This window comes from Camellia sinensis, chromosome 3, assembly GCF_055761805.1.
Source record: "Camellia sinensis isolate YWXY chromosome 3, ASM5576180v1, whole genome shotgun sequence".
Taxonomy (NCBI): domain Eukaryota; kingdom Viridiplantae; phylum Streptophyta; class Magnoliopsida; order Ericales; family Theaceae; genus Camellia; species Camellia sinensis.
The window spans coordinates 219,234,036-219,306,124 of record NC_138963.1 but is presented as its reverse complement, the minus strand read 5'-3'; the positions used below and the strand labels follow the sequence as shown (position 1 = coordinate 219,306,124).

General features: G+C 35.9%; 1 protein-coding gene, 2 long non-coding RNA genes and 2 pseudogenes across 3 annotated transcripts; 2 read left to right on the top strand and 3 right to left on the bottom strand.

Annotated features, from left to right (window-relative positions):
• Positions 1-10,514: 10,514 nt before the first annotated feature.
• Positions 10,515-11,447, top strand: LOC114278527 (mitogen-activated protein kinase kinase kinase 20-like). Its single transcript, XM_082918852.1, has 2 exons — positions 10,515-10,747; positions 10,790-11,447. Exons 1-2 carry the CDS (start codon positions 10,515-10,517, stop codon positions 11,445-11,447), a joined length of 891 nt encoding a protein of 296 aa, XP_082774978.1.
• Positions 11,448-14,355: 2,908 nt separating this feature from the next.
• On the bottom strand, positions 14,356-15,166 carry LOC145823109 (uncharacterized). The gene is made up of 2 exons (XR_014365259.1): positions 14,782-15,166; positions 14,356-14,691 (listed from the first exon to the last, which is right to left on the bottom strand). It is a non-coding gene; the product is annotated as an uncharacterized LOC145823109 (long non-coding RNA).
• Positions 15,167-18,219: 3,053 nt separating this feature from the next.
• On the top strand, positions 18,220-19,143 carry LOC145822238 (mitogen-activated protein kinase kinase kinase 20 pseudogene; annotated as a pseudogene).
• A 2,720-nt stretch (positions 19,144-21,863) lies between these two features.
• On the bottom strand, positions 21,864-22,724 carry LOC114278540 (uncharacterized). The gene is made up of 2 exons (XR_003634954.2): positions 22,447-22,724; positions 21,864-22,356 (listed from the first exon to the last, which is right to left on the bottom strand). It is a non-coding gene; the product is annotated as an uncharacterized LOC114278540 (long non-coding RNA).
• A 19,302-nt stretch (positions 22,725-42,026) lies between these two features.
• On the bottom strand, positions 42,027-70,931 carry LOC145822237 (protein PSK SIMULATOR 2-like; annotated as a pseudogene).
• Between the last annotated feature and the right edge of the window lie 1,158 nt (positions 70,932-72,089).

Here is a 72,089-nt window from a genome sequence, read left to right as displayed (position 1 = left end):
ACAAACTGAGATGCGCTCGAGCGTAGGAGAATCCGCTCGAGCGTAAAATCACACCCACCAGTATTTTTTGCTTGCCCTGACAAAATACTGAGACCTGCTAATCTACGCTCGAGCTCACAAGGCTCCGCTCGAGCGGACAGAACAAAAACACAAAAAATTACAATTGAATCAACACAATGTTTTGTCTCCGGATTTGACAACATAGGTAGTACCTTCTCTGAAAAGCACAATTCGGGTTGGATTCGCATCTAAACACTCATAGCCTCACTGAAATAAAAGTGCGAAAAAAAATACACCTGAAAGGAGTTTTGTCAAACGGGGTTGCCAAGAATAAAACCTAACAATCTCCCCCTTTGGCAATGCCGTGGCAAAACACACCTAACAAATAAAATCCTAAACACCCCAACCCATTACAGCCAACAAAACCAACTTCTTTCTCAAGGTCATGATCTGCAAAACAGTTATTAGTGCCACAATCTCCAAAACAACTATTAGTCCCACAAGAGTATATGAAAAAGTAATAGACATATGACACGATTATCTTGAAACATGAGATGGAAAACATGAATAGATGAAAACTAAGACTCATGAAAAACAACTCTCAAACAACAAAAACAAGATTATAAACCACACAAGCAATGTTATGACGATGTAAAGACCATGAACATACAAAAAGGGCAAATAGTGCATAGCAACATGCAAAACATATAGCCAATCTCCCTTACCAAACAAAACAAAGTGTACATGCTAAACAACTCTTGCAATGAGAAACCAAACTCCCTTACCAAGCCAAAACAAGATGAACCAAACTCCCCCTCACTAAAAGCAACCACAAACACTGAAAACAGTGAACAAAAAGAAAACGATAAAAAATAATATGGTGGAGTAAGCAAGGAATTTCAGATTAGTACCTTAAAAACACATAAGATTATCCAAGAAGCACCATTACAAGAAAACACAATGTGCACAGTCTGCAGAAAATTCCTCATGAAAAAAAATGATGCATTATGTGAAAAGCATAGATCCCATGATAAAAAGTGTGTGTGTGACTCTTGGAGTTCGACAAACACTAGATTCAATCCTAGTAGTGATCTGAAAGTTGGACCTCCAACAAGAGAATCTTAAGCATGACAAAGGAAAGTCAAACCACTAGGAATCAAGGGGTATTTGGTGAGTAAAGGCGGAGGCTCCCCCTCATTCAATGAATCTTTTCCTTTTTTTTCTTTCTTTCTTTTGCATATTTTTCCTTTTTCTTTTTCTTTTTCTTTTTTTCTTTTTCTTTTGCACAATCATTGGTGGCTGACACGCTCAAGAGTATGGAAACCGAACCAGAGAAGCATGGATATAATAAGGATGGCCTGGTTGGTGACTTTGAGGTAGCCTTTTCCTCATGGCTGGACTACAAAGAATTAAGGGGAAAGCCATGGAGATGCACAAGGATGGTAGGTGGTTAAGAGACTCAACATCACCCATGATATGCTAGTATAGGTCAATTCCTCTAGAAAAGCAAAAGATACAATGACAGAAGTCCATAGAGAAAAAATAATCACTAAGGCGGAAGACTCCAAAATTTGCTAATCCAAGAGTGTGTACAGAATGAGACATACTAATCAAAGAACACACACTCCAAAATGAGTAATGATCACAGAAAGCACACACATATTAACATGTAATAGGTTTTCTCATCAATTCCAATATGTACCAAGGACCACTCAAAAATTTCAAGCTTGCAAAACCATACTAAGAAAATCTTTTTGGGATTTTTTTTTTCTTTTTTTCAAAAATAAAGCATGACAAAAAAAATGAACAAGCACACATTTTTTTTTTTATTAAAAAACAATACACAAAAAGCTAAAACAAATAAACAAATTAACACAAGTCAAGTTTTCTCACCAAAATCTTTTTGATCTTAACAAAATTAGGTCTAGCGGTCTTGATAAATGTCGCGGTGTTGTGAACACCCTCATGAATCTTGGTATTCCGCTTAGACATGTAAGGCTGTCTCCTAACCCAAAAAGTATTCGAATTTCTACCCTTTTGAAACACTTTCCCATGCAACTTATAACAATAAGGGCGAATATGACCATGCATACCATAATGATGACAAACAAAAACAGGGTGTACCTTCTTTTCTTTTACCTTACCAACTCTAGGGAGTTTGAGAAGTCTTTCCTCTTGTTGAATCTTTTGTCCCCCCCTTTCCTTGAGTTCTTGTATCATGAGATGTTGAAGCACTCTGTTTTTTATCTTTCTTACCACCAAAGCGAATACCACTCTTGTCACAACTCATTTGTTGAGATCCAATGATATCCTTCAAAGTCTTTGATCTTCTGTTCCAAAGACCAATGGTAGCCATAGCACACTTGAGCTCTTCCTCTTTCTTGATCATTAGTTCTTCCAAAGCAACTTGTGACATCTCGAGAGATTCAATCTTTTCTTCATACATGGCATGGGTTTGCAGTAGCTCATTCCTCTCTGTCTCACAAGTTAACAGTTTTGTACAAAGAACTTGTTGATCATCAGCTATCTTGATGGCATTGATCCTAGCCTCGGAAATCTCCTTCTTAAGTTTGACATTCTCACATTCACATGCTTTGAGTTTCTTTGTGAGTTTGTCATTCAATTTGAATAACTTAAGAGACTCCTGATACAACTTTTCATAAGCTTGCTCAAGCTCTTCATGATCACTCTCTGAGGATTCATCATCAGTGATATTCTCAACTGACATCTTCGGAGAATCTGTTTGTCCTTCAGCTTCGGAAGTCGCCATGAAAGCCAGAAATTGTTTATGACCCTCTTCACCGTGATCTTCATTGTCACTTTCATCTTTATCAAATTCTGATTCATCATCCCAAGTGATAGCGAGGGCTTTCTTCTTCCTCAAACGAGTAGGGCATTCTGAAGCAAAGTGGCCAAATCCTTGGCATTCATAGCATTGGAGTCTTTCAGAGTTCTCTTGTATCTTTCATTTCTCCTTCTTGGCTATAGGATTAATTTTGAGTTTATCTTTGCCTTTAGATTTATGAGAATGAGTAGATTCCAAAAGATTAGGATTCTTTTTCAAAAAAGATTTTTTAAATTGTTTAACAAAAGCAGCCATAATCTTGGAATTTATCTCGCAATCCTCATCAGAATCCTCTTCCACTTTATGAGCACTACTAAAAGCAATATCTTTTTGTTTCTGTTTGAAATTCCTGTGTGCCTCATAAGTTTGGAGATTTCCAACCAACTGATCCAGCTTGAGGTTGTCAACATCTTGAGCCTCCTCAATAGCCGTAACTTTTGGTTGGAACCGATCGGGCAAGGATCTCAAAATATTTCCCACAATTTTGGATTCTGGAATTTTTTCACCTAAATTGAAGCTGGAATTTACAATGTCACTCAACTTCGCATAAAATTCATCAAAGGTCTCACTATCTTTCATTGAAAGTTTTTCGAAACTAGATGTGAGCCTTTGAAGTTTTGAACGTTTCACAGAAGGAGTGCCCTCATGAATAGTTTGTAAGATATCCCAAGCCTCTTTTGCGACTTCACAATTGCAAATACGACTAAATTCTTCAGGTGTGACAGCGCAAAAGAGAGAATTGATAGCTTTACTATTCCAGCTACTATTTTGGTAATCAGTTGTGTCCCACTTATCAATTGGTTTGGGGATTGTAACTCCATCAACGATAATTGTTGGTTCAGTCCACCCATTCATAACGGATTGCCAAACTTTTTCATCAATAGATTTTAAAAAAGATCTCATCCGAGCTTTCCAAAAAGAATAATTGGATCCGTCAAGTAGGGGTGGTCGAACCATAGAATTTCCTTCACGAATTGTATCCATTATCACAAATCAAACAAGATCTCGTTCTAAAAGAATTTTTTAAAAAAAATAGAACGACCTGCTCTGATACCAATTGAAAAATCTAGAAATCCCCTAGATGTTGATTTGTGATTATGTATCAGTTTTAAGCAGAATATAACAATCCCAATCAAACAATCAAGACAAAGAGACACAACGATTTAACGTGGAAAAAACCACAATTGGACACCTCCAACTGTGATCAAAAAACCACGGGCAACAGCCACAAGACAATCCACTAAGAAGAATTAAAGGAATTACACAGGTATACTCTCAATTACCTAGCGAATCCACAACGCCTAATTAAACCAACCTTTATGTGCCTCTTCCAACCCCATCTTCACCACAGAATTGTCTTTCTGATGAGCCACTCTGGATTCCACCACAGCTTCGGGCTCGAATTCTTCAGAATACACAACTGAAGAACAACACTCTCTTTTGTAGAACAAAACACAACCTTTGATGTACTCTCTTTAGAACATGAGTTGAAGACTCAATCAAAACATCAAAGAAACTAGCAAAATCTCTCCAGATCTAAACCTTAAGATCCAAAAATAAGATCTGGAGAAGTCCCATCAATCCCTTAGTTTTGGAAGAAAACCAAGTATTTATAGAGAACCACAAGTAATCCTAGATTCAGAAGAAAACCAACTCTTTAATCAAATCTGGAAATCTAGGATCGTGCGGTCCGCTCGAGCTCAACACAGCCCGCTCGAGCGGACTCACCAAAAACTGCGTGCGAACAAACTGAGATGCGCTCGAGCGTAGAAGAATCCGCTCGAGTGTAAAATCACACCCACCAGTATTTTTTGCTTGCCCTGACAAAATACTGAGACCTGCTAATCTACGCTCGAGCTCACAAGGCTCCGCTTGAGCGGACAGAACAAAAACACAAAAAATTACAATTGAATCAACACAATGTTTTGTCTCCGAATTTGACAACATAGGTAGTACCTTCTCTGAAAAGCACAATTCGGGTTGGATTCGCATCTAAACACTCATAGCCTCACTGAAATAAAAGTGCGAAAAAAAATACACCTGAAAGGAGTTTTGTCAAACGGGGTTGCCAAGAATAAAACCTAACAACTTTTAATATTTGTAGTCCATAATTATAATGATGATGACATCATCACCATATTATTTGAATATCTAGTTTCCAGAATTTTCATTTTTTTTTCATAACCTAGGCTAGGAGTTAAAAGGAACTAAATCCTACATATTGAAGCATCCACAGTGATTCACCGTTGCATATAAATTCCTTTATTTCTATGTTTTCTACTATTAATTGTTCACTCAAAGTATTTATCAAATCTTGCTTATACCAGTTATTCTCATAATATAGTGTACTAGGATTAGGGTTATGGAGAAGCTTGTTTCAATAAAAAAAAAAGGGCAAACTTATGTGAGGTCAATATCTTTGTCTCCGATTGTGTCTGATTCAATATTGAAAAGGCTACTTTTTCACTTCACTGCCCTTAATATGATTTGTCGATAACCTCAATCGACATGTTATCAAGGCTATGAATATTTAATCCTTACTAGAAGGGGCGGGGGGGTGGGGGGGAGGGAAATTAGACTCCACATAACCTTCTATAGCTCTACTTCACTTCCATAGCATCCATTTACAGATGCACATGCGAGTTTAGATACTCTAACCTCTGGCATATAGCGCAATATATATATATATATAAGGAAAAAGTTATATGAAATGAATGGGTGCAATGCACAACAAATTTTCTAGTTCAACCTATGTACATCATAAAGCTAGAAGGGAGCTATTTCTTTTCTTAATAATTTTCAAACCTAATTTTGCTGAGAGATTGAACTCTAATCAAAGAAATAATATAGGAATTTTTATTTATATTCGTTTTAACCCTAAAAGTCCCATGTCCCTACCAAGTACCATTTTTTTTTTTTGGGGGGGGGGTCATATCCATGATGTGTTTGTATCCTAATTTTTTTAAAATCGCCATGTCCCGTGCCCATGCCCATGTCCGTGTATGTGCTTCTTAGGAGTTTAACCAAATACTACAAGCAAGCTTTATCTGAGTACTGGAACTGAACAAATAAGAGAACCAAGTATAGCAGCAAGAGCATAAACAATGGCACAAAATGAGAGAGCCTCAGGTTCCTCTGCTGACAATGTTGTTGTTCCCAACCATTCTACTTTTTAATCGTAATTCTTTAAATTAGTGTCAAATTCAACACGTGAATAGGATACTACAAGATCATTTTGGCCCTGTGTTAAACGTCTAGAAGGTATAGCTTCACAACTTTTGAGGGTAGTACATATTAACTTGAAGAACTATTCACCCAAAAAAACTTGAAGAACTAGAATAAGATGATCACATAATGACAAGTGAGACATAGAGACAAATTTGCAAAGTCAATTGAAAATTACACAAGAAGTTTGATTACCCACTCCAAGATAATAACTAAACACCAAAATGCACCATATCATGAAGTTTTACCAAAGTTCACATACCACCAATGATCGAACACAGAACAATGGAAGCCATCTCCAGATCAATATGATTGCAGGCATAAACAAGTTCATCAAACAGAGCACTTGGGAATTTAATGGTAGCTCTTTCAATTACACATCCAATTGACAGTACAACGCCAAGCGAGGCAGTCACATATGCATTACATCAAACACCTTGTATACACACAGAACAGAACCCAATAAAACAAACTATTCAAACAACAATTCATTGTTAAGAAAAGTCATGGGGAAGTCTTTGCTCACACTTTGAAGGGTTGTGGAAGCAAAACCATCGTGTGAAGCCATGGATTTGGGCTGCATTATTCGAGATGAGTGTGTTTTATGAGGAATGAATGAGGACCCAGAACTCTAATGGGTAGTGGGGGTTCAAGGAAGTTTCGGTGGTTATATACATTGCTTATGTATGAGATTTCAAAGTTCGATTGAGAGAGAGAGAGAGATGAGTCTCTCTCTTCTCCTAAACGGTCGGACAAAATTCGCAGGAAGTTCAAAAGTTACGGTTATGTTAGTTGGCCTCGTGGCCATCAGGGCCCACCAAAAATATACAAGGGATGGTCTTTGCTTTGTTAACAGGTTCAAAAATAGGATAAATTACAAATCAGTATATTTTTAAAAATATAATTAGGTATCCCTCAACTATCACCCTTTTTCACTTACTCTCTCAAATTAAAAATTAGTACAATATACCCCTTTTATCTGTTAAAAATTTTCAATATAACCCTTTATCTCTATTACGTTAACAAAATTGTCAAAAAAAAAAAATATATGTGATGTGAATATGTCATATTTAAGACATATTTTTTAAAAAATATTTTTCCTCATAAATATGACAGGTTTACATTACATGCACTTTTTTCGTAAATTTTGTTAACAAAATCGAGATATAAGGGTTAGATTGAAATTTTTCAAAAAATGAAAGGGGGACATGTACCAATTTTTAGTTTGAGGGAATAAAGTGAAAAACGGTGATAGTTGAGGGGGTAAAGTGTAATTTTCCCATATAATTATACGTTGGTGATAAATTTTATCAACATTAATAATTAAAGTTATAAATTTTTTATGAATGTATAATTATTTTAAAAAAAAAATACACTAAATTGCAATTGTCCTTAATATATAGATATAATTTTTTTATGCCATAATAGTTGCAAATTATGAGCTATGAGCTGAGTAATAAGCTCTTTAAAGCATAATTTAGGCTTTCTTTTGAAATTAGTTAAAATTTTATTTTATTAATTAATCAAAATTATAAAAAAAATTAGATTAAGTATAAGATTAGGACTAGAATCTGACCTATAATTTAAGGTGGTTCTATCTTAGATAATTTTTTTTATACATTATATAATATAAATAAAAACAGTGTGGCCTGTTTGAGGCTTGAAGTGCCAATCAATTTCTTTCAATTTTCTGAATTTTATAATTTTCAAAATACATATGTTATCTTACAATTGGTCTAAAATCTAATTTAGTTAAATTAAAATAATATTTAAATTCTCCTAATGAATTCCATTAATATAACAATAGTTATGGAATTACAATCACTTACTACCATAATAGAATTGATAATTATGGAAATAACAAAGACTATTTTAGAAAATAAAACTTTGTTGGGTGTTTAATGTTAAAATTTTCAATCATTTTTTTCATAATTTTGATGTTGAAAATCTTATTAATTGTGGGATGAGTTTTTTTTATTGATTTTTTTCATTTTTTGTGAACTTTTTGTTTTTTAGATTTTACAAGTTATAGACGTTTACTCAGCTAGATAAAGCCAAAAATATATATATATACATTGAAAAAAAAAATCTATTTCAGACAAAAAAAATGTCAAAAACAATTGGCTTTTTAAACTTTTTTTTGGTGAATTTTTTGTTACCTTTTAGATTAGACGAAAAAATATATATATATATATTATTAAAAACAAACAAAAAAAAAAAGTGATTTTTCCAGCTGGATGCCAAACAAATACTAAAGCTTATTTTTGGAAGTTCATATTTTAGCCAAAAAATTATTGCAAAAAAATCAACTCTTCAATATACTTTTTTACACTTCTTTTTATAAAAAATAAAAAAATAAAGAAATTTAGTCTAAGGTCTCTCTCCCATTTTTAGTAATGTATGAGATCCACAATATTATTTTATGATGTCTAAGGTCTCTCAATTCTATACCCATATATTAGAGAAATTTGACTAAGAGAGAAAAAACGTGCGAGAGAGAGAACCAAAATAGTACTAATTGACAAAGAGAGAGAAGACGTGCAAGAGATAGAGAAACCCTAGATTGCGCAATCGCTCTTTGCTGCTCGTCGCTGTCATAGAGTTCTCTGATCTACTCTCTCTTCTCTTTCTCTTCCCTCTTCATCTTCTCCGCTGATCTGAACCGCCACCTACTTTTTTGAATCCTCTAGCAAGACAAACGTAAGGCGTGTTTATACGACAAGGTGGAGAGTTCCCTGTACAACCAGAGCGAACCAGAGTGTTTGCTGGTCTTGCCCTCCACCTGTTCAACAAAATGCCTCAGTGAACTCTACTACTGAGAAGTCATAAAATGATTAAAGAGAACTCTGCTACTAAGAAGTCATAATGGACCTTCGGACACTGAATGCTTTGTAATGGAGAATGCGATCCTTGAATGCGATATGCTTCATCGATTACTTCTACCCTTTTCTTTAAACTTGGACATCTACAGCCAATTCAGGGCTTCACTCGTCCACACATTGCACAGGCCATTATCACAGTTGAAGGGGGTAAAATTACTATCATTACTATTTTATTCAAGTTAGTTGATGGAAACCAAACAAAAGCAAAGATTGAAAATTATGATGGATGTATATTTGGGTTCAACTAAACAGGAATTGTGAAAGTTTGTTTTTCATGTTTTATTTATTTATTTATAATGTGTTCATATTCTATGTCTCTCTGCTTGGTTTCCACAAGCTTAGGAAGTTAAATTCCAAAATAGATTCAGATTTTATGGTTTAAATTTTCAATTTTCCCACATAATATGTTCCCAAGAGGGAAATTCTTTTTATCTTTCTCAGATAAAACACTAATCAAAACATTTTATGATGCTGAGAAATTCTCTGGTTTGCACACCAGAGAAATTTCCATATTTCTCTGGACAGATCAAATTTGGAGAGAAATTTGCACTATGTAGAGAAATTTCATGAACAAATTTCTCTTGTGCAAACCAGAGAAATTTGGAGAGAATTTCTCTGCAGAATGGGAAATCCAGAGAAATTTGGAGAGAATTTCTCTGAACAGTGGGAAGTCTAGAGAAATTTAGAAAGAATCTCTCTGGAGAGTGGAAAGTCCAGAAAAATTTGAAGAGAATTTCTCTAGATTGAAATTTTTCTAAATCAATGTGTGAGGGACCTTAGACATTTTAAAAATATTGAATGTCTTTTATACTAAAAAATCTTAAAACCAAGAACCTTAAAAAAAAATTCTCTTTATAAAAATATTAATATATATATACACACATCATTTTCATAAAATTTTACAAGCTTAAATTACTTAAGTTGGGCACACACGTTGCACCTCGACAGGTTTATGATCTAAAAATTCATACAATGTTAATAAATATCCTTATCATATATCTTAAAATTTAAAAATAAAAATAATTTTATTATCTAAAAATTTATAAAAATATTAATATATATCATTTTCATATATATTTAACCTAGCATAGCACACAGGCTGAATGCTAGTAAATATATATAACTATTCATTTCATAGCATTGACATAAATATAAAATTTTTTGCATAAATTCAAAATTTTTAATAAATATGCATAAAATATGTCCATATTTTTATCATAAAAAATACTTACAAATAAATCAAATCTTATTTTAGGAAATTCGGAAGTTAACCCTAATGTATTAACATAGAAATCCAATCCAAACTAAATTAAAAGTTTAGAGCTAATAGAATCCTCTAAGGATTCAACTCTTTAGAGAAAGAACAAGTAAACAACTTCCGATGTCCAATCTCCTAATAATGCTTCCATGCCAAGCAACTCAAAACCTTTTATATATAAATTACAGTAAACATTATCACTTATCAGCAAATTCTAGAGAGTGAAGTTTGTTTCTTTGAGAGTGAAAGATAGAGTTTTGCAGGAGAGAGGGAGAGAGAGAGACAGTTTTCTTGGAGTGAAATAATGTGGAGGAGAGAGAAAACATTGGGAAATGGAGGTTCTGCAATCGTGTATCTGGCTACAGTTGTTTCACCACCAAGAAGTAATGAACTACTACCTTCTCTCATGGCTACCAAATCTGCCCCTGTCAACAATTGCCAATTACTTTCCATCGAAAGAGAGTTGCTCAGTCAGTTTGAAGGTTGCCCTCACATTCTTCGCTGTTTTGGGGACGACGTTGCGGTTGAAGACGGAGAGTAATGGTACAACATCTTGTTTGAGTATGCCACTGGTGGAAGTTTGGCTGATCCCATTCAGAGTTACGGCAGTGGACTACTCGAGACAGAGGTCAGACAATACACAAATTCTGTACTTCTGGGTCTGAGTTACATTCGCAACAAGGGTTGTGTTCACTGTGATATCAAGCCTCATAATAAACTGCTTGTGGATGAAAAGGATGACTTGTCGTTAGTTTTGAATGGAAAGATGAATATGGTCCAAGAAAGAACTGCAAAGATTACTGACCTAGGGCTTGTAAAGAAGGCTGGAGAGAGCTTGACAGAAAAAGGAAGAAAGCTTGGAATCAGAGGCACTACACTGTATATGGCCCCGGAGTCCATTCGCCATGAAGATTATGAACCAGAAGTCGACATATGGGCATTAGGGTGCATGATTTTAGAGCTATTAACTGGAAAAGAACCTTGGAAGTGCGACCGGAATACAGAAAGAGTAACTATCTTGTTTAAAATAGCAAGTACACAAGAAATACCTGAAATTCTGAGTGGGTTCTCAGAAGAGGTTGAAGATTTTCTAAAGAAGTGCTTGGTTAGGGATCCAAAGTCACGGTGGACTGCCGATATGCTCCTAGGCCATCCCTTTGTTTTGGCTGCAGATGGTGTTTTTACCGGGAGTATCAGAGAGGAAAGAAACAGAGTTGTTCATCCAAAAGCAGCATAAGGTATTCTTCATTCATCATTCTTGAGTACATTCAACCTTCCCAAACCTTATTTGCTCATGTCACATTTAGCATCAAATGGATAAGTACCTAATAGTTGCATGGCCACAAGACATTCAGATGATATTGTTTCTGAAGACTTCGGTGAATTTCACACTTGTAAAGTGCAGAAAAGATTAGGGGAAGATGCCAAAGAAGGGCTATCTAAAGAAGTTTTTGACTGGATGCCTTAGGGCGGTAATGGGGTATCAAGAGGATTTCAGAGATAGCAAACTCCAACATTGTCATTGAGATTTTCAATTAAGGTTTTAATGGAGCATGATTGTTGTTGCTTCAAGTCATCTGTTGTGAAAATGTCTCAAACTCGACCCAGATAATCCTATGTACAGAGAGGTTGTAATGAGAGGGAGGGCTCATTGTATTCTCTACATTCACAGTGAAATTCCTCTGTTGTTTTTCGCCCATGGATGTAGGCTTATAGCCGAACCATGTAAATCATTGTGTGCTTGTGTGTTTGTTCTGTTTTATATTTTCTCAATTTTTGGTTTCATCATAAAATCACTAAGTACTATCTAATTGAAGCATGGGCTTTCAAACAAAAAGAAACCCTTAATCAAATCAACCAATTCCAATTTCCCAGGTTTACTTTGGAAAATTAAATCATCCCTAACTCTCCGCAATGACCACAACACAGCAAAAAAAATGGTTTTCTAATTAATTCTTTCCAAATTTGTGTAACTCTCTATAGCACAGGGCACACCACTCACTAATTATCCATACAAGAAGAAGTCTAGTATGTCCCTTTCTCACACATTCCAAAAATGGCACGATGCTTTCTTTGCAAGATGTTCTACAATATTATTTGTAATAACTAAATGATTTTAATAAAACCCAACGAGGAAATGGCAATTAATAAAAGATTTGAGTGTGAAATCAAACATAATGAAAGCCATGATTCAATCAAATATGGAAAAGTGGAGAGAAAGAATAATTTTAAAAGATATCCATCAAAATATGCCCTTAAACTTGTCTCCTCACCACAGATCAGATATAATAAAATGGAGTGAGTTTTTACTACCAATGGAAATTTAAAATGATCCATTGGGAATTATTAGCATTAGAATGGACAACTAGGCAGTACGAGGCGGGTTGAAATTTAAAAATAAAAAATTAACATTGTGGGGGCCAAATAAATTTTATAAACCCAAATAGGAGTTTCCAGGCCATCTACGTATGGGCCGAGTAAGGTCAAGGCCCATTAGACCAAACCATTGCCGACAGTGGGGGATCGCCGTTTAGCTCTCCGCCAAATAGAGCCGAGTACATCGGGTAAATCGGTGATTGATCCATTAACTGGGACCAGCACTCCTTTCGAGGTAGTATGGTAGGGAGTGAGTTCAAATAAAGTAATGATGGAACGAGGGATGAGGTGGAGGGACTCTATAAAAGGAGCAGAAAAAATAAACAAAGAGGTATGTGCTAAAATCTTGAATGAGAAGAAACCTAAAACACTGATCCTTATACTGGAACTAACTTGTCCGTCAAAGTGCTTATCCTGGCACCATCGTCTAGAGTTTTTTTTTCTATTTCAGGCGACGACTGGAAGATTGAAGGCTTGTTTGGACCGCAAGAGTGTTCTCTCTCCACTTCCACACAAACATAAAACAGAATAAGTTGATACATTTTCTATAAAATGGCTTCTTCATCAGTATTTCATCACTTTCAATGTTTTTAGTTCTGCAATGATAGTTATAATGATGATGACATCATCACCATATTATTTAATATCTAGTTTACAAAATTTGCTATTTTTATTTCATAACCTAGGAGTTAAAGGAACTAAAGCCTATATATTGAAGCATCCACAGTACTTCATCATTCTATATAAATTCCTCTATTTCTATGATTTCTACTATTGATTGTTCACTCAAGCTATTTATCAAATCTCTCTATACCAGTTATTCTCATAATATAATGTACTAGGATTAGAGTTATAGAGAAGCTTGTTTTAGTAGAAGGGACAAACTTTTGCAAGGTCAATATCTTTGTCTCTGATTGTGTCTAATTCAATATTGAAAAGGCTATTTTTTCATTAGACTGCCCTTAAATGATTTGTTGGTAAGCTCAATCTACATGTTATCAGGCTATTGGGGGGGAGAAATTAGACTTCACATAACCTTCTAAAGTCCTACTTCACTCCCATTGCATCTATTTACAGATGCACATGCGAGTTTAGATACTTTGACCTCTGCCATATAGCACAACATATGTAAGAAAAAAGTAATATGAAATGAATGAGTGCGAAGCACAACAAATTTTCCAGTTCAACTTATGTACATCATAAAGCTAGAAGGAGCTATTTCTTTTCTCAATATTTTTCAAACCTAATTTTGTTGAGAGATTGGAACTCTAATCAAAGAAATAAATATAAGAATTTTTAATGGTAGGTACCATATATAGGACTTAACCACTTGATCCTATTTATATTCGTTTTAACCCTAAAAGTTCCAATTTTTTATTTTTTTTGGTGTCATATCCATGATGTGCTTGTATCCTAATTTTTTTAAAATCGCCGTGTAACGTGTCAATGCCCATGACCGTGTATGTGCTTCTTAGGACTTAACCAATTACTACAAGCAAGCTTTATCTGAGTGCTGGAACTGAGCGAATAAGATAGCCAGGTATACCAGTGAGAACATAAACAACGGCACAAAATGGGAGAGCCTCAAGTTCCTCTGCTGAGAATGTTATTGTTCCCAATCATTCTACTTTTTAATTGTAATTCTTTAAATTAGGGTCAAATTCAACTAAGTTTTAACACATGAATAGGATACTACAAGATCATTTCGACCCTGTGTTAAACGTCTAGAAGATATAGCTTCACAACTTTTGAGGGTAGTACATATTCACTTGAAGAAATAGAATAAGATGATTACATACTGACAAGTGAGATATAGAGGCAAATTTGCAAAGACAATTGAAAATTACACAAGAAGTTTCATTACCTACTCCAAGATAATAAATAAACACCAAAATGCAACATATCATGAAGTTCTACCAAAGTTCACATACCACCAATGATCGAACACGGAACAATGGAAGCCATCTCTAGATCAATATGATTGCAGGCACAAACAAGTTCATCAAACAGAGCACTTGGGAATTTAATGGTAGCTCTTTCAATTACACATCCAATTGACAGTACAACGCCAAGCGAGGCAGTCACATATGCATTACATCAAACACCTTGTATACACACAGAACAGAACCCAATAAAACAAACTATTCAAACAACAATTCATCATTAAGAAAAGTCATGGGGAAGTCTTTGCTCACACTTTGAAGGGTTGTGGAAGCAAAACCATCGTGTGAAGCCATGGATTTGGGCTGCATTATCCAAGATGAGTGAGTTTTATTAGGAATGAATGAGTACCCAGAACTCTAATGGGTAGTGGGGGTTCAAGGAAGTTTCGGTGGTTATATACGTTGCTTATGTATGAGATTTCAAAGTTTAATTGAGAGAGAGAGAGAGAGAGATGAGTCTCTCTCTTCTCCTAAACAGTCAGACAAAATTCGCGGGAAGTTCAAAAGCTACGATTATGTTAGTTGGCCCCGTGGCCAGCAGGGCCCACCAAAAATATACAAGGGATGGTCTTTGCTTTGTTAACAGGTGGTTCAAAAATAGGGTAAATTACATATCAGTATATTTTTAAAAATATAATTAGGTATCCCTCACCTATCACCGTTTTTCACTTACTCTCTCAAATTAAAAATTAGTACAATATACCCCTTTTATCTTTTTAAAGTTTTCAATATAACCCTTTATCCCTATTACGTTAACAAAACTGTCAAAAAAATTTGTATGTACTGTGAATATGCCATATTTATGATATATTTAAAAAAATATATTTTTCGTCATAAATATGACATGTTTGCATCACATGCACTTTTTTCGTCAATTTTGTTAACAGAATAGAGATATAAGGGTTAGATTGAAAATTTTCAAAAAATGAAAGGGGGGACATGTACCAATTTTTAGTTTGAGAGGATAAAGTGAAAAACGGTGATAGTTGAGGGGGCAAAGTGTAATTTGCCCATATAATTATACATTGGTGATAAATTTTATCAACATTAATAATTAAAGTTATAAATTTTTTATGAATGTATAATTATTTTTTAAAAAAATGCACTGAATTGCAATTGTCCTTAATATATAGATATAATTTTTTTTTATGCCATAATAGTTGCAAATTGTGAGCTGTGAGCTGAGTAATAAGCTCTTTAAAGCATAATTTAGGCTTTCTTTTGAAATTAGTTAAAATTTTAATTTATTAATTAATCAAAATTATTAAAAAAAAATTAGATTAAGTGTAAGATTAGGACTAGATATGACATATAATTTAAGATGGTTCTATCTTAGATAATATTTTTATACATTATATAATATAAGTAAAAACATTGTGGCCTGTTTGAGGCTTGAAGTGCTAATCAATTTCTTTCAATTTTCTAAATTTTATAATTTTCAAAATACATATGTCATCTTACAATTGGTCTAAAATCTAATTTAGTTAAATTAAAATAATATTTAAATTCTCCTAATGAATTCCATTAATATAACAATAGTTATGGAATTACAATCAGTTACTACCATAATAGAATTAATAATTATGGAAAGAACAAAGACTATTTTAGAAAATAAAACTTTGTTGGGTGTTTAATGTTAAAATTTTCAATCTTTTTTTCATAATTTTGTTATTGAAAATCATATTAATTGTGGGATGAGCTTTTTTATCGACTTTTTTTTCGTTTTTTGTGAACTTTTGTCTTTTAGATTTTACAAGTTATAGACGTTTACTCAACTAGATAAAGCCAAAAAAAAAAAAATGAAAAAAATTCTATTTCAGACCCAAAAAAATGTCAAAAACAATTGGATTTTTAAACTTTTTTTTGGTGAATTTTTTGTTACCTTTTTTATTAGACGAACCCAAAAAAAAAAATATTAAAAATATTAAAAACAAACAAGTACAAAAAAAAAATTTATTTTTTAAGCTGGATGCCAAACAAATACTAAAGCCTATTTTTGGAAGTTGATATTTTAGCCAAAAAATTATTGCAAAAAAATCAACTCTTCCATCTACTTTTTTACACTTCTTTTCATAAAAAATAAAAAATATAGTAAAAAAGGCCAATTCTCAAAATAAATAAATAAATAAATAATATAAAGTTTTCATTCAAATTGTCACATTGAAATATTTTTTAAAACAAATAAAATTGTGTCAATGTGGCAGTCATCTTCAATGGTAAAATAAATTTTATAAGAAATTACATTTTTTTAATTTTAGATGAAAAAAAATAATAATTAAGAATATTGATAAGTCATTAATTGATATGGGAAAAAAGCTCAACTTGATCACCAACTTCACTAGAATTAAATTGGGATGCGTTTTACATTTGCACATATGCCCTGTTATTATCACAAAATTCTTAATCACATTATTTTTTTCTGTAAAAGAGTAGATATATATATATAAAAAAAAAAGAATTGTTTAATACAATCAATCTAAAATATATGTTGTGAAACAAATTTTTTCTTTTCACGTTTTGGTGTATGCACAGATTCAATGCGACGTTTTGTTGTATGCACAGATTCAATGCGAGAGTTATATATTATAAACAATAAAAATCAGAATATTTGGATTGTAATTCTTACTCAAACTCTGATTGAATTTAATTTGAGTTGGTAAATTTTTCCTTTAGGCCTATTTTGAAAAGTTGGTTTTTTAGTCAAAAAAAACTAAAAAGTTTTCTAAAAAAAGTCACTAAAAAAGTTAATTTTCAAAACAATCCTTTGTCCCAACCAAATTTAAAATAGTCCTAAGGCCATAAAATTTTACAAACTTAAATTACTTAAGACTATAAAATTTTACGAATTTCAATTACTTAAATGTTAATAGATATGTTTATCATATATCTTAAAATTTAAAATAAAAGTAATTTTATAATCTAAAAATTTATTAAAAAAAATATTAATATATATATACATCATTTTCGTAAAATTTTAGAAACTTAAATTACTTAAGTTGGGGCCACACATTGTACCTCGACAGGTTTATGATCTAAAAATTCATATAATGTTAATAAATATCTTTATCAAATATCTTAAAATTTAAAAATAAAAATAATTTTATTATCTAAAAATTTATAAAAATATTAATACATATCATTTTCATATATATTTAACCGTGCATAACACACAGGTTGAATGCTAGCAAATATATATAACTATTTATTTCATAGCGTTGACATAAATATATATTTTTTACATAAATTCAAAATTTTTAATAAATATGCATAAAATATGTTCGTATTTTTATTATAAAAAATATTTACAAATAAATCAAATCTTATAAGTTAACCCTAATGTATTAACATAGAAATCCAATCCAAACAAAACTAAAAGTCTATAATGTATTAACGTAGAAATCCAATCCAAACTAAATAAAAAGTCTGGAGCTAATAGAATCCTCTAAGGATTCAACTCTTCAGAGAAAGAACGAGTAAACAACCAATCTCCTAATAATGCTTCCATACCAAGCCACTCAAAACCTTATATATATATATATATATATAGATTACAGTAAACATTATCACTTATCAGCAAATTCTAGAGAGTGACGTTCGTTTCTTTGAGAGTGAAAGAGAGAGTTTTGCAGGAGAGAGAGAGAGAGAGAGAGAGAGAGAGAGAGAGAGAGAGAGTTTTCTTGGAGTGTAATGATGTGGAGGAGAGGGAAAATACTGGGAAAGGGAGGTTCTGCAATCGTGTCTCTGGCTGCAGTTGTTTCACTACCGGGAAGTAATGAACTACCACCTTCTCTCATGGCTGCCAAATCTGCCCCTGTCAACAATTCCCAATTGCTTTCCATCGAAAGAGAGTTGTTCAGTCAGTTTGAAGGCTGTCCTCACATTCTTCGCTGTTTTGGGGACGATGTTACGATCGAAGACGGAGAGCAATGGTACAACATCTTGTTAGAGTATGCCGCTGGTGGAAGTTTGGCTGATCGCATTCAGAGTTACGGCAGAGGACTACCCGAGACAGAGGTCAGAGGATACACAAATTCTGTACTTCTGGGTCTGAGTTACATTCACAACAAGGGTTATGTTCACTGTGATATCAAGCCTCAGAACATATTGCTTGTGGATGACTTGTCAATGGATTTGAATGAAAAGATGAATAGGGTCCAAGAAAGAACTGCAAAGATTGCTGACCTAGGGCTTGTAAAGAAGGCTGGAGAGAGCTTGACAGAAAAAGGAAGAAAGCTTGGAATCAGGGGCACTGCACTGTATATGGCCCCGGAGTCCATTCGCCATGAAGATTATGAACCAGAATCAGACATATGGGCATTAGGGTGCACAATTTTGGAGTTACTGACTGGAAAAGAACCTTGGAAGTGCGACCGGAATACAGAAAGAGTAACTATCTTGTTTAAAATAGCAAGTACACAAGAAATACCTGAAATTCCAAGTGGGTTCTCAGAAGAGGCGGAAGATTTTCTGAAGAAGTGCTTGGTTAGGGATCCAAAGTCACGGTGGACTGCTGATATGCTCCTAGGCCATCCCTTTGTTTCAGCTGCAGATGGTGTTTTCACCGGGAGTATCAGAGAGGAAAGAAACACAGTTGTTCATCCAAAAGCAGCATAAGGTATTCTTCATTCATCATTCTTGAGTACATTCAATCTTCCCAAACCTTATTTGCTCACGTCACATTCAGCATCAAATGGATAAGTACCTAATAGTTGCATGGCCAAGACATTCGGATGACATTGTTTCTGAAGACTTCACACTTGTAAAGTGCAGAAAAGATTAGAGCAAGATGCCAAAGAAGGGCTGTCTACAAGTTTTTGACTCGATGCCATTGTAGTGGCATTGGGGTATCAAGAGGATTTCAGAGATACCAAACTCCAACATTGCCATTGAGATTTTCAATTGAGGTTTTAATGGAGCATGATTGTTGTTGCTTCAAGTCATCTGTTCTGAGTATGTCTCAAACTCGACCCAGATAATCCTATGTATAGAGCGGTTGTAGTGAGAGGGAGGGCTCATTATATTCTCTACATTCATAGTGAAACTCCTCTGTCCTTTTTCGCCCGTGGACGTAGGCTTATAGCCGAACCACGTAAATCATTGTGTGCTTGTGTGATTGTTTTGTTTTATATTTTCTCAATTTAAGTTTCATCATAAAATCACTAATTAATATCTAATTGAAGCATAGGCTTTCAAACAAATAGAAACCCTTACTTATAATCAGATCAACCAATTCCAATTTCCCAGGTTCAATACTTTGGAAAATTAAATCATCCCTAACTCTCCACAATGACCACAACACAACAAAAAAATAGTTTTCTAATTAATTCTTTCCAAATTTGTGTAACTCTCTACCGCACAAGGCATACCACTCACTAATTATCCATATGGGAAGAAGTCTAGTATGTCCCTTTCTCTCACATTCCAAAAATGGCATGATACTTTCTTTGCAAGATGTCCTGCAATATTACTTGTAAAAACTAAACGATTTTAATAAAACTCAACGAGGATTTGGCAATTAATAAAAGATTTGAGTGTGAACTCAAACATAATGAAAGCCATGATTCAATCAAATGAGGAAGAGCGGGGAGAAAGAACAATTTTAAAAGATATCCATCACAACATGCCCTTAAACTTGTCTCATCACCACAGATCAGATATAATAAAATGGAGTGAGTTTCCACCACCAATGGAAATTTGAAATGATCCATTGGAAACTTTTAGCATTAGAATGGACAACTAGGTAGTGCACTGCCGGGTGGAATTTAAATAAAAAACAAATGTGAAACAGAATATAAGTTGATAATTTTTTTATAAATTGTCTGCTCCATCAGTATTTTATCACTTTCAATATTTTTAGTCCTGCAATGATTATTATAATGATAATGACATCATCGCCATGTTATTTGAATATCTGGTTTCCAAAATTTGCATTTTTTGTTCATAACCTAGGCTAGGAGTTAAAAGGAACTAAATCCTACATATTGAAGCATCCACAATGATTCATCGTTGTATATAAATTCCTCTATTTCTATGTTTTCTACTACAAATTGTTCGCTCAAAGTATTTCAAATCTTGCTTATACTAGTTATGCTCTTAATATAGTGTACTAGGATTAGGGTTATGGAGAAGCTTGTTTCAATAAAAAGGGCAAACTTATGTGAGGTCAATATCTTTGTCTCTGATTGTGTCTGATTCAATATTGAAAAGGCTACTTTTTCACTTCACTGCCCTTAATATGATTTGTCGGTGACCTCAATCTACATGCTATCAAGGCTATGAATATTTAATCCTTACTAGAGGGGGGGGGGGAAGGAGAATTAGGCTGTGTTTCAAACTATAATTCCACCCCTACATTCCAATGCCATGTTTGGATACGTCTTTCAAATTATATTTTCACAACAAAAAGAAAACTTTGCAGAAAATTCTGTGTTAGGCAAAAAAAAAAAAAAAATTTGAAATTTGGCTTAACCGGTCGTCCGGCCGATCAATCGAAACAAGGCATTTTTTTTTTGGCAATTGGCACTTGTTTATATATATATATATATATATATATATATTTAATAAAACAATATTTTAGAATTTTTTAAAATTTTTTATGAGCTTTTAATAGATTTTTGAGTTGTATGTTTGGTTATGAGTTGTAAGTTTTTGTATCAGATATCATATGTCACATCAAAAATTCCCCACTCAATTCAAAACTCTTTTCATACTCATAACTAAACAAATTTTCTGCCCTCAAATCATAATTCCAAAACACACAAACTCAAAATATTAGACTCCACATAGCCTTCTATAGCTCTACTTCACCTCCATAGCATCCATTTATAGATGCACATGCGAGTTTAGATACTCTGACCTCTGGCATATAGCGCAATATATATATAAGGAAAGAGTTATGTGAAATGAATGGGTGCAACACACAACAAATTTTCTAGTTCAACTTTTGTACATCATAAAGCTAGAAGGGAGCTATTTCTTTTCTTAATATTTTTCAAACCTAATTTTGTTGAGAGATTGGAACTCTAATCAAAGAAATAATATAGGAATTTTTATTTATATCCGTTTTAACCCTAAAAGTTCCATGTCCCTACCGAGTACCATTTTTTTTTTTGGTCAAATCCATGATGTGTTTGTATCCAAATTTTTTTAAAATCGCCATGTCCTGTGTCCATGCCCATGTCTGTGTATGTGCTTCTTAGGAGTTTAACCAAATATTACAAGCAAACTTTATCTGAGTACTGGAACTAAGCGAATGAGTGAACCAGGTATAGCAATGAGAGCATAAACAATGGCACAAAATGGGAGAGCCTCAAGTTCCTCTGCTGACAATGTTGTTGTTCCCAATCATTCTACTTTTTAATAGTAATTCTTTAAATTAGTGTCAAATTCAACTAAGCTTTAACACATGAATAGGATACTACAAGATCATTTTGGCCCTGTGCTAAACGTCTAGAAGATATAGTTTCACAACTTTTGAGGGTAGTACATATTAACTTGAAGAACTAAAATAAGATGATCACATAATGACAACTGAGATATAGAGACAAATTTGCAAAGACAATTGAAAATAACACCATAAGTTTCATTACCCACTCCAAGATAATTAAACACCAAAATGCACCATATATAATGAAGTTTTTCCAAAGTTCACATACCACCAATGATCGAACACAGAACAATGGAAGCCATCTCCAGATCAATGATTGCAGGCACAAACAAATTCATCAAACATAGCACTTGGGAATTTAATGGCAGCTCTTTCAATTACACATCCAATTGACAGTACAATGCCAAGCGAGGCAGTCACATATGCATTACATCAAACACCTTGTATACACACAGAACAGAACCCAATAAAACAAACTATTAAAACAACAATTCATTGATAAGAAAAGTCATGGGGAAGTCTTTGCTTACACTTTGAAGGGTTGTGGAAGCAAAACCACTGTGTGAACCCATGGATTTGGGTAGAGTGAGTTTTGTGAGGAACACCACTGGAAGCAAAACCGCTGTGTCAATCTTATGGTTTTGTTGCAAGTTAGTACAGTGGTTATCCAAGTATATATGGACTAATCGTCTAACATGTATTATTGTTAATACACTTATTAGTTTGATTTATTTGTTAATGCACTCGGTGTTCATAAAACTTATTATTTTTTTTTAAAAAACTATTGGTTTAATTTATTTGTTAATATAATTAGCGTTTTAGGCGTTTGTAAATTTAAAGTGTGTATCAAATCTCTTTACCTCTAAGTGTTTTAAAAATTATTAATTTAATTTATTTGTTTGTTGTCTTCATTTTGTGTGCGTTTAAAAAATTAAAATCAATATTCTTAAATTTTCTGTGTCTGCTTAAAAAATCAATGTTTATTTATTGAATAATGCTTGGGACCCCCTTTTGGGGGTCACCCCCTCACCCCCCTTTGCCACGTGGCGGGTGGTGATTGGAGGAGCAGGAAAAAAAAGAAAAAGAAAAAGAAAATGTAACCAATGAGGGATAGAGGGGGTCGAAGGGGTGGAGAAAAAAGGAGGGATGAATCATTGTTGTTATTTATTTGTTGTCTTCATTTTGTGTGTTCTTAAAAATAAAAAAAAAATTAAAAACAATGTTCTTGAAGCTTTATGTCACATGGAATTTAGATAAAAATAATAATAAAAAAAAATTAGGCACCCAAGTTCTTTCCACTAAACACATTCTGCAACCCAATTCTCTCCCACAATCAGTTACTCTCATCACTAGTGGTCACCCGTGCGGTGCACGAGATTTTAAAAAGTCAATAATCACTAAAAAGAATTTTCTATTTGATTGCATTTCTTAATATTTTATTTAATTTGTGTATGTAAATCTTATTTTACATCATTAAAAAATATTTAATATTTCATATTATTGAATTTTTTTAAAAACTATCATACATTAAGTAAATCATTACATATATAATAACTAATTTATCTAAGAATTACTTCGGACAATCAAAAATAGAGTAACAAAGGCATGTTGTAATTAATCAAAATGACTAATATATTAAATAAAAGTAACACTAATTTTGTTTAATCAATAATAGACATTACATTAATTATCCCATATAATATAATAAATTAAAATACAATTAATTTTAATTCTCATTATATGGTTAAAATTTTTTTACATGCTATTTGTTTTTTGGTTATATTGATTCATTAAACACAAATAGGTTTGGAATGATTAAAAAGAAAAAAAGGTTTGGAAATGCATTAAACTTGAATTGATAAACATAAAGAATATAAATATTTAAATTATTCAAAAAAATAAACATTTTAAATATGAAATATCTTCCATTTGCTCAAACTTTGAATCTAAATAAAAAAAAATTAAAAAAGAAGAAGAAGAAATTTGTGGTTTAAATCTCAAAGGAAATGAGTTCCTAAAAATAAATTTAAGATTTTTAGGCACCGAAAAAGGATTAGAAATGGCTCAATGTTGATTGTTTTTTCCTAATCTTTTGTTCATGATTTCTTTTGCAGGAACTTGTTTTTATATTGAAAATATTATGCTTAAACAAAAGATATATATGGAATTTTATCATGTTTACAATTTGTATGGATAATTAATTGATGATTTTAAAAAATAAAATATTAAATTCAACTTGAAGATAAATTTTAAAAAAATTAAACTAAAATATATAGAATTCTATAACAAACTAACAAAAGATAAATATATATTGTTAAAAAAATTATTATCTTTTTGGGATATTTATATCCCAATCTCAATCCTTTTTTTTTATTTAATATTTTGTTATCTTTTATTTAAATTTTCATTTTCAGCTCAAATCTAAATAATTATGTTTTTATTTTTGTATATTTTTTCATTAATATTTTTTTGTTGCTCATATATAAATAATTACCTTTTTATTTAAAAAATTATTTGACTTGTACTATTTTTTTATTTTAATATTATGCTTAAACAAAAGATATATATGGAATTTTATCATATTTAAAATTTGTATGTATAATTAATTGATGATTTAAAAAAAAATAAAATATTAAATTCAACTTGAAGATAAATTTTAAAAAGATTAAACTGAAACATATGAAAATTTTATAATAAACTAATAAAAGATAAATATAGATCGTTAAAAAAATTATTATCTTTTTGAGATATTTATATCCCAATCTTAATCTTTTTTTTTATTTAAATATTTTGTTATCTTTTATTTAAATTTTCATTTTGCAGTTCAAATCTAAATAGTTATGTTTTTATTTTTGTATATTCTTTCATCTCTATTTTTTTGTTATTCATATATAAATAATTACCTTTTTAAAAATTATTTGACTCGTAATATTTTTTTATTTAAATATTTTTAATTGTTCATATATAAATAGTTAACTTTTTATTTTTAAAATTAATGGACCCGTAATATTTTTTATTTAGTTATTTTTTTAATCTTTTATTTGACTCTTTATATTATTTTTGTGGTTAAAATTTAAATAGTTATCTTTTTATTTTTTATATTTTTATCTTTACCTCTTTGTTGTTCATATCTAAATATTTATCATTTTATTTAAATATATATAATCCTTTTGGCTTTTGAGATTTTGATAATTGACAAATGATTAAAAATTAAAAAAAGTGGGAGAAGAGACTTGAGGGGTGACACGTAAGAGAGAGAATTCATAAGAATTTGGTATTAAGGGTTTGGAGAATTCTAATACTCTACTACATTCACTTATAGATATAGTATAGATTTGTTTAACTTCTGATCATAAATTTCCACTCCATTTAAACGGATATGAAAAGAAACATTGGAAAAACAGATATGAAAAGAAAGGAATCAAAGTAGCCAGCTTTTGTATAATCTTCTAATTTCCTTGCAACTTTCTCAATAAAATATAAAAATATATATCCTTGTGAACTGTATATAAGAAAATAAAGTTTACTTTCACTTCTTTTTTTATTTGTTTAACTTCTGATCATAAATTTCCACTCCATTTAAACGGATATGAAAAGAAATATTAGAAAAACAGATATGAAAAGAAAAACAGAGACATGTTCAGGGCAAAAGAAAAAAAAAAAAAAAAAAAAACAGGGACATGCACACTATAATTTTGTGCAATATTTTTATAGTCAAAATACAAAATCACAAATGCTTGGAACAAAAAATAAATTAGTAAAGCAAAAGAAAAAGAAAAAGAAGAACCGAGACATGCATTCGATTGAGAGGTGGACTGTTGAATTTAGGGACTGCCGGTGTTCACTGCTGATGAAGGAAATTAATGAAGTATATTTTAGATTTGTTTGGGGTGGGAGAGTAACATGGGAGAGGGATATGTAGCTATTGTCGGAGTTGTGGGAGAGTGAAAGTCTTTATATCTATCTGTTATAGGATATGGATAGTTAGGTGTTTTTTGTTTTTAGATTTGTTTGAGGTGAGAGAGTAACGTGGGAGAGGGATATATGTGGGAGAGGGATATGTATCTATTGTAGGAGTTGTGGGAGAGTGAAAGTCTTGATTTTTTATTTTTTATAGCTTTTTATGGATAGGTTTTGTTTGGTTTTTTTTTTTTTTTGACAGCTTTTATGGATGGGTTTGTTAGGAGTTTTTATTGTTCTCAAAACGTGGGAGAGAGATATACGTGGGAGAGGATATGTATCTATTATAAGAGTTGTGGGAGAGTGAAAGTCTTGATTTTTTATTTTTTATAGCTTTTTATGGATAGGTTTTCTTTGGTTTTTTTTTTTTTTTTTTTTTGACAGCTTTTATGGATGGGTTTGTTAGGAGTTTTTATTGTTCTCAAAACGTGGGAGAGGGATATACGTGGGAGAGGATATGTATCTATTATAGGAGTTGTGGGAGAGTGAAAGTCTTGATATATATATATATATATATATATATATATATTTTTACAGCTTTTATGGATGGGTTTGCTAGGAGTTTTTGTTGTTCTGAAAGTCTTTGAGAGGGGAGGAAATGAACTATAAACTAAAAAAAGAGCTGCCACGTATTTTTTAAAATTATGAGAATTTTAGAATATCATTTTGAAGGCTTTTGGAAATAGCACTACATTCTATTATATATATAGTATAGATAGATTTATTTATTTTGATTTTTTTCTCTTTTTAAAACGTTGTGCAGTTTCTATCTAAAAAATACAAATAATTATTATGTAGTTTCAATTCACTTTCATCATCTTCACTTCTCTCTATTTTGTGTAAAATATCATTTCTCTATTGAAGAGCATTGCAATCTTATGGTTATTCAACAATATTGCAATCTTATCCTACACTGTAAGTGTAATATTTGTTAATTATACTTTCTTTTCTTTTTTTTCGTTAAAATGTTCCACCATGTTATCAAGTTCTTTGGGGAGGGAAAAAAAAAATAGAGTATAAGAAATAATTCAGTATTTCTTAATTTTTTTTTTTAAATGAGTTTGTGTTTTTGTTTGTTTTTTAATTTTTTTTATATTAAAAATATCTTTGAAAGTATAAGTGTCTTAGGTTTGTAATTTGTTAAAAAGTTATTTGTTTGTTTTCTTAATTTTTTTTATCAAATATGTTTTACTGTAACTGTTTATTTTTCTTTGTGTACATCAAATCTCTTTAAAAATAAGGGTTCTAAGAATTTTGGATTTATAGTTTTTAAAAAAATTGTTTATTCGTTTTCTTAATTTTTTTGTTGTGTGTGTTTTTTTAAGAAAGAATTTAGTGCTTAAAAAAAAAAAAAGTTTCTTCTTTTGGTTTTATTATGTTTTTAATGTTAATAGATTTCACTATTATTATTATTATTATTATTATTATTATTATTATTATTATTATTATTATTTGCGTATATCAAATCTCTTTGATTATAATATTCTAAGAGTCTTGGCTTTGTATTTTTCTATTTTGTGTGCTTTATTGTGTAATTTTAATTCACTTTCACCATCTTCACTTATCTCTGTTCACAGTAAAATATTAATTTTATATTCAATAACATTGTAATCTTATGGTTATTCAAGAACATTGCAATCTTATCCTATATTGTAAGCGCAATATTTATTAATTATACTATTTATTTTTTCCATTGAAAAATTCCATTATGTTATCAAGTTCTTTGGGAAGAAAAAAAAACAGAATATAAGAAATAATTCTATATTTCTTAAAATTTATTTATTTTTTTAAATTAGTATTTTTTGGTTTTTTTTTAATTTTATTTTTTATATTAAAATCTCTTTGACAGTATAAGACTCTTAGGTTTGTAATTTTTTAAAAAGTTGTTATTTTGTTTTCTTTTGTGCATATCAAATCTCTTTTAAAATAAGTGTTTTAAAAATTTTGAATTTGTAAAATTTTGAATTTGTAATTTTTTTAAAAATTTTTTTTGTTTTTTTTTTTTTGCTGTGCATTTTTTTTAAGAAAGAATTTAGTGTTCTTAAAAAAACAGTTTTTTCTTTTGGTTTGTTTTTTTGGTTTTATTATTTTTTAAAATGTTAATAGATTTCACTATTATTATTATTTTTTTTTTTTGCATATATCAAGTCTCTTTGATTATAATATTCTAAGAGTTTTGAATTTTTATTTTTCTATTTTGTATGCTTTTGTATTTTTATATTCATTTTTTTCATTGTTCACTTTTTAAAGCTTTTGTTTGTTTTTTGTGTATAAATTTTGTTTTTTTTAAAATAAAATTTGTTTGTTTATTTTATTTATTTTTTTGGTGTGTGAGTTTTTTTAAAAAAACAATTCAATGTTCTTCAAAAAATAATTAATCCTTTTTTTTTTGGTTTGTTTTTCTTCTTTTTTCAAATTTATTTGTTTATTTTCTTATTTTTTTTGCTTGTGCTTTTTTAAGAAAAATTTCAGTGTTCTTAAAATTTGTTTTGATTGTAAGTGATTAATTGTTTTGATTGTAAGTGATTAAGAGGCTTGGATTAGTGTTTTTATGCTTAACCACATTTTAAACAAAAAAATAAAAATACTCCAACTAGATCATACATTATTTTGCCAAATACATATGTATTTTATTTATTTATTTATTTTTTACAGATTGTTTTTCTATTTTTTCTTTTCAGAATAAATAATTTCTAGTACTTCTCTATTAAAGAAAATATGAATTTTGAAACATAAAAATTTTATATTATAATTTTAAATGATTTACACACGCAACACGTGTGCCTTGCCGCTAGTATATTTATAAGTATCCTTAAATTAGATAATAAATAACATAAATAGCAAAGGATTGCAAGGAAACTTGATAGTGTAGTGGTTTTATAGTGGGTCTCTTATATGGCCTACATCAAAGCGGCACCGTTTTGATGCGCAGCAGTGTCCAGCGATCAACCTATTTCATTCTTGAGGCCCCAAATCTAGCGATCAACCTAATTCATTCTGGAGGATCCTAGTGAAGTAGAGGAAAGGAAGATGGAAGCAACAGAGGAAAGGAAGATGGAAGTAACAGAGGAAGGGAAGACGATGACCACTGCCACGAACACCGAAGCCGGAGGCGGCAGTACCAAAATCCGTAAGACCCCTCTCTCTCTCTCTCTCAGCCACTCTACAGAACCGTAGATGAGATTGTCACTAGATCAGAACTCAGATTAAACACACAAATAATGCAATCATATTAATTACAAAAACAAATCTGTAGAAAAAAAAAATAATGCAATCATATTAATTACAAAAACAAAACTCATAAAAAAATTTGATTCAAACAAATAATTAACAATCAAACATTGCTGAGCTTAGAGATTAAAGGAGTAAAGACCATTTTTGAGAGAGAGAGAGAGAGAGAGAGACAATTAGACGTTCAACACCATTGCCATCACTCCACCACCATGGAATTGCCATCATAATTTTTCGAAAAGGAGATTGAAGACAAAAGGGGTTTTTTGGGAGGGAGATCAAAATAGGTGGTGAGGGAGAATGAAGAGGTGGAGGTTTTATGGGGGGATGGAGAGACCAGTAGATAGATGAGTGAGTAAAGACGGGCTTTGCAATGGGAAAAAGAGAAACTTTCGTATAATGAGAGAGAGAGAGAGAGAGAGAGAGAGAGAATTCTTTATGATAGAGAGTTCTTTACGAGTAAATGAGAAAGTTGAGTTCTACAATATTTTGTAATTAAAATAAGGGTTGAGCTTATCATGTATACATCTTAACATGAGAGAATTTGAAAAGTTTGTGGGACCCACTACAGGTCCCATTTTCATGATCTGAACAGTTCATTTTGTAGGGTCGTCAATGAATATCATCGTTGTGGCTCTAGCACCCTTGGTTGCTTGTCGCTTGAGTTTTTGATGAGGGCTTTGTGGTGGGTTTTGTGTGTGGTCAAAGAGGGGTTTTGGTGAGTGGCAATGAGGCAGTGGTGAGTGTGAGAATATATGTATATATGGCAATATATGTATATATGGCATACTTGTGTATATTAGGAATTAGGCAAATTAGATAAGATTGTGGTGGTGTAAATAGGAATGTATTTCATTTTTCAATCGTAGATTTAGGGCTATATAAACTGATGAAATGTTTGTAAACAATACAATTGAATATACAAGTTTATTCAGAAATCGTACATGGTATCAAAGCTCTGGTTGTGATTTTTGGTTCGTTGGGAATCAACCCATCTGAGTTTGCTCTATTCGTTGCATCTGGGTTCCTTCGTTGATCCATCTAGTTGAGTCGTCTAGGTTGACTAGTTTAAGAGACCCATCTGGGTTATTTAGTACACATGTTCGTGTCTTCTTCTCTGCATACAACTTGCAATAGGTGTTCGCGTCTTCTTCTCTATGTACAACTTGCGATAGCTCCTGTTCGTGGTCTTCTCACGATCAATCGAGGGTTTTTCTCTCCAATTTCTCGCTCTATTTTGCAAACCCCTCTTCTCTTTCTGGGTTCGTCTGGTTCGGTTGAAGGTCAGGAGTTATTGTACTTTGCTCGAGTAATCCATCTGGGTTTACGATTCTCTCTTCATTGCTGGTTCTGTCCTCTGGTTTGAGGAGCTTGGTTTATCGCATGACCTAATCGTTTGGTTTGTGGAGTTCGGTTTTCTTACACTGAAAATTGATCAAAAGTACCACTGGTGTTCTCCCACCCAGTGGTCTAATATTCTGGCTATTTTGTTTTCACCCATCAGTTCTCAATTTATTACACTTGAACCCCCCCTCAAATTTCTTGTTATTTTTGGGTTTACTACAATTCAACCTCTCAGATTTCTGGCTATTACGATGTCTTTGGCTTCTGATGAGTGTACCTTTTGCCATCAGAGGGGCCATTGGAAGTATCACTGTCCCAAGAAAGGATGTCTGTTTGACTCGTATCTTAGTAGCAGGAATCGTGGAAGGGACTCACGCTTCTGAGGAAGAAGCGCGATTTTGCGCTTCCAAGGAAGAATCGCACAAGAACCGCGCTTCTAATGCGAAAGAATCGCGATTAGGGCTGAGACCTCTCACGGTCGATCTCGACTGTCTTTGTCGCTCTCTCTTCTCTCAGTCTCGATTTCCTCTTCGTCTCTCTTCGCCTCTGTTTGCTTCGTCTCTCTCTTCGTCTCCCTCTCTCGTCTCTGTTTGCTTCGTCTCGCTGTTCGTCTCCCTCTCTCGTCTCTGTTCTCCATCTCTCTCTCTCTCTCTCTCGATCTCTGTTCTCCCTCCCTCTCCCTCTCCCTCTCCGTTTTATATTATATAATATAAATATAATATATCATATATATATAATATAATATAATTTATTATATTTAATATATATAATATTTATCATATATAATATAATTTGTCATAGATAATATAATTCTTTTGTCTAAAATAAAAAATTATTTATTAAAATTTATTATTCCTAACTTTTTAACATATAATAAATAAAATAAATTATCTAATTAAAAGAAATCTATTTAAATCATATATAATAAAAAAAAAGTTAAAAAATTTATAAAATAAAAGATCTAATTTTTATTTTTTATTTATTTGAACATAATTTATTATTCATTATTTATTATAATAAATAAAATATAATTAATAAAAATAATATATAAGCGCTCCTAATTTACGACTCCTCTAAGTGGCCACGTTCCCCCGCTCCCGCTCCCGCCCCCGCCCCCGCTCCGTGCAACTATGACTCGTATTATTAGCAGTCTCGGACCCAGTTTTGCCCTTTCTCTCTGAGTAATTTTCAAGCTTCTGCCGGTTCTACTGCATCTACTCCAGCTCCTAATCCTGACTTGGCTTCGTTGAGTGTTTAGATTAGTCAGCTCCAGCATACACTGTCTACCTCATTGCCATCCCTGTCTGCCTCTATTATTTTCTCTTTTCATTCAGATTTGCTTGAGTCTTCTTCAGGTATCTCTTCGTCTATCTAGATTTTTGACTCTGGTGCCTCTTATCATATGATTCCCCATCTCTTCTTACTTCAAAATTGTACTCTCTCTCCTTTTCCTATTACTGTTAATGTTGATAATGGGTCTGATATGTCTATTATATATGTTGGGTCTATCTTACCGTCTCTATTCCATCTGTCCTTTATGTTTCTCAGTTATCTGTCAGTATATTATCTATCAGTTAACTTGATGCCTTCGGTTTTGATGTTATCTTTTCTTCTTCTATCTGTTCTGTGCAAGATCGGATCCAAGCAGCAGATTGGGACTAGCCGTAGAGTTAGAGACCTCTATGTGGTGGAGAGCTTGAATCTGCCTATGACAACTTCTCAAACTGCTTTTTCCTCTTTTCAGTTAGATTCTCTATCCAATCCCTTCTATTTGTGACATTCTAGATAAGGGCATTTGTCTGTTAACCACTTACGGTCTTTAACTCAGTTAGGTATATTGGGTAAAGTTTTTCCTAGTAAACTTACTGAATATCGGAGGTGTAAACTTGCCAAAATGACAGTCTTAGCTTTTCGTAAAAGTATTTCTATATTTGATATACCGTTTTCTTTAGTTCATACTGATGTTTAGGGTCCTTCTGTTCTTACGAAAGGGGGTTCTGCATACTATGTGTCATTTGTTAATGACTACATTCGTTACACTTGGATTTATCTATGACTCATAAGTCCGATTTCTATAGATATGCCGTACGTTTCAGTCTATGATTATTACTCAGTTTGGGTCTACGAATAAAGTGTTACGGTTTGACTTGGGTGGGGAATATTTTAAAAATGAGTTCTGTGAGTATTTAGCCAATTTGGGTACCATTCACCAAACTTTCTGTACAGATACACCTGTCCAAAATGGTCGAGCCCAGCGTAAACTCCGTCATCTCCTTGAGATAGCTCGGTCTTTTCTTCTCTCTGCCTCAGTTCCGGCTCTATTCTGAGGGGAGGCAGTTCTTACTACTGCTTTTCTTCTGAACCGCATACTTACTCCCTTTCTTTCTGGTCGGTCTCCTTATGAGGCTTTATTCTCCCAAATTCCCAACTACTCCCTCCTTCGTGTGTTTAGGTCTGCCTGTTTTGTCCTTCTTCCCCGCAAAGATAGGACCAAACTTAGTGCCGCCCGGTTTGTCCTCTGTATCTTTTTGGGTTATAGTCCTACTCAGAAAGGCTATCGGTGTTACGACCCTGTTTCCCGTTATCTTTATGTCTCCCGTCTTGTTTCTTTTCTCGAACGTCTACTTTACTTTCAGTTTCCTCCTCTCACCGCCCAGTTTCCAAAGAGGATTTGGTTCATATTGATTCGTTTTCTTCTGAGGTCCCGTTTGATGAGTACATCTCCATAGTTCCTCCTGAGTTTGTTCTATCTTCTCCTCCTACTTCACCTCTGGCTGCTTCTCCTCCTTCGGTTTCTTCTCCTCATCCGTTGTTAGTTTATTCTCGTTGCAAGGTTCTTCCTCCACTGATTGTCTCTATCCCTGTTGCTAATCCTCCTGCTTCTAACGATTCTGATCCTGCTACACACCAATATCCTACTCGAGCGCATCATCCTCCAAATAAGTTAGGTTGGTCTAATACATGTTTTTCTGATTCCTATTGTACTTTTTTGTCTGTTATTCACTCTTTTTCAGAACCTCAGTCTTACAAGGAAGCCTATCAAGATCCACATTGTGTTCAAGCTATGGAGGATGAGTTGTCTGCTTTACAGAAAATCAGTACTTGGGAGTTGGTTCCTTTGCCTACTGTTAAGAATCTGGTTAGTTGCAAATGGGTCTACAAAGTCAATACTCATTCTGGTGGTTCTCTTAAGCGCTACAAAGCTCGTCTAGTAGCCAAAGGTTTCTCACAGGAGTATGGTGCTGATTATGAGGAGACATTTGCTCCTATTGTCAAGATGGCTACTGTCCGTACCTTAATTTATGTTGCTGCTGTTCGACATTGGCCTCTCTATCAGATGGACGTGAAGAATGCTTTTCTTAACGGTCATCTCACTGAGAAGGTCTACATGCGTCTTCCCCCTGGTCTTCTCCACTCTTCTGGGCAGGTTTGTTATCTTCGGCGTGCTCTGTATGGTTTGAAGTTGTCTCCTCGTGCTTGGTATGATCGCTTTTAGGTTGCTGTTACTGAGCTTGGGTTTCATCCTTATGCTTTCGACTCTGCTTTGTTTCTGAGACATACCTCTGCTGGTTTTGTTGCTCTCCTACTCTATGTGGATGATATGATCATCACTGGCTAACTCTTCTGCTATCTCTAAGGTCAAGCAACATTTTTTCCGCACCTTCGAAATGAAGGATTTAGGTCCATTGCGGTATTTTCTTGGTATTGAGATTGCCTATTCTCTAAAGGGTTATTTTCTGTCTCAAGCCAAGTATGTTAATGAGGTTATTCACTATGTTGGTCTTACTGATACTAAGGTTTCAGATATACCTATTGAGCTTAATTTGAAGCTTAACTCTACTGATGGTGTCCCTCTGGATGATCTCACTTCCTATCACGAGCTTGTGGGTTGTTTAGTTTATTTGACTGTCACTCGCCCTGATCTTGCTTATACTGTTCATGTGGTTAGTCAATTTGTTTCTGCTCCTCGCTCCACCCATTGGGCTGCTTTGGTTCGCATTCTTCGCTATCTTAGGGGTACCATCTTTCAGGACTTACTGTTGTCATCTACTTCCTCTTTAGATTTGGTGGCCTATACTGATTCTGATTGGACTGGTGATGTTGATGATCGCAAGTCCACCTCTGGTTTCTGTATGTTTCTTGGCGATTCCTTGATCTCTTGGAAAAGCAAGAAACAAACTATTGTTGCTCGTTTTACTGTCAAAGCTGAGTACTGTGCTATGGCTCATGCTATTGCTGAGTTTGTTTGGCTTTGTTGTCTTCTCTCTGATTTGGATGTACCTCAGTCTTCTCCAACCTCTCTTTATTGTGATAACCACATTGCTATTCAGATTGCCCACAATACTGTCTTCCATGAATGTACAAAACACATTGAGATTGATTGTCACTTTGGCCGTCAGCAATATGCGGTCTGGCTCTATTTTGCTTCCTTTCGTCTCCACGGCATTACAACTTGCGGACTTCTTCACCAAGACTCAAACTACCACTCGGTTTCAGTTTCTTCTTAGCAAATTCTCCGTGTTTTCTGCTCAAACACCTTGAGTTTGAGCGGGGGTGTGAAAATATATGTATATATGGCAATATATGTATAGATGGCATATTTGTGTATATTAGGAATTAGGCAAATTAGGCAAGATTATGGTGGTGTAAATAGGAATGTGTTTCCTTTTTCAATCATAGATTTAGGACTATATAAACTGATGAACTGTTTGTAAACAATACAAATTGAATATACGAGTTTATTCAGAAATCTTACAGTGAGAAAGAGACGATGGTGAGGTGGTTATAATGACTGGCAATGAAGAGTGACTATTTGGGTGATGGTGGTTGTGGTAGTTGCTAATGGTGATGGGAAGTAGGTGAAGGTAGCGGTATGGTGAAAGATAAGAATTTGGATTTGTTGAATTTGTGGTTCCCAATAGTTAGCATTGAGTTCCATACCGAAATGGCACTTTTGGAGTTTAAGTAGAAGGGTTGGCCGACAAGTTTGCCATCTTGGTCATGTGTGAGAAAATTTAGCACCATGGCACATTCTAATGAGTAATATCGGGAACATCCCTAAATTTGTGAGACTGTAGAGGAGCTAAATCTGAGCTGCAAAATCAATTTCTGGGTATAACTTTGTTTGTATGTCTATTGTAGATGTGGATTGATTTGATTTAATTGTGTTGTCTTGCATTGTGTTTGATTTGAAGTTGACTTTGAAATCTTATTGCAGCTTAAATTTGTATGTACTATTCTGATTTTAGTTGGTTAATTTAAACTGTTGATGATGTTGGTTGGACTTTTTTTGAAATGGTCTCAATTGCCAATGTCGGTATGAATAATCTGCTTTGTCATATAAACAAACTTTGATTTTCAATTGAAAATTTGTTTTTGTTTTTTGTTTTTGAAGTGTGCTTTAGTTGCATTTATTTTGCTCTAAAAGGGCACCACTTAAATTTTCTATGCGCTTTTCTGGTTTGTGTATACAACTAATAATTGCATTAAACACACTTGCTGTTTTTGAAATCACTTCATCTTTCCATTTAATTAATTATGTGTTTTGTGTTTCCTTGTTACTTCATCTAATATACAAGTTATTTTTGTGTGCATAAGAAGAAAGAAAGAGAAGGGCTTGGGAAACAGAGTAGGGGAATTGAAAACCTTGATTCAAGGTGCTAAGAAGACAGGATTTCATAGTGGATGATTAAGGTTTCAGCTTTTAGATCATTGAATAGAACCAGAAGAGGTATGATTGCTTGGATGGTTGAAGGTTTTTCCTTTTCTATGCCATAGTCATCATCTTCAAAATTGATATATTTTTGTCATAAAATAAGCATGATTTTAAAGGGAAATATGCTAATTGAAACACAAATTATCACAATGTGGTATTAGTGTTTGGGCATTATCACAGTGCATTTGCAAGTACATGTTATATCCAATTTTCAAAGAGGAAAAACTTTGGCAGACATGAGCAGTCATACAGTCTCAGACATGCACACTTACAGTGCATTTGCAAGTACATGTTATATGCAATTTTCAAAGAGGAAAAACTTTGGCAGACATGAGCAGTCATACAGTCTCAGACATGCACACTTATGAGCAAGTGAAACTTGCTTTTTGAGAAATCAATTAAGCACAAGTATTGAAATTTCCAAATCAGATATTTGAATCAACCAATGGATTTTGTTGATGGTATTGGTATAAATTTCTCCACTTTGGGATGTTAGTTGCATGTCAAGACTACTGGCAAGCGACCATTTTTGTTCGTTTTTCATCATTCGAACAGTAAATTAAATCTTGCAATTGTAGTATACTTGTTGTCTGCTACCTTAGAAGAGTTATACTACCAAGTAACAATTGGTGTAATGATGGTTGCATTTAATTTTTTTGTACCTTGAACTATTTGGAAATTGAAAAGTGATGCTAATCTATTGGCATTGTCATAATTTTTTTGAGTTGTTTTATCATTCAAAGGCCATTAGTCTATGATTCTACTATAGGAGTTGCTCTATATACTCTACACTTCTTAGGACATTATGATAATATTGAGATTTAATGCCTTTGTCCTTCATGTTTGGGGTGGTTGTGGTGTCTAATTGTGCTATATGACATTGATTTGATCCTTGGTAATTATAGCTAATTTCTTTGGAGAGATTGATTGTTGCATATGGGTCACAGAGAGTTCTTTGATGTGCAAGTGATTTTGTTTTTCTTGCAGAAATGGATTCAATCACTGCTTGGTTTGTGGTTGGTCTATTTTCAGCTACGTTTGTTTGCAGTGCAGTAACTCAACTTATCGACACTTACACAAATTCATCAGCAAACCCGCTTTGGTTTCAATTAGTTGGTACAGCTCTTGGGGTTGTTCATGTAGTAATTGAAACGTCCGTGTATTTTATATTTGGACATGTGCCTCACAAATTATTTGGACCCTTTGCAATAGCTTCCATACAGGGTGTTACTGCGTTTTGTGCACTAATTTTTGGATAGTGTAAGGATCTTGATTCCATGTTCTTCATCTTGATGGTATCGGATGTTATGGACTTTTTTGCCTCTGCACGCCTTATGCACACGGCCGCTGACATTTATGTTATGGAAGTCTTGTTTGGAGGGCTGATGCAGATTGTGGTTTATCTGACAGGAGACAACTTGTACATCTATATTCCGGTTAGTATATTATCTGGTGGTTTCATTTTTGAGATGTACAGGTCATATACAGCGCCCATTTTCTTAATCACCTGCAGCAAAATCAAGGGTGTTGATGACTGCTAGATTTGCATTTAGCTGGTTAGGTTCTATTTCGAGTTACAAAGATAGTATGGCTATTAATATATGAGCTTTGTGCAAACACATAAATGGTATACAGAATCAGGTACCCACCTTTTGTGTCTTGTCTATGATTGATTCTGTGCACTTAGTTTTTCTTGTAATTTATATTATTTGTTTGAAGGATGCTAAGGAGCTTGCTAACTTTAGATTCTAGAAGGCTATCATTTTGGGAGCTTCATATCTAGTGGAAAGGAGCTATCAAATTTCAAGAGCTTGGTGATGGTTGTGAATTTAGTTGGTTGTATTTTCATTTCCTTGTTTTTCTCTCTTCTTGCAATGGACTCTGGCTGCGTATGTTAATGGAGGATGAGTACTCTCATGTATGTTTGTCCATAATCTCTGAAGGTACTTATTTTGTCCCAAAAAAAAAATAGTACCCTTGAGCTAAATTATTATTATTATTATTATTATTATTATTATTATTACTACTACTATTACTATTAATGAATGAGGGTTGCCGTTTATCCTTACTTTATTTCTTTTGATCCCCCATTTCTTTGAATCCCTGCCCACTTAATTAAGTGTTTCTTATTTTCTCTTTGAACTCCCACCTTAATTCTAATTATACCCCTCTTCTTAGAACCTCCCAAAACCCTAACCCTCAACCATTATAGCTCTGGCGGTGCACTCCGACTCTCTCTCTCTCTCTAACTTTCTTTCTAGCGATCTCTCGACCTTCCCCTCGCTGGTGGCACGATCAGCTTCTGACTTCGGCGAAATTGTGACCCTTGTTCAAAGTTTGAAGCCCTATAATTCTCGCAAACCTCCTCTCTGTGGTTCAATTTTAGTCACGAAGCTCTTCTCTCTCACTGGGTGAGTCGCGAAGTTCCTTTCTCTCTTCCCCCAGCATGATTGTTGCAAATCCACACCCCTTTCTTTTCCTTCTTCTTCGCAGGGATTGCGGCGGCAATGGTAACGCGCAAACCCTAGATCTAGTGTTTGCAGGAGTTTTGCAGCAACGGCAAAGAAGGGGGCTCGCAATAGGGGTTAGGAGGTGACAACAGTGCTACAATGATGGAGAAGGGGATGCTATGATGATAGCGGTGGTCAAATCTGGTAATGGTTGGGAGGTTGCCAGCCAGAGTGGAGGTGAAGGTGGGTTTGGGGTTAGGGTTGGAAGCATAGAGATGGGGTTAAAAATGGAAATCGATATTAGAATAAAATTATAATTGAAAAAAAAAAAAATAGATATAGTTGGGGTCCAAAGAAAAATGATAGGGGTATTTAGCTGCGCTCTTAATGAATTTGGGGAGTTACACCCTAAAAGATACGAAAGGATAGTTTAACAATCAGAAAGACAAGATGAAGATTGTCTTTGAGCTTTGTTTTGTTTTGTTTTTTAAAATCTTGGTGGTGAAAATCCCCTCAAAACAGTTTTATCATGGGGGATATTTTTAATAGATTTTAATGGACAAGGTCTCTTGGATTTTTTTTTTTTTTTCCTTTTATTTATTTATTTTGAGGATACTACCTTTTTTGAAAAAATTATTGGGTGTTCTTGGACTACCACATTTTCATATTCTGCCATTAATTATCATACACTATGGGTGCGTTTGTTTGGACGGACTGGATAAAGGGAGATTGTAATTCATCGTACTATTAGTCTTGGGATACATTATCCCATGACTATTTAGTTGGACTAAATTTGTATCCTATGTTTGTTTAGTCATGGGATTAGATGTCTGAATTGAACTATTTTTAGTTATCCAATGTTTATTTGAGATATTATGAAGAAAGATAAATGCTCAAATGACTATTTTATCCTTTTCAATTATTTATTAAGTAATAGCAATATTAAACATAACTTTAATATTTTAATTATTTTTAGCTAGATTAAATAAAAATTTATTTTATTTTATTTTTTGCACAATTTTTTAATTATTTTAATTTATTATTTTCAATTAAATTAAATTAAATTTATAATTTATAATTTATATTTTTTATTTAATATATAATTTTAAATTAACGACAATAAAAAATAATTTTATTTAATATATAAATTAAATTTTCAACAACACTAAAAAAATTTAATTTATAAGGCCATAATTTATAATTTATTATTTATAAAAAAATTTAATTTATAATTTAAATTTTTTATTTAATATATAATTTTAAATTAACAACACTAAAAAAATAATTTAATTTAATATGTAAATTTAATTTTTTAACAACACTAAAAAAATTTAATTTATAATTTAAATTTTTTATTTAATATATAATTTTAAATTAACAACACTAAAAAAAATAATTTATAAATGTTTAAAAGACTATTTTATTTTTTTCTAATTGTTTGCTAAGTAATAACATGGAGGGTAAAATGGACATTTTACAAAATAATTTCATGGGATACCAATCCCATGATTTCTATCCCATCCCCCTCATGGGATAGGATAATCCCATATTTGTAGGACTAATAGTCCGGGGAAACTATTAGTCCGAAACAAAAAAAATGAAACAAACAATAGACTATTAATCCGATGGGACTAATAGTCCAATCCCACACCCTTATCCCTCAAAACAAACACACCCTATGTCTCTTATTTTCCAATCATTTAACACAAAATTATGAGTTTCGCCTTCTTTACCAATCACAAAGCTTGTGAGCACCACGCTGACATGCTCTAGGAGTACCCAATAACTACTCCCTGTTTGGCCTATGTTATAATTATGGATGATTTTGTCCATCTGTACATTAATTTTATTGTTTAGTATTTGTGAATTAATGGGGTATGTTATTGATTGTGTATGGAATTACATTAAAATTATTACCTTATCCATTGGCATGAAAATTTTTACCCTTATGTTTCCTACAAACTAGCAGGGATGAACCTGAATTTTGATCTGGGGCCAAATTAACAGGGAGACTTTTACTAATTATTAAAAAAAAAAATAACAACAGACTTTCGGCAATAAAATAATAATAATAAAACCTCTATGCTCTATTTGGTTCATTGAAATGAGATGGAATGGAATGATGATTACTTATGTTTTTCTATAAAATGACTATTCCGTTAAAATGATAAAAAATGATTTTATTTGTTGCGTTTGGTTTATTGAAAATAATAACAGATGCATTATAAATGGAATGGAATGGTTATCTCATAAATTTTTTTTAAAAATTACTATTTCATTCAAATTAATCAAATAGAGTATTATATTTTAAATAAAATATTGGCATATTTCAATTTTTTCTTTTTTCTTTTTAGGAGAACAATATAGGCATGTTTCAAAGTTCATTAAATAAAAATATATTGAGATTGTAGACAAGTTTTCTTCATCAAAAGGAAGAGTCTTGAAACTTAACAAATTCTGTAATGATCATCTACGTAGATGATTCACTTAATCACACATTGTTGTAATTGGAAACACCAACATATTCAGTGAACAAATATTTCACCCTTCACCGTTTCTTTTTGCAAAAATAATTAAAAATTCCTTTGCACAAAAATTTCAATGATTTTTCGTATTTTTTGTTTCGAGGTTGAGTTCTTTTTTTGTTATTATCTCATAAAACACTTCTCCATCCATGTAGTTGAAATTTCCAAAATATAAAGTAAATGTGATATATACACTTTAAAAAAATAAAAATAAAAATAAAAAACCAGATTTCCCGAATTATAAAGTAAAAAGATTACAAGGTCTCTTTATATATATCATCAATAAATAAATAAATAAAATTAAAATGATCTCATAATCGTAACATCTTTATTTTATCATATTTGTTCCTAAAAAATAGATAAATACATTTTTAAAAATAGACCATTTATTTTTTATTTTTTTTTTGGGACAAATGAGAGATAAAACAAATATGTTACAGTCGGTTTAATTTTTTTTATAAATAATATATACGAAAAATCTTGAAAAATAACCGCACAATACCTCTTCAGTCGAGATGAAAACGAAAGATAATCATACCACAAGCTTATATTACATTCAATTTCAAGGGTTGTGTACCAGACTGACCCAACTCTTCCCGACTTCTAAAACATAACGAGCATTCATCAATTTCTTACAACAACAGGCCACTCCACTGGCTATTTGACCCTGAGGGTCTAGCACAACTTTTTTCTTTTTCTTTTTTTGTTTCCCTTTTCCTTGGTGCACAAATTATTAGTCCAACAAAATCTTAATTATTATCTATACATCATACAATCTAAGACCATATGTAAAAGGTATATACAACAATAACCGAATAAACATACGTAAATATTTAATAAATAAATGAAGAAAAAATGCTCATAATGAAATTTAATGAATGCTCTCAAAATATTGTATCTAACCCATCCATTACATGCAAAACATAAGATTTTGGAACCTTCAATTGCCAGCTCGGCGAGTTCCCTGTACTCCTGCTCAGTGCCCAAACTTTGCTCCCTCTCTTCTTGGCCAAACCAAATTCCTGACTTTTGCTTATTCCAGGACCCAACTTTTTCCAATAAATTTCTATATTCTAGTGACAACTGGGCACCGTGGGCCTTTGGAGAATCGATCAGGATGGGAGTCGCTGCATCATCACTGGCTGCAGATTCAGTCCTTTGCGGGTTGGAGATCGAACTGGCAAAGCTCTGCAGATTCCATTATCTGTGTCTCACAACACTGATTAGAAGGTGAAGCCATGTTGCCATGTAGTGGTCTGTCTTGTGCATATCTGCGTGATGAAGTGTCTGGAGGCGAATCACGTTATTATGGGTGTCCCCCTTCTTGCCAAACTCATTACTGCAAGAAAAGAACACACGTGCGGCTAAATGTCAGTGTTGACAAAAATGAAAATATGAGCACTAAAGTAAGAGAAAGGCGAATAACTAACCAGGTGTTCGCCCACTCTCCAACCCACCCAAAACCTTGATGAGCCCTGTCGCCCAAATAAAAAGCAAAAAAGATGTAAATGCATGTATTACCATATTATGGCAGCTAAAAGATTGAGCAGGAAAATGTTAATGGATTTCAAATTCAAGCATAGGCGAAGCAGAAAGCTGGCAGATTCATTAAACAATCCCACTCAACATACTTGGAAGTATTTGTAGCCACTGGAACAAGCCATTGGAGTGTCTTCTCCATTTCAGCTTTAATTTGAGGAATTGTAAGCTGCATAAAGGCCAAAAGTTGAAGTGCCTAAGTTACTTTACACACATTGCATTTGTATACTTAAAGAACACAAATTGAATCTGTAAGAGGAGCTAATTTGAGTCCGCTAAATTAATTAGACCCAATAGCCCAAGATTAGTGGGCCCGAATTTATTGCAAGTCTAAGATTGGTGGGCCCGGATTTATCGCCATCAAACGGGCTGAATCGCTCTAAACCTTGAAAGGGTTCGGATCCACGAACTTAGAGACTTACTCGGACCCGGACTCGAAAGGGTATTGAGCTATCCTAGAGATCCGAGGCACTCGGACTTGAAAGGATTCGGATCCACGAATCTAGAGATCCGAAACACTTGGCTTCGAATGGATTCAAACGCAATCTAGAAGCCGCTCCGTTAATGAGTCCCAGAACACTTGCGGGCTCGGAGCTTTCCAGGATCTATGCATCAGAACCATGGGCGTAATGGAGTTCGAACAAAGGACCCGATCCCGAGAACGATAAGTGTAGATAAATTCACTCTTCCGTTAAGCTAGCCTATACCTGGGTCGAGGTGGCACGACCCCGGGGAGTCCATGAGACTCGGCAATATTTTGCAGCAGGACGTCATCTAGGACTACCCCTGACCCTTTGGGATGATTGGGGATCATTGATTAGGTGTGGCTAAGAAGAAGGGTTCGCCGAGGGGTTGATCTCCTCTTCGGGGTTTTTCTCATCCTCGGAGAGGTCACCTCCTCGGACAAGGTGGTTAGAGGGAATATTCCCCATGTGCCTTGCACATAGGCTCCATCCTACATCATGAGGTGCCTATAAATAGCACCCACCCATAGCTTTACAAGGGATGGATTTTGAAGATTTAACTCTTGGGAAAGAACTAATTTCCTTTCTCCATTATCAACCTTGAGAGTGAAAGTGGGAGATCCATGGGAGAGCCTTGCCATTAGTCTCTCTCTAGCCACTTTGCCTTCTTCTTCACCCAATCTCTTATTTCCATCATCTCCTTTACTCTTGTGTTCTTGAGTTAAGACTATTGAAGAATCTAAGGTAGCGTTTGGTAGAGTTTTGTAAATGTGATTTGAGAGTATGAGTTGTATTTTGAGTTTGTGTGTTGTGGAATTATGATTTGAGTGTAGAAAATTTGTTTGGTAAAGAGTTTTGAAAATAATTTTGGAAAAGAGGTTTGATTTGAGTGGGGAATTATTGATGTGACATTTGATATGTGATACAAAAATTTACAACTCATAACTAAATATACAATTCAAAATTATTTTAAAGCACATAAAAAATTTAAAAATTTTCAGAAAATATTTGTCCCGATTATGTAAATCAATTGCAAAAAAAAAAAAAAAAAAAAAAAATCTGGAAATCAGCCGGACATCCAGGTGGACATCCGGGTGGTCTTCCTTTGGACAGAAAACACGCCTGTGTGCACAGAGTTCTCTGCAGAGAGTGTAGAAAATTGATTTGAAAACGTAACCAAACATCATGCTCCAAAACACACGTAGAAAATTGATTTGAGAATACAAACAAACAGAGCCTAAGCCTCTCATAATCTTCTAGAGAATCCGAAGTTGTTCTTCAAGAGTCTTCGAAGATCTTCGAATTTTCCAACTACTTTGTTGAACCCTCTCATACATTTGGCGACTCCGCTGAGGAGGCAGATTGGTTAATGGTCTCAACGAGATCTGGAATCCACACAACTCCAACAGGGATGGCGGGAGAAGATGAAGTTCACCAACAAGGATCCTCTAATGGTGGTGATGACAGGATCATGGCTCCAGATCAACCACTTTGCTTGAAGCCATTGAAGGACTTCAAAATACTCAGCAAGAGATTCTTACCACTCTTCAGAATCTCACTCACACCATGTTGGTGATGAGTTCTAATTTGGCACCGTCACCAAACGGAAATTAAGCTAGTGGTGGAGTCATTCCCGCCGAAGCGCAAAATCAAATCCAAGGAGAAGTAGGCACCAGTCAGCCCATGGCTCATGGCAACACGGCCACAGTAACACATGCTCAAACCGCAGTAGGCGGCAGCGGTTTGCCTACGCCCAGGCTCCATAGCGTGCCAAGCTAAGATCCAATGGTGACTAGGGGAGGTTCTGGTGTAATGAATGGGGCTCTGGCGACTGTTGGTGTCCAGGAAAATACAAGGGGAATGATGGCGCAAAAGGGAGCTCTGCCCGTACCTAATCTTGTTACGCCACCAGTAAATGTTACTCAAGTACCAGACGGGCCTCCTTTGGTGCCGACAACAAATTTGCAAGCACAACCCGGAATAACGGCGCCATGTGGTGGACTTTACAGGCCTCAATTCAATGTCCCATCACCAACTGGCTTGTCTATAGGCACTGATGGCCAATATCATCAAATGTCCTCACCAATAATGAATTCATAGCACCAGAATGGCCAAGTAGCCCCTAGCTTAGTCTTCGGGTCCATAAGTCAAGTTTCGGGAGTACCACCATCAAACTCTCTCCCTCAACAGTTTCTCACTCTCGCCGATGTACAAGCCATGTTCGATCTCGAACGAGGCAAGAGGACTTTACCCTTTTTGCCTGATCCAGATGTCAAGCCGCCTTACCCTATTGAGGTGCTGAGTTATCCATACCCTGAGGGGTACACAGTGCCGAAGTTCATTAAGTTCGATGGCAAACAAGGAAATGCTCGAGAACATGTTGTGCGATTCATCGAGACTCTGGGTATTCATGGTCCAAACCACGTCCTCCGGCTGAGAGAATTCTCTAAGTCCCTCATTGATCGAGCATATAGTTGGTACGTTAATTTGACCCCAAATTCTGTCCGAAGTTGGGAGGAAATGGTTAACAAATTCCACTCTAAGTTCTTTCAAGTGGCGGAGAAGGTGACCACACTTACATTGTGTAAAGAAAAACAGCAAGAAAGTGAAGACATCCTTGACTACGTCAAAAGGTTTCAGGACAAGGCCATGGATTACCATGAAGCAGTGGAGGAGAGTTATCTGGTTCAAATTTGTCTAGATGGGGCATTGAGCAGGTACAAAAATGTTTCTAGTTAATCACAAGCTACCCACCTTCTCAACATTAATAGAAGCAGCTCGGAACATTAGCATTCCTCAGGCTCAGGAGTCTGGATTTAAGGCCAGTTACAAGACTAGCTTCAAATCGTCTCGTGGACCTATTGTTGCTGCTGCCTCTGTCCCAGATACCTGAAAGTCACAAGGAGGAGGTCATAGAGGCCAGAAGAGAAAGCAATATAATGGTGAAAAGGGTAATGTTTCTTATCCATGTGGAATTGAGGAGGTAAAAGCTTTAGTTAAGGAATGGGTGGCTGACGGAGAGCTAAAATTGCCTTATGTCGAGGAAATGCCATCAAAGAAGGACCGCGAGAGCCCCGAATTTTGCGTCTATCATCGCACATTGAAACATCCGACAGAGAAGTGTTGGACTCTCAGGAAAATCTTCAGAGATAAAGTCGAGGCAGACGAATTGAGGTTCCAAAAGCAAGGGACTCAAGACATCCGAGAACAACCATATCCTCAACACCGAGACAAGGGCAAGAATGTTGCTATGATAGCTTATGAAGGCCCGATGCTTAAGGCTATTGCCAATCTCGATGATGATGATTATTATCTGGACAACATCCTCGAGCCAGAGGGTGAGCAAGTTTACTATGGAAATGCTCTCGATCCAGAGGGCAGAACCTTCATAACTCATGTCGACGATCCCTTTGATCCAGAAGGAGGAGAAGAGTACTACGGAAGAGGAGGACACCATGTTTATGTGGCATCTTATTTTGAAGAGACCGAGGAGATGGTTAACTACGAGCCTCCAAGAGTGGAAAAAGATCTGGATCACTATGCCAAAACCCTGCAAGATTGTATAAAGTTCAAGCAGTTCTTTGACCAGCTTGGACTTTCCAAGGAGGCAAGAACAGAAATCACCAAGTCTATCATTAATATAGCCGAGGCACACCATGAGGAATACATGTCGACTGAGGGATCCATCCCGAGAAAGGCAAAAGAGCAATCTAGTGCCATCACTTTCTCCGAGGCTGATCGGAAGTATCCTTTTTCTCATAATCGCCCACTTTATGTGACTGCTTTTTTAACGGGGTTGAGTTCAAAAGGGCCTTTCTGGACAGCAGAGCCTCTATCAACATTATGACTCGCGCTACTCTAGAAAAGGCTGGAATCCCTGAAGAGCGCATTGTGAAGCAGCCGATAGTCATCACTGGCTTCGGTGAAGAAAGGAGAATTACTATTGGATGTGTAACAGTTGATTTAGCCGTCGAAGAGATTCGCTCGGCCACCAAGTTCCATATTATCGATTCCGAGGCAAATTATCACATCATTCTAGGGAGGACCTGGATGCATAGATATGGGGCTGTACCATCGAGTTATCATTAGTGTGTTAAAGCTAAATGGAGAAAGAAGACGGTGACAATTCAAGCTACAAAAAGGCCTTTCGAGACCCATGAAGCTCATTACTCTGATGCCATCTACTTCACCGAACTGGCTGTTGAAGAAGTTCTCACCACCTCTAAGCCTCGGGGGGTCAAAATTCCTTGTTGGAAGGATATCAAAGATGACAAGGAGCCAAGGGCAGAATCAAGTAAACAGGCGATCTCTAGACCAGAAAGTCCGCCTATTCCTCAGAAGGTGATGAAAGTCCGAGAAGGGGGCAAGATGGTGTACTATTTATGAAGGTGCGGGGAGTCGGTTTCTTCAGTCACCGACTCCGAGTCAAAAGAAGAGCCTTCTGACAATGACATAGTGATAAAGCCTAAAGTGGCTCCGGAATGCATGCAAGATGGGCCGAAGCCTCAGCCCGAACAACTTATTGAAATAGATCTGAGTGATGGACAAGATGCTCCAAGGCCGATATTCATAAGTTCGAGCCTTAGCCCAGAGAAGAGGGAACAGTTGTTAAAGTTGATAAGCCGGTATTCAGATGTGTTTGCTTGGTCATATAAGGAAATGCCTGGACTAGATCCTGTCCTAGTCTCCCATTATCTTGATGTGTTCCCAAACTCCAAGCCAATTAAGCAAGCTGCTCGAAAATATCATCCGAACCTGGAAGAGAAGATTAAGGAGGAGATTGAAAAAGTTCAACAAGCAGGTTTCATCCGGCCAATACAGTGCCCCACGTGGTTAGCAAACATCGTGCCAGTAAAGAAGAAGAATGGTCAAATCAAAGTATGTATAGACTTTCGAGATTTGAACAAATCTTGCCCAAATGATGAATTCCCTCTTCGTCACATCGACACCCTCGTGGATGCCACCTCGGGACACCAGATGTTTTCATTCATGGATGGATTCAGTGGATACAATCAGATTAAGATGGCTGAAAAGGATGCAGAAAAGACTGCTTTTAGAACACTTCTCAAAAACTTCTTTTATACAGTCATGCTTTTCGGACTCAAGAATGTCGGAGCAACTTACCAAAGGGCTATGACTGCAATCTTTCTTGACACGATCCATCATGAGGTGGAAGATTATGTTGATGATCTAGTGTTGAAATCCAAGAAGGAAGAAGACCATCTCCGAGACCTGGAGAAGGTGTTCAAGAGGTGCCAGAAATTCAAAATAAGGATGAATTCTCTCAAATGTGTTTTCGGGGTAACGGCCGGGAAGTTCCTTGGGTTTCTTATACATAGGCATGGTATCGAGGCAGATGAAGACAAGGTCAAGTCCATCAAAGCAATGCCTCCCCCACATTCTCAAAAGGAGTTAAAGAAGTTCCTCGGGAAGGTGTCTTATATTCGGAGGTTTATCCCAGCACTTGCAGAGATCTCTGCCCCTTTCAGCTCGTTGTTAAAAGGAGATGCCAAGTTCGAGTGGAACCAAGAGCACCAAAAGGCCTTTGAGAGAATCAAGGCGGCCTTAACCTCGCCTCAAACCATGATAGCCCCGCAGCCTGGGGTCCCTCTAATGTTGTACCTAACCTCAACCCCCAAGTCCATAGGGGCATTATTGGTCCAAGATGTAGATGGAGCAGAACGCCCAGTGTATTACATCAGCCGAAAGATTCGAGGAACAGAAGTCCGATATACTTCGATAGAGAGACATTGCTTAGCTTTGGTATTCACCGCCCAAAAGCTCAGACATTACTTCTTAGCCCATCATATTCAGATTGTTACTAGAAGTGATCCAATCCGATACCTCCTCAGCAAGCCTGCTCTAATCGGGAAGGTGGCAAGATGGTTGTTAGCACTGGGCGCATTCGAGATCACATGTGTAGCTCCCAAGGCAATCAAAAGTCAATCCTTAGCCGATCTCCTCGCCCAATTTCCAAGTGGTGACTATGAACCAGTGAATGAAGAATTAAGAGGAGAGGTGCATGCAACTATGGCTTCTGAGGAAAGCTTTTGGACATTAAGCTTTGACGGAGCAGCAGCCAGAGGTAAAGGAGGAATCGGGATAGTCCTTACAAGCAAAAGTGGGGAAAAGTTATATTTGTCTTATAAACTGGATTTCCATTGTTCGAATAATGAAGCCGAGTATGAGGCTCTTATTTTGGGCTTGATAGCAACTGAGAAGTACAATATCAAGAAGATTCGAATTCGGGGGGACTCAAAGCTGATAGTGAAGCAAGTTTTAGGACAGTTCGTCTTAAAGGAGCCTGCCTTGGCCACGTATCGAACAACAGTCCAAATGCTTCTTGACAGATTTCAGAAGGTCGAAATAGAGCATGTGCCTCGCTCCGACAGCAAGTTTTCAGATGCCCTCGCAACATTAGGGGCAAGAGTTAACATTCCAGAGGAAGAGGCGACAATTGTTATCAAGAAGAGAACAGAACCTTCAATAATACCTGAAGACAAAGACCTTCCGGAGGATTGGAGAGGAGAAGTTCTCGAACGACTCAGAAGCAAAGTTGGAAAACTGACTATGGCCAAGCTTGCCCAATTCATAATAATTCAAGGTGAACTTTACTTTCGAGGAGGTACCGGATTCCTAGCCCGGTGTGTTGGCCAACAAGAAGCAAGCTTCCGACTACAACAGATTCATGAAAAATCCTGCGGGGATGGGGATATCAGTCTATACAGAAGGATCCAAAAACGAGGCTATTATTGGCCTGAGATGGAGAAGGCCTCGAATCAACTATAGAAAGAATGCCCCAATTGTCAGTCATACATCCGGGAGGATGAGAGTTGCTTTGAAATTGATACCCCTGACTGGAGACAAGTTTACATTGATTATCTCAGAGAGGGGACACTACCTGAGAGCCCGAGGGACACTGCACACCTCAAGAGAAGAGCAAGGCAGTACTTTCTTGATTAGAACAAGCTTTACAGAAGAAGCATTGAGGGCACTCCCCTGAGGTGTCTCTCCAAGGAGGAGTCAGATCTAGTTCTCGGAAGAGCCCACGAAATTGAGCATCAAGGAGGGGCTCGGCTGTTCGAGCAACTTATACACCTTGGGTATTACTGGCTGACCATGGAGTCAGATGCATCCCATCATGTGAAGAAGTGCCAGACTTGTTAGAAACACGGAAATTTGATCCATGCTCCAGCCGTAGACTTGCATAGCATCCGAACGCCATGGCCGTTCCATACTTGGGCTTTTGATCTGATAGGGCCCATCTCCACACCTTCTAAGGGGTACAAGTGGATTCTCGCAGCAACAGAATTGAGCACAAAGTGGGTCGAAGCAATTCCTCTAAAGAACGCTACGGGGCCTGCAGTCGTGAACTTCATCAAGGAGAATATCATTTGCCGGTTTGGAGTACCAAACACCATCCTCTCGGATAACGGCACTCCCTTCATAAACAAATATGTGAAGAGCCTCATAGAGACTTACCAAGTGAAGCATCACAAATCCACACCCTACTATCCAAAAGGGAACGGGCAAGCGGAGGCCACAAACAAGACACTGATAAGGATTTTGAGCAAGATGATGGATGAATTTGGGGGGACTTGGTCCGAACAGTTGATAGTAGCCCTATGGGCGTATCGCACTTCAAAGAGAAAGCCGACTCAAGCAACTCCTTACTCCCTTGTGTATGGGTCCGAGGCAGTGTTACCTATACAATTGGAAACACCATCTGCTCGGATGGCTCTCGCCTAGGGGATGGTATTGGAGCCACGAACCACCAGATTGGAAGCATTAGAGGAAAAGCATGACAAAACTGCAAAAGTCATGGAAAGGTATCATGAGTCCATCGCCCGAGCCTATAACCAGACTGTGGTACCAAGGAAGTTTGAAGAAGGTGATCTAGTATGAAAGATTGTAGACCCAATCATGCGAGGACAGCCTTTGCCCAAGTTTTCTCCAAAATGGGAAAGGCCCTACAGGGTGGTTCAGGCGAGCTCAAGCGGGGACTACAAGCTTGTAAGGGTTGAAGACGGCTTCCGAACTGGCCCGCTCAATGCAAAGTTTATCAAGCATTACTACCCATAGTTAGACTCATCTATGTTGAAATTCATTTTCATTTTCTTACTTTGTGTAAAAGTTGTATTTCCCTTACGTTATGAAGAAGCTGGTTTTCTCTATGGAGCATGTTTTATCCCATCACTTGCAGTGAATCTATTATACTTTTGTCAAGAAAGTTAAAGAATTAATGAGAATATTTCAGCTTTTATAAACATGTGCGTATGATTGTTCTTTCCATTGTATCATTCGAACTAAATATTTTATCAAGTAGAATAAGAAAACAATGTGAAAATATCCAAACAGCAAAGATTTTGTCATTTCATTGCATTGTCCTAAATAAAACATTTTTATCGAAAGGGGCAAGAAAGTAATACCAAAAAAAAAAAAACTCAATCTCTCCTAAAGACACCCTCGAAGAAGCTGCCCGTCACATCTACATCCGGGGGACAAACAGCAGAGTGTGCCTCTAAAGTCTCCAAGGCTCGAGCATAGCCCGACTCAAGTTCGCGAAGAGTTGCCTTTGTCTCATCTATAGAGGTCCGATAAGAGGCAAGCACAGACAAAAGTTCCACTCGATAACTGGCGTTATAAGCTATATTCAGGCGCTTCCGAAGCCATGATAAGTCCACTTGGTGATGCTCCATGTCAGAGATCCCCTGATACGCTATCTCGACCACTTTTCCATTAAGGTCATGCAGCTGTTGCCTGTCCAAGCTGTATAAGATAGTGGCAAAAGACCCGAGAAGAGTAGTCGGAATGAGTGGACATTGGCAAGCAAATGAAGCGAAGGTCTCCGGGTAACTCGAATGCATAAGTTGCAGACTTGAAGCAAACTCAGGAGCTACCCAATAATGGAGAAATGACACCTTGCCAGAAGCCAAAGGAGGAATTGGGGCCGGAAAGCTGCCAATCTCAGGAATCTCCCCAATGTCTATCGGGTTAGATAAACCACCTAGAGGGGTAACTCCCGGCAGAGGTCCCGAGCCTGAGAATGCGGAGCGATAAGGGGAAAGACCAAAAGCATCACTATCAAAGTAGAAATCACTGAGATTCAAATCCAAAATATTTGAAAGCACTGGCGATGAAAAACCTCTAGCAGTCGTCTTAAAGGCAGGTGTCCCCCCTTGAGAAGGAAAACCATAAGGAGTCACAAAGAGAGTCGGAGCAGAGTCCGAGGCAGGTGAAGACAAGACCCCGGTAGCAGCTAACACTGGAGCAGAGTTCGAGGCAGGTGAAGGCAAGGCTCCGGTAGCAGCTAACACTGAAGAAAAGATAAGGAAGTCTTATTAGGGGTAGGGAACAGTAAAGCCATTTGAGTAAAGATTTCTCACAAATAGAAGTACATGACAAACTTCAAAAAGAAAGATTACCAGAGGGAGAATCACTATGCAAAGCCGGGGCAACTGAAGGACTCCTAGCATCAACAAAGTCACTTGGCCAGACAGGGAGCACCTGATCGATCTCAATGTCTGATGAAGCCTGAACAGTAGCAGTCATCCCTGAAGAAGAAAGGAGGGCCGGAGGATGAGAATCACCATAAGTGCCAGAGCGAGTCTCAGAGATTTCTAGCACATCCACCTCCACACCATTCCCAGAGGCGCACCTCATCTCTACATTGCTTCTAGAAGCATGGCCTGCGGCATCAATTTCTGTGGCATCAGTCCCTCCAGTAATCTTAACATCAGAACGGTGAGCCCCAATAACCTTGTCACCAAGATAGTGCTCCTCCTCAGCTACGGTAGAGCGATGACGACGCATACGTTGAATAAGGTCACAAAAATGATCGGAGGACTCAGCTTCATCATCATCATCATCATCATCTATAACCGCTATACGAGGGGTGCGCATCTTCACAAGTCTTGCAGACAAGGGGAGGGTGTCGTCCAAGTCTGAGTCCGACCTAGGGGAGGCAGCATGGCCAGGAGCCACGGTACTGAGAACGTCAACAACCGCAGGGTCCTACACAACAGGGGCAAATAAAAAGTGTTCATTTAAGAAGGTATAGTCACAAGAAGGAAAGTAACTTCAAATAAAAAATTTTAGGTACCTGATGGTGCCTTTTGGAAAGGTGAGGAGTGGAAGGACTGGCATCAGAAGCCCTCTTATGAGCCATCTTCTTAAGGCGGGTCGTTCGAGGACTAGAGGCCTTATTCAAAGGGACTGGCTCTAGAGAAGCAATTGCAAAACTAGAAGCAAACGCCCGAGCCAGAGGGTCAGTCGGAGTAGATGAGGTAAAGAAACTCTCGTATATGTGATCAGATTTTCAGCTCTCAGGCAGCCGAAGAGAAGAGTCCTTCTTATAGATCGGCGGAGGCAAGCATATGATCGGTCTGCTCTGGACAAATGCAATAAATGCATCAATAGTCTTCCGCCAATATCGCCTGAAAGAGGGGGTGAAACCCCCTACTCAGCTCAAGCCTGGCATCGTCAAAGAGCGGGATATAGGAAGCATGGTATGTACAAGTCCGCGACTGAAGCGCCCGTAGCTCTCTAAAAATGATAACAAAGGAGGTGCTGGCCCCGGAGCACATTGGTCAAACCCAAATTGACATGCTACACTGTCAGGTCAATAAACGGCACTATCAACGCCTTCCTCATGCCATATCGGTAATAAACTCGGACAGATCATTATCAGCATATCAACAAAGGGTGTAGGGATGTTCTTCGGCAAAGAAAAGGACACCAAGCGGGAGGAACCATGATAGATAAGCGGTGTGGCCACACCCACCGGTGGGCATACATACGACCGTGCCACAAAGCGCCGGGGATCATCCACCAGAGTATTCAAGAATAAGGTGGAAATAATACGTGACCAACGTGTAATCAACGGCTGGCAAGACTTTGCTTTCTCAAATGTCTGAGACCCATCAGTACCGAGCACGGGGATGCCATCTTTATCCACTATCTCCCAAAGAACCTCTGCCTCGAATGCAGTCGGGGTAAGGGCAAACTTGGGGAACCTCTCAAAGAAAAAACAAAGCAGGAACTGGCTCTGAATAAAGGAGACATGCTCATATCGACCTACGGAACGAACCATATCTCGATGTAGTAGATCCAGCCGGTAATAGAGATTCCCAAGAAATAGCAGAGCCAAAGGAATCTGATCCCCTCTGAAGAGCCTAACTGCCAAGGGGAAGACAAAGGGATTGAGAGAATCCTGAGGTGTGCTCGGAAGAATGAAGAATGAAAGGAAGTAAGCCAGAAATCCCAGGAAATAAAGCCAAGAGCCATACATCGGGCCGGCCTCATACTCCTGAGAATCGGGGTCAGCATCTCTAGCCAAGGGCTGAAGATCCTTGAAGAAGTGGCGGATCCATGCGGTATAGGAGGCACGGTCCGTCCTTACTCGACTGGTCCTCCTCGCTGAACCATCAAATACAGAACTCTATCGGCCACAAGCTTGAAGATTTAGCTTCAGAGATTGGATCAAAGAATCATCCTCGGGGGGTGTCTGCTCAGGGTAGAAGGCATTAGGGCTGGTCACTTCTAGACCCAGCAGCATGAACACATCCTCGAGAGTGGGCCCCATCTCATGCTGGCCAAGTATAAAGGTGCGTGTCTCAGTACTCCACCGAAGAGCCATGGCTTCAAGGCTGGCATTGTTGCGACGGATGGATAGGGATCGAGATATTTTCACCGGGATCAATAGCCGGGCCTCCTGAAGCCACTGACAGAGGCTCCTGTCTGAGAGGACATCATCGACCCACCCCTGCCAACCAAAAGGAGGGTTTAAGAAGGCCTTGAACTGAGGATAGCAGTATGGAAATTCCCCTCGCTCAATCCTAAAGCGTAGCACCGAAGAAGGAGAAATAAGGGCCTCATGTCCAGAGTCAGTGTCCTCAGTGAGACATAATGGAGCTCCCTTCGGAGTCAGAAGAGAAATGGTGGAGGTAGCCGCCCGCCAAAAGGGGTCCTTTCGACCAAAATAAGGAGATTTCCTCCACTCAGACGCCGGAGGTATATCCCTCTCTTTCATGAGAGCCGGTTCTGATGACCCCGGGACAACGGGTTTCTTTCGAGAAGACATATGGCTGAAATAACAGGTATAAATAGCAAGGAGTTGACCGTATTAAAATTCAGAATATTGGAATTGAAGCAACACATTCGAATGAAATTTCGACATCAACTATTCGTTTCTCAGAGAATCCATGAATTCAACAAATTCTATGAGGAATTTTTTACACCAAGAATTCAGGCACGATGTCTACTATGCTAAGGGTCGCAACAATCAGTTATTTGATAATGAGATTTACATGCAACATGATGGGTTCATCAATAAATTCAACCTCGGATGTCATCAACAATTCATTTTCTTGGGGTATCCACTAGCCTGATGAATGACCATATATGGTTCTAAGAGTTATCATGACGTAATTATTTCAAGTAAAGTGTTTACAAGATTCAAAGTGCTGGAGTATTATTTGGTCAAATATATATGGTTAGAATATTTCATTATCTCTCTCAAATGATCAAATACTCAGTAACAAAATTTATATTCAACATTATGAGTTTCATTACTGAAATCATTCCATCGAGCATCAACAACAACAACAACAACAACAACAAAAAATTCTTATTTGTTCTACTCCTTTCAATACTATCAAACATGGAGTGATAAATATATATATATATATATATGTATATATATCAGTAGCAAAGCTACAAAGTTTGAATTATGGGTTCAAGATTCAGTGGATCGTTATGCAAATTACAAGAATGTCCTTTCTAAAGTCCATATTCATAAGCCCAGGATTTTCTCTCTCCATGTCAAAAATGGAGCTCAAATACTAGTCAACAAGTTATATTCGGCCTTTCTCAGTGATAAAGTTCAACAAATTATGTTCAAGCCAAGCCCCTCAATAAGGTTTCAAGTGCCAATGCATGTTTTCATATGGCCAAAATCACAGTGCTTGAGCTAAAAAAAAAAATGTCATTGGGATTGCCACAAAAATTGAGTCCATATTCAGATTCAGATTTTTTTTATCAGATTGCTTGAGCCCTCTACATTGCCACAAAAATATATTTATATATATTTAAATATATTTATATTCGAAAGAGGGAGCCGAATTTCATACTCACAAATTTGGACCGTTAGAGGGGGTGAAGTCCGAAGCCGATGTTGGAAATTTAAGCTGAAATCAGAGAGGTTTTACAGATTGTAATCAACAAGACTGAGCTAGGCTGGGCAAGACCACACACGTTGCGTTGAGTGGGCAAACGTGCGTGGTCAGAGTTGGACAAGTTGAGGCCGGAGGCAACAACGGTGTCAGAAAGAAGTTGGCAACCACCCACGTCGTGTTGAGTGGGCAACTGGTGTGATCGGTGCTGGAGTAGTTGAAGTTGGTGATGAACTTGCAGCAGAGCAAAGCCAACCGTGTTCAATGGTGTACAGCCGAGGTAGGCAACATAGATTGCAGCAGAGGAAAGCCAATAATGGTAAAACACCGATGGTGAAGTGGGGAAATCAGCGTCACAGTGTCGTTGCAGAGATGTCACAGAGGAGCAGTACGTTGCCAGTAGTGGTTCGCGAAAGCTGGAATTCACATATTCAAAATGTATCAGAGCATAGATTCATTTTTTAAGCACAAAAGTTCATCAAAAACAATAAGAAGGAAAGTGTGTCTATACAAGAGCTTCCACCAAAATAAAAAAAAAAAAAATTAAAAGTGATTACCCACAGATTTATACCAACAAAGGAAGAGCACGGTTGAGTCAAAGCCAAAGTAGGAAGCAGAAAATAGGCCACGGATTGGTCAAATCACCAGTAAGGATAACCAGAATAGATCAGCGATAGCACAGACAGTGGATGAGAATGGATATGGACGGACCGACGCCTCGTTGAGTGGGCGACATGGCCGTCACTGCTCAGTTACGGTTGGCAAATACAACGACGGTGCAAGAGCTGGGCATGAGACGCACAAGCCACGCGAGTTGAGGTGGTCGCGTGCAAGATAACACCGGGGTTGGTTCTTATGAAGCCGACAGCGGTACTCGGAGGATTGAGACGACAATCAATATGCAAGCAGAAATGGACTTCAGTGGTTGTAAGAACAAGACCAAGGTCTGGCGTGCCTGAATGACTGAGTTCATTAGGCCGAAGTGAAGCACTGATGGCGAGCTCAGCTTGGATCGCACGTCTGCGATAGTCGTGACGCTGAAATAGGACAATGGCAATAATAAACAGTAGCAGCTTTGGCTTGTTCACGAAGAAGAATAGCTGTGTTGGTCTCATTCATGAGGAGTCAAAGCTAAAAAAATATATATAATAATAATAAAAAAACATACTGAGGTTTCCCAAGAGTTTACCCACAGATCTGAAGTGCCGATGGATAAGGTGTAAAGCTGAAAGAAGTAAGAAGCATCAAACGGTGTAGGCCGCAAGTCAAGACAGAGCAGAGACGGCACAAGCCGCGTGCACGAGCAGTGGACGAGCGAGGCCAGAACCAACGGTGATGTCGCAGCGGAGTTGGTGACCACACACGACGCGTTGAAAGGGCGACGTGTGTGGTTGGCACTGGAGCAAGCAACGGTATTGGTGCTGGTCAGTTGAGGAAGGCAATGGCAGTAGGACCACGGAAGAGTCTGGTGTTGGCTGTAGCCGCTGATGGTGTGCAAAATGACGCTAGACAGACAAAACAGGAGCTTGGTCAAAATTGGGACAGGCTGATGGCTGGGTTGCAATTCTAGGACAAGTCAGTGACGAGTTTGTGGCATCTGTAACAGTCGGAGCTGGGTCTTCAGTGACAACGGCGACGACGGGGCTGGAAGTTGCTATGGAGGTCTGTGCAGATGGCAGCGGTGCTGGTTTGTTGAAGAAGAATGATGGCCTCTCGATCTAGAGAGAGAGTAGACTGAGAAGTGAGTGTGGCGGCTATGCAAAAAGTTGGTTAGCTACAGAATAGGGTTTTGCCCTTTCCTTAAATAGAAAAAAAATGGAGCTTTATCCTTTGAATATGCTGTTAGAATATTCTAACTATGTGTATGCCGTGTTTGCCAAAAAAAAAAAAACACATGTGAGCCTTGTATTCTATTTATTAAGAATATAAAAAAATGCTTTATTATTCTTTGGTTAGAATAAAAAATATATATATAATATATATATTTTTTTTTCTCAAATGTTATAAAAGTATATTTCAGTGAAAAAAAAAATTTATTTTTTGCTTGTCAATTTTATCTGTAATTTACAGTACGTCATCAACTTTATCCATAGGCTCTGTCATGACAACATATTTTTTTTTTTGGGGAACGTGATGCGAAGTAGGGCCGCAGAAATGACAATATACGTGTCCGAAAAATTTTAAAAATTCCTCATACACACAAGGGGCAAATGTAAGAGGAGCTAATTTGAGTCCGCTAAATTAATTAGGCCCAATAGCCCAAGATTAGTGGTCCGAATTTATCGCAAGTCTAAGATTGGTGGGCCCGGATTTATCGCCATCAAACGGCTGAATCGCTCTAAACCTCGAAAGGGCTCGGATCCACGAACTTAGAGACTTACTCGGACCCGGACTCGAAAGGGTATTGAGCTATCCTAGAGATCCGAGGCACTCGGACTTGAAAGGATTCGAATCCACGAATCTAGAGATTCGAAACACTTGGCTTCGAATGGATTCAAACGCAATCTAGAAGCCGCTCCGTTAATGAGTCCCAGAACACTTGCGGGCTCGAAACTTTCCAGGATCTATGCATCAGAACCATGGGTGTAATGGAGTTCGAACAAAGGACCCGATCCCGAGGATGATGAGTGGAGATAAATTCACTCTTCCGTTAAACTAGCCTATACCCGGGTCGAGGTGGCACGACCCCGGGGGGTCCATGAGACTCGACAATATTTTGTGGTAGGACGTCCTCTGGGACTACCCCTGACCCTTTGGGATGATTGGGGATCATTGGTTAGGTGTGGCTAAGACGAAGGGTTCACCGAGGGGTTGATCTCCTCTTCGAGGTTTTTCTCATCCTCGGAGAGGTCACCTCCTCGGACAAGGTGGTTAGAGGGAATATTCCCCATGTGCCTTGCACATGGGCTCCATCCTACATCATGAGGTGCCTATAAATAGAACCCATCCATAGCTTTACAAGGGATGGATTTGGAGATTTAACTCTTGGGAAAGAACTAATTTCCTTTCTCCATTATCAACCTTGAGAGTGAAAGTGGGAGATCCATGGGAGAGCCTTGCCATTATTCTCTCTCTAGCCACTTTGCCTTCTTCTTCACCCAATCTCTTATCTCCATCATCTCCTTTACTCTTTTGTTCTTGAGTTGAGACTATTGAAGAATCTAAGCCTCTCATAATCTTCTAGAGAATTCGAAGTTGTTCTTCAAGAGTTTTCGAAGATCTTCGAATTTTCCAACTACTTTCTTGAACCCTCTCATACAGAATCATTTAAAGAAGTCCAAGGAAACAAGCATGCAAAGCATTACAGGAACTACACTATTTTGTTTTAAGGCATACTTCCTTGGTATCAATTGTTTGGCACCGAGAACATAGAGCAATCTTGACACTGTTTGGCAACCCATGATATAGTTGGTCTCTCATGTTAGGAGGGAGGGAGGTAGGCCGAGATACCTAACAAAAAAAAAGAATTTATATTAGAAAATCGACATGAATTTGGTTATGCAACACCATCTATATGGAAAAAGGGTAAATGATGGGCCACTTCAAAAATGACTTTTTTTGGCTAAAACAGTCAATAATGACAAAATAGGTTAAAATAGTCAATAAGACAAAATGTCACGTTTAAACCATAATCATTTCACTTTTTCTCTCACAACCATCAAATTAACTATAAAAAAATAATAAATAAACAAAAAACCAACCAACTTCCCAAATATAATTTTTTTTAGCCCGGCAAAAATAACTAAAAAGCCAAAAAGCTAACTAGGGGTTGTTTGGGATGATCTGAATAAGTATACTTTTTGACTTTTTATAAAAAATGTGCAAAAAATGTAAAGAGGTGATGTGACCCAAATAAGTGCACTTATATCAATCATGCCAAATAACCCCTAAAATAGTCAACTTTTCAAACGAGCTCTATGCCAACACCCCTGAGGTTTATCAATAACACACCTGCAGCCCCTCATGTTCTGAAAATTACACTCTTTCATGCAAAAACTTCCGTAATAAATTAATTTTAAAAATAAAAAAAAAAGACTTCAAAAAAATTCCCGCCTACCGTTAGTGACATAAACATATTTTGATGATGCCGTGTGATAAATTATTTAAATACCTACTTTGCCCTTTGATAAATTTGATCCAAGTCTTCATCAAACAAATAAATAAAAATATAAAATTTTTAATTAACTTTTGTGGTGGTTTTGTGGTGGAAGAAAGTGTATTTATTGACTTTGCCCAAAAATTATTATATTTAAATTAAATTATGTTGTAAAAAAACTAAGGGCAATAGCATGCATAACTGAACAAACTAAATTAACACTGTTACTTGCAAACAAGCAGTAGTGTGGGAGAGGTCATTGTAATTTCCAAAACACAAGGGATAGTATGTGTAGTTTCACCAAAGATTAGGCTAGCCAGTGTAATTTACCCTATGAAAAGTATTACCAATAAAATACAAGAAAGAGTTAAACTTACAATGTTGTCTTAAGTTGGCATAGTGCAGTGTAAGACCGGCTACACCTAGTCTTTCAGGTTTGTTATCACGCTCTGTGCCAACCAAAACCAACCTGCCATGAAATGACCTATTATGATGATAAAGAGGCAACTAAATCTACCCCTCATACTGTTATTCAAAAAATAAAAAATTCAAAACACTTAGATTGCAGCATGCAAAAACTCAAAAAAAAAAATTGATTCAAACAAATAATTAACAATCAAACATGACAAAGCTTAGATATAAAAAGAGTGAAGATCATTTTTGAGAGAGAGAGAGAGACAATTAGCCGTTCAATGTCATTGCCATCACTCCACCACCATGGAATTGCCATCATAATTTTTCGAAAAAGAGATTGAAGAGGGAATTGGGAGGGAGATCAAAATAGGTGGTGAGGGAGAATGAAGAGGCTTTGTAGATAGATGAGTGAATAAAGACAGGGGCTTTGTAATGGAAAAAAGAGACACTTTCGTATAATGAGAGAAAGAGAGAGAGAATTCTTTATGAGAGATAGTTCTATATGGGTAAATGAGAAAGTTGAGTTTTACAATATTTTGTAATTAAAATAAGGGTTGAGCTTTTGACAAGTTTACATGAGAGAATTTGAGAGGTTCGTTTGACCCACCACGGGTCCCATTTGGATGATCTGAACAATTCATTTTGTAATGTCCTCAATGAATATCATCGTTCTGGCTCTAGCACCCTTGGTCACTTGAGTCTTTGATGAGGGCTTCGTGGTGGGCTTTGTTTTGTAAGACATCCTGTGTGTGTGGTCAAGGAAGGGTTTTGGTGAGTGGCACTGAGGTAGTAGTGAGGTGGTTATAATGACTGGCAGTGAAGTGGTGACTATTTGGATGATGGTGGTTGTGGGAGTTGCTAATGGTGGTGGGAAGTAGGTGAAGGTAACGGTAGGGTGAAAGATAGGAATTTGGACTAGTTGAATTTGTGGTTCACAATAGCATTGGGTTTCGTACCAAAACGGCACTTTTGGAGTTTAAGCATAAGGATTGCCCGACAAGTTTGCCATCTTGGTCATGTATGAGACCATTTAGCACCATGGCACATTCTAATGAGAAATATCGAGAATATCCCTAAATTTGTGAGACTGTAGAGGAGCTAAATCTTAGCTGCAAAATCAATTTATGGGTATAACTTTCTTTGTATGTCTATAGTAGATGAGGATCGATTTAATTTGATTGAGTTGTATTGCACTGTGTTTGATTTGAAGTTGTCTTTGAAATCTTATTGCGGCTTAAATTTCTATGTATTGTTCTGTTTTTAGTTGGTTAATTTAAATTGCTGATGTTGGTTGGACTTTTTCTGAAATGGTCTCAATTGCCATTGTCAGCATGAAAAATCTGCTTTGTCATATAAACAAACTTTGATTTTCAATTGAAAATTTGTTTTTGTTTTTTGTTTTTGAAAGGTGCTTTAGTTGCATATATTTTGCTGCAAGGGCACCACTTAAATTTTCTATGCGCATTTCTGATTTGTGTATACAACTGATAATTGCTTTAAAAACACTCGCTGCTTTTTGAAATCACTTCATCTTTCCATTTAATTTTTTTTTCCTTTTTTTTTTTGGGTACAAAGGAATAAAATTTTCTTTTATTTTTTGAAATCACTTCATCTTTCCATTTAATTAATTATGTGTTTTGTGTTTCCCTGTTACTTCATCTAATATACAAGTTATTTTTGTGTGAATAAGAAGAAAGAAAGAGAAGGGGTTGGGAAACAGAGTAGGGGAATTGAAAACCTTGATTCAAGGTGCTAATAAGACAGGATTTCATTGTGGCTGATTAAGGTTTCAGCTTTTAGATCATTGAACGGAACCAGAAGAGGTATGATTGCTTGGATGGTTGAAGGTTTTTCCTTTTCTATGCCATAGCCATCATCTTCAAAATTGAGGGATTTTTGTCATAAACTAAGCATGATTTTAAAGGGAAATATGCTAATTGAAACACAAATTATCAAAATGTGGCTTTAGTGCTTGGGCATTATCACAATGAATTTGCAAGAACATGTTATATGCAATTTTCAAAGAGGAAAAACTTTGGTAGACGTGAGCAGTCATACTCAGAGTCTCAGACATGCACACTTATGAGCAGCAAGTGAAACACCTTTTTGAGAAATCAATTAAGCATAAATATTGAAATTTCCAAATCAACTATTCGAATCAACTAATGGATTTTGTTGATGGTAATGGTATAAATTTCTCCATTTTGGGATGTTACTTGCTTATCAAGACTACTGGCAAGCATCCATTTTTGTTCATTTTTCATCATTTGAACAGTAAATTAAATCTTGCAATTGTAGTATACTTGTCTGCTAATTTAGAAGAGTTCTACCAAGTAACAATTGGTGTAATGATGGTTGCATTTTATAGCGATCCCGGGTTTACCCTTGTTGTACAGTGATCCGGACATGTGTCCGTGGATGTTGGTATTTGTTTATTATTTAGTTTGCATACTCTTTACTTTGTATATTGAGTTATAAGATGTGTTGGACAGGTTTGTTACAGGTTGGTTGTGTTTGGGAGCCTAGTGTTGTTGCCCAGATTTTTGGACCTTCGCTCAAGCGAGGAGTTGGTCGCTCGAGCGAGAGTGAGGTTCGTGTCTGGTGGGTCGAGCCAGGGTGGCTTCGCTCGAGTGAGTGTTGCGTCTGGTTCTGGACCTGAGAGTTGCCTTTCTTGGCTCGAGCGAGCTTCCTTCGCTCGAGCGGTCTGGGTTTTTCTTCGCTCGATCGAGAACTTCTTGGCTCGAGCAAGAGTTTTCTGTGTCTGGTCGCTCGAGCGACCAAGTCTTCGCTCGAGCGAGCGTGTTTTATATCAGCGGACAGTAGCGATTTTGAACTTCAGTTTTTCATTTCTTTTTTTGATCAAACCCTAAATCCGAGACCCTCTCTCTCTAAACTTACACCCTCTCTAAGATTTGATCTCCCTAGAGTGTGAATCTAGCCTAGAGCCTTTGTTAAAAAGATAGAGGGCGTTGAGAGCTTTGATTTAATCTGAAAAAGTTTGGATTTGGAGCAAGTTGATCTTCGAGTCTTCATCTCCTTTTTGGCTTAAACTTCGAGGTAGGGATACCCTACTCCTCTCTATGGATTTTGTCTTTAAATTTTGGTATTTTGAGACGTTGGGCTTGGCTTGGTAATTTTGTGAAAGTTTGGGGCTTTTGTGCAATTTTACAAAAGTTGGGGTTTTATTCATAATAAACCTAGATGCATGTTTGGCATAGAGAAATGGAATAAATGTTGAATCATTGATGAAAATGGGACCTAAGGGTTGAAATGGTAATTATGGATAACGACCTAATTACATTGTTTAATTAATTGGGATAATTAATTGTGAGAAATGAGGAAATGAAATGTTGATTGAATATCCATTGTGCATTTATTTTCTGTTTAGAAATAACTGCTTTGGGCTATCGGTGGAGGATAGTCGTGATTGTTGTAGACAATGCATGATGATTAGGCAAACTGAAACTAATCAATGAAATGTGTCATGGAACTTGACGGTTGATAGAATACATTAACTGTATGTATTGGGTGATTGTATATAGAACCAATGTGTTTATATACGTTATGTGTAGAGGAGGAGATAGGGGATGTACTCCGCGGTTTAGGGGAAGATAGGGGATGTACCTCTAAACTGGATAGTGTTGGGAGAAGATAGAGGATGAACTCCGTAGATACAGCTCATATGCTTGTCTAGAGAAGTGAAGATAGAGCTTATATGCTTATCTTGGTAAAGTGTGGATACAGCTTATATGCTTATCTGTGAATGTGGGATATTGTTGTTATACATATCTGTTGAGAATGTGGATATAGCTTATATGCTTATCTGAATGTGGGATATAGTTTTTATACATATCTGTGGAATGATGATAGAGCTAGCATGCTTATCTGTTGAAAAAGGGAAAATGAAAGGTAACTTAGACTCATAAGTTGTATGACATAAATGTATAATTTATGTGAATGTATCTGTGTTAGCCATCTATCAATTGCTAATCTTTTAGTCATTGTTCATGGTTGGTTTAGTGTATTTCTACTGGGCTGTGGCTCACCCTATATGGGAACATCATTTTCAGGTACAGGAAGCATGCCACCTCCAAGGACATAGCTTGGGAGGCTAGAGGCGGACATAATGTAGTCGTTTTACTTTTTGATGTATTACATGTAAATACAAGCCAAGGGCTTAATGTGTATGAGTTAGTACTCTTTTGTTGTAACCAAGTGTTAACTTGGAAAGCTGTAAGCTCGTAGGGCATTTTGTTTTGATGTTAACATGTAATACTTATGTAATGGAACTCTAATGAATAAAAGTATGTGGTTAGTTTATATGTAAATGCATGACTTATCTGATGGGTTTAATGTTGTTATTTTGAGGGCGTTACACATTTAATTTTTTTGTACCTTGAACTATTTGGAAATTGAAAAGTGATGCTAACCCATTGGCATTGTCATAATTGTTATTAGTTGTTTTAGCATTCAAAGGCCATTAGTATATGATTCTCCTACAGGAGTTGCTCTGTATACGCTTCTTAGGGCATTATGATAATATTGAGATTTAATGCCTTTGTCCTTCATGTTTGGGGTTGTTGTGGTGTGTAATTGTGCTATATGACAGTGATTTGATCCGTGGTAATTATAGCTAATTTCTTTGGAGAGATTGATTGGTTGATATGGGTCACTGAGTTCTTTGATGTGCAAGTGATTTTGTTTTTCTTGCAGAAATGGATTCAACCACTGCTTGGTTTCTGGTTGGTCAATTTTCATCTACATTTGTCTGCAGTGCAAAAGCTCAACTTACCTACACTTCCACAAATTCATTAGTAAATCCACTTTTGTTTCAATTTGTTGGTACAGCTCTTGGGGTTGTTCATTTAGTAATTGAAACATTAGGGTATTTTATATTTCAACATGCGCCTCACAAATTATTTGGGACCTTTGCAATAACTTCCATACAGGGTGTTACTGCGTTCTGGTCATGTTTGATTCACTTGACTAATAGTGAGGTATTAATAATCCTATCACATTAGTGTGGTATTCACTATCCAATTGGATAAATTATCCATTGGATTAATAATCCCACCCTACCTCATTACTAATAATCATACAAATTTGTTGAATTAATTATCCATTGGATTAATAATCCTAAACCAAAATGTTAAAACAAACATAGGATAATTGGGCTCACGGATTAATAATCTCAATCCCATGTTCTAATCCATCCAATCAAACATGCCCTCTGTGCACTAATTTTTGGACAGTGTAAGGATCTTGATCCCATGTTCTTCATACTTTGGTATCGGGTTGTTTAGACTTTTTGCCTTTGCACTCCTTATGCACATGGCCGCTGACATTAATGTTGTAGAGGTCTTGTTTGGAGGGCTGATGCAGATTATGGTTCATTTGACAGGAGACAACTTGTACATCTGTATTCCGGTTAGTATACTATCTGGTGGTTCCATTTTCAAGATGTACAAGACCTATACAGCACCAGCAAAATCAAGGATGTTGACGACTGCTAGATTTGCATTTAGTTAGTTAGGTTCTATTTCAAGTTACAAAGTTAGTATGGCTATTAATTTATGAGCTTTGCTACAAACACAAATGGTGTACAGAATCAGTTACCAACTTTTTGTGTCTTATCTATGACTGATTTTGTGCACTTAGTTTTTCTCTTAACTGATATTAGTTTGTAGGATGCTAAGGAGCTTGCTAGCTTTAGATTCTAGAAGGCTATCATTTTAGGATCTTCATAACTAGTGGAAAGGAGGTATCGAATTTCAAGCGTTTGTTGATGATTGTGAATTTAGTTGGTTGTATTTTCATTTCCTTGTTTTTCTTTCTTCTTGCAATGGACTCAGGCTGGATATGTAAATTGAGGATGAGTACTGTTATGTATGTTTTTCGATAATCTTTGAATGAAGTTCTTATTTTGTCAAAATAAAATAAAATAGTACCCTTGAGCTAATTTTTTTTTTGCTTTGTTATTATTATTATTATTATTATTAATGAATGAAGGATGCTATTTATCCCTACTTTATTTCTTTCGACCCCCATTTCTTTAAATCTCTACCCACTTAATCAAGTGCTTCCCATTTTCTCTTTAAACCCCCGTCTTAATCCTAATTATACCCTCTTCTTTGAACACCCCAAAACCCTAACCCTCAACTACTATAGCTCTGGCAGCGCATTCCGACGACTCTCATCAGCTCATATTTCCCCTTTCATTCGCCACTACCCACCCCTCCCCAACCTCCCCTTCACCTTCGTCCATGTCTGTTGCTGTCAAATTCATACAATGTTTTCATATAATGTTAATAATAAATCTGCTTATCATATATCTCAAAATTTAAAAATAAAAATAATTTTATAATTTAAAAGCTCATAAAATACTGACACAGAATACCTTATGATGCGCACCCCCTTAGGATGCAAACACTATGCAGCTACCACAATTGACAATCTTATTACAAAAATTCATAACATCAATCACAAAATATGTAATCTTACCACAAATTAGCGTAAAAAAATATTTAAAATTTTGAGACATTATTACGATATTTTTTGTTACACTAATTTATGGCAGTGTTACGAAATTTTGTAGAAAAATTACACAAATTTGTGATAAGGTGCATATAATATGCACCCCTAAGAAGATGCACACCATAAGATTTTTTTACTAATATATATCATTATCTTATACATTTAGCCATGCAAATTCTTACAATGTTTTCATACAATGTTAATAATAAATCTACTTATCATATATCTCAAAATTTAAAAATAAAAATAATTTTACAATTTAAAATTTCATAAAATACTGACACGGAAAACCTTATGGTGGGCACCCCTTAGGATGCAGACACTATGCAACTACCACAATTGACATAATTTTATTACAAAAATTCATAACATCAATCACAAAATACATAATCTTACCACAAATTAGCGTAACAAAATACTTAAAATTTTGTGATTTTATTACGAAATTTTTTGTTACACTAATTTATGACAATGTTACCAAATTTTGTAGTAAAATTACAAAAAATTTGTGGTAAGGTGCATATAATATGCACCCCTAACTAGATGCTTACCATAAGATTTTTTTACTAATATATATCATTGTCTTATACATTTAGCTATGCATAGCACGGGTTAAATGCTAGTGTATATATATATTTTGTTGTTTATCAAACAATTTGTGAAATTAAGGTACTATTTGGCATAAACTAAATAAGTGCACTTATTTAGATCACATCACCTCTCTGCTTTTCTGTATATTTTTTCCATAAAAAATAAAAAATATATATACTAACAACCTGCTAATGGCACACTCTACTGAGTTATTGAGGGCGACGAAAAAGCCCATCGTTCACCAATAACACAAGCACACACATGACTAAACTCCTTCACCAAATCACTTACCATTCAAACAATTTCCCCTGCATTCTGCAATTATTATTGAAAATGGCTTGGTTACGAGACGTCCACAACCCCCAACACAAAGCCACAGAAAGCCCACCCTTGTGTCATCATATTAGCTTTCAACCTCACAAAACCAATGACGAAAATCAAAACAAGAACGCAATTGAGAACACAAAGGGAAAGGGCTCATCTGCCACACTTGTTGTGCCAACGGGCAGGCTTAAAACCATGCCTAAAACTCTCGTGGAGTTATTATAATCAAGATATATCCCAAATTTAAAATATATATATATATAAAATTTTAAAAAAAACCAATTGAAATAAATGAGAGAGGATTCAACTAATAAAATTAGTAAATAGAGGATTTAAAAACTAACATTGATTTACTCCTTTCACACACTTCTTAACCTATTCCTCTTGATCAGAAGCAAGAAGGTCATTTTCATATTACTAAACAAAGTATTGAAATATTTTTATAAAATAACTTCTAAAGTAATATTAAACATATTGCAGAACTAAAAACAAAATAATTTTCACCCATTAACGAACAAAAACAGACTTGGACATAGTGAAAATAAAGATTGTAATCTCCAAATCTCTACTCAACAACTTCAATTTCACTTGCAACATCACATCGTTACTTCCTGTTACGCCCTCAAAATTAACCCATTATATATATCATTGACATGCATTATTTAAAGAAAACACTTTGTTATTTCATTCATCAGAGTATTACCAAAAAAAAACATTTCATGTAACATCAAATTAAATGCCCTACAGGCTTACATCTTTCCAAGCCAACACTTGGACACAAAGTATGAGTTCTAACTCAAATACAAATAAAGCCCTAGGCTTGAGTGTTTACATGTACTAACAATGAAAAACAAATAACTGAAAATAGTCTTCAAAATCCAAATCCTTCCAAGCTAAGTTCTGGGAGGTAGCTTATCACCTGGACCTGAAAATGATGTTCCCATAAAGGGTGAGCCACAGCCCAGTAGAAATATACTAAACCAAATATAAGCATTGAATAAAGCATTAGTATTTAATAGATGGTTAACCAAGATAACCAATTACATCATTATACAGTCTCATGACACTAATGTCTAAAACACGTTTTACTTTCCAACATTATCAATATGGCTCAGAACCTGGCCAAACTTACAACAGTGAACTATATATATATCATATTCACATTCTTCCAATGTCAACAAACAATTGAGACTCAGGCTCAAATCAAAACACTTCATACTTCCAGTTTGATACACATTTTAGTGCTGTATCAATAAAACACTTCAATATAAATAAGTACACATAAAAGTGATGCTAATGGAGTCCATCCCCTATCTCCTCCCAAACAAAATCCGGTTTAGAGGTCCATCCCCTATCTTCCCCTAAACCGTGGAGTACATCCCCTATCTCCTCCCACACAAAACAATGTATGCAAACACATAACATATACAACACACAATCAATACACATAATGTCTGTATTAATTCAGCAGTCAAAATTGATGACTTAATCAATGATTAGTTTCAGTTATCCCTAATCCACATGCAGTGTCTACAACAAGCACGACTATCCTCCACCGATAGCCCAAAACAGTTATTTCTAGACTTGGAAATAAATATACCAACAATTCAATGGGCGAGTGATTTATATTATCCAACTACACCATTTAATCAATAAATTTCCCAATTTCATGAATTTAACCAAATTCCCCAATTCCCTTAAATTAATTATACAAATTCATTAATTAATACAACTAGGGTTTTTCCCAAAATTATCAAAGTAACCCCAACATATCAAAATACTAAAACTTAGAACAAAACTTATAAGATGGAGTAGGAAATCCCTACCTCGAAGAAAATAACCCGAAAAGAGAAGATGGAGATCAAGACCCAAACTCCAAAGTGCTCCAAACTACCAACAATTCAGATTAAAACGAAGCCCTCGACTCACACACTCTTTTTAATGAAGGATCTAGGGTAGAAACACACCCTAAGTGGATCAAATCTAAGAGAGAATGTGAGCAGGGTGAGAGAGAAGTCGGACCTTAGGGTTTGGAATCTAAAAAGAGGATGAAAAACTGATTAAAAACCCGCTGCTGTCTAATTAAACTGGACAGGCTCGCTCAAGCGAAGACTTGGTCGCTCGAGCGACCAGACACAAGAAATCCTCGCTCGAGCAAAGAAAAGCTCGCTCGAGCCAAGAATGCAATGCTACAGGTCCATACTAGACGCAAACGCTCGCTCGAGCTAAGAAAATCTGGCTCGAGCCACCAAACACAAAATACAACCCTCGCTCGAGCGACCAAGTACTCGCTCGAGCGACCCTCCCAAAAACTGGACAGCAACACTTGGTTTCCGAACCCAACCAACCTGAAACAAACCTGCCCAACACATCCTATAACTCCAAATAAGAAAATAAAGAATGACAACAACAATTATACAATGACAGAATCTACGGAACCTAAGTCCGGATACAAAAATCAAATGGGAAAAGACCGGGGTCGCTATACTTCCTATCACCCACTGAAGCCTCCACCTCCACATTAGCATTCTCAGTTCTATCACCCACAGAAATTTCAGGTATCTCCTCACATGTATCATGGTACTCAGTCAGAGAAGTTGGAAGGTGAATTTGGATATCCAAAAAATCATTGTCAGCAGAACTTTCATGAGTCATTCCTTCTTCCAAGAACAAAAATTCACTTTGCTTGGTTCCTCTTTTCCAAAAATACTTTTCAAGAAATTCCACTTTCTTGTTTTTACTGAATTTTTTTAATATTTTAAGCAATTTTTTACTTTTTAGACATACCTAACATAAATATACCTAAAAAGTAAAAAATTTGTGAAAAAAAATATTTTAAAAATTCACTAAATACCAAAAATATAAAAAAAAAAATACGAGAATTCAGTATATTTTTTGTATTTTTATGTATTTATTAATTTTTTAAAATATTTTTTCACAATTTTTTTACTTTTTAGATATATCTAAGTAAGGTGCATCTAAAAAAAGTAAAAAAAAAAAAACAATGTTTACAATTTTAAAGATATTCACTAAAAACAAAAAACATGAAAACCAAAAAACGAAAACCAAACACACTTAATTTTTTTTTTTTTTTTTGTGGATAAGTAAGACATATTATAACCACAAAAGAAAGATATACAATGATGTGTAATAATTTAAGAACAATCTTAGGATTAAAAGACACTCCCATTATATGTGTAACTAATAAGGAATGATGGTTTCCATGCCATTAAAACTCTCTTGAATGTTTAATTAACCATCAAACTATACAACCCAAAATCAGTAGATAGCTTATAGATTTGATTGTTTAGGAGAACTATGAAACATGAAAAAATTAAGAGACCCGCAGTATAAACTGATGAATAGAAGTGATATGAGGCAAGTATTTCCAATCCATTTTCCAAATGGCTCATATTTATTAGCAATTGATTGACAAATTTCCTTCATCAGAACATACTTGGCTTCCAAAACAATTCCCAGTAGGAGATTGCTAATAGTCAGTGTAAAATTTAATTGGACACAACAAAATTTAGAGAAGAAGTGGAAAAGAACAAAACATGCTATCCAAACAACCAAACTAATCACACTACAGATTAAACATGATGGGCACAACCCAGGAGGGCCCAACCCACGGTTACCCTGGGTGGCCCAGATAATTACTTTGCTAGTTATCACTATAAAGCCTGGCAAATAAGGCCCAACAGAGAACAAAGAACTCATAGTGGTCCAAGCTAGTTACAGCTAGACATGTGTCGAGTGGGAAATTAGCCACCTGGCAGATAAAGATTTTGCAGAGTTATTAAGCCCACACAC

What these genes read in the sequence shown, in the direction of transcription:
- LOC114278527 (XM_082918852.1), top strand. Translation starts at nt 10,515, where the DNA reads ATGTGGAGGAGAGAGAAAACATTGGGAAATGGAGGTTCTGCAATCGTG. An exon ending in GTTGCGGTTGAAGACGGAGA is followed by an intron (nt 10,748 to 10,789) that starts GTAATGGTACAA and finishes CACTGGTGGAAG; the next exon opens with TTTGGCTGATCCCATTCAGA.